This window comes from Salmo salar, chromosome 20 (assembly GCF_965601325.2).
Source record: "Salmo salar chromosome 20, fSalSal1, whole genome shotgun sequence".
Lineage (NCBI taxonomy): Eukaryota > Metazoa > Chordata > Actinopteri > Salmoniformes > Salmonidae > Salmo > Salmo salar.
This window is the reverse complement of record NC_138310.1, coordinates 3,226,367-3,296,954: the sequence shown is the minus strand read 5'-3', so window position 1 is coordinate 3,296,954 and position 70,588 is coordinate 3,226,367. Positions and strand designations below refer to the sequence as shown.

The 70,588-nt window shown below is 42.7% G+C and overlaps 4 protein-coding genes across 7 annotated transcripts in view; 2 read left to right on the top strand and 2 right to left on the bottom strand.

The window, feature by feature from the left end:
- rnft2 (ring finger protein, transmembrane 2) overlaps positions 1-8,477 on the top strand; it is an 8,828-nt gene extending 351 nt beyond the window's left edge. Inside the window, exons 2-10 of one of the 2 annotated variants that reach the window (XM_014159994.3) lie at positions 30-109; positions 313-800; positions 1,117-1,193; positions 1,385-1,485; positions 2,016-2,169; positions 4,324-4,473; positions 7,025-7,090; positions 7,558-7,659; positions 7,902-8,477. In XM_014159994.3, coding sequence (XP_014015469.1) covers positions 63-109; positions 313-800; positions 1,117-1,193; positions 1,385-1,485; positions 2,016-2,169; positions 4,324-4,473; positions 7,025-7,090; positions 7,558-7,659; positions 7,902-8,036 — 1,320 coding nt within the window. In that variant the 5' untranslated portion in view covers positions 30-62 and the 3' untranslated portion in view covers positions 8,037-8,477. Of the gene's footprint in view, positions 110-312; positions 801-1,116; positions 1,194-1,384; positions 1,486-2,015; positions 2,170-4,323; positions 4,474-7,024; positions 7,091-7,557; positions 7,660-7,901 lie in introns of both variants that reach the window. The other variant, XM_045704273.2, reaches the window with a different exon arrangement.
- A 2,690-nt stretch (positions 8,478-11,167) lies between these two features.
- LOC106579814 (uncharacterized) lies at positions 11,168-36,729 on the top strand. Its single transcript, XM_082966145.1, has 9 exons — positions 11,168-13,358; positions 13,468-13,572; positions 13,793-13,957; positions 17,344-17,485; positions 17,775-17,931; positions 18,355-18,597; positions 34,911-35,121; positions 35,425-35,540; positions 35,871-36,729. Exons 5-7 carry the CDS (start codon positions 17,884-17,886, stop codon positions 35,088-35,090), a joined length of 471 nt encoding a protein of 156 aa, XP_082822271.1. The 5' UTR covers positions 11,168-13,358; positions 13,468-13,572; positions 13,793-13,957; positions 17,344-17,485; positions 17,775-17,883; the 3' UTR covers positions 35,091-35,121; positions 35,425-35,540; positions 35,871-36,729.
- A 169-nt stretch (positions 36,730-36,898) lies between these two features.
- Positions 36,899-47,245, bottom strand: tesc (tescalcin). 2 transcript variants are annotated; one of them, XM_014159989.3, is made up of 8 exons: positions 46,996-47,245; positions 44,097-44,166; positions 41,118-41,198; positions 40,442-40,581; positions 39,876-39,937; positions 38,455-38,562; positions 38,191-38,238; positions 36,899-37,788 (listed from the first exon to the last, which is right to left on the bottom strand). In XM_014159989.3, exons 1-8 carry the CDS (start codon positions 47,057-47,059, stop codon positions 37,699-37,701), a joined length of 663 nt encoding a protein of 220 aa, XP_014015464.1. In that variant the 5' UTR covers positions 47,060-47,245; the 3' UTR covers positions 36,899-37,698.
- Positions 47,246-47,588: 343 nt separating this feature from the next.
- On the bottom strand, positions 47,589-60,359 carry fbxo21 (F-box protein 21). Of its 2 annotated transcripts, XM_045704270.2 has the most exons (13): positions 60,100-60,359; positions 57,504-57,639; positions 56,908-57,017; positions 56,466-56,587; positions 55,470-55,616; positions 53,371-53,507; positions 52,643-52,779; positions 52,153-52,332; positions 51,993-52,007; positions 51,765-51,897; positions 50,053-50,243; positions 49,516-49,673; positions 47,589-49,204 (listed from the first exon to the last, which is right to left on the bottom strand). In XM_045704270.2, the coding sequence occupies exons 1-13, from the start codon at positions 60,321-60,323 to the stop codon at positions 48,936-48,938; spliced, it is 1,959 nt and encodes a 652-aa protein (XP_045560226.1). In that variant the 5' UTR covers positions 60,324-60,359; the 3' UTR covers positions 47,589-48,935. The 2 variants fall into 2 exon arrangements, with proteins under 2 accessions (XP_045560226.1, XP_045560227.1); XM_045704271.2 differs by lacking the exon at positions 51,993-52,007.
- Positions 60,360-70,588: the final 10,229 nt, after the last annotated feature.

Sequence of the window (70,588 nt, the reverse complement as noted above, 5' to 3'; positions counted from 1 at the left end):
TCTGTGTGTCTGTCTGCACCCCATCATAGCCCTGGATCACTCGGGGATGAACTGGATGTGCCATGCAGAGAAGACACAGCAGCAACACGGATGGCATGCCCTCTGAAAGGTTTGAGTTCACGTCCTAGGACACAGGCATTTGCAGGTTCATCATCACAACCTGAAATTGTGCACTAAAGAGGATTGAATATATATATTATAACTGGTTAACTTCAGGAGCCAAATCCATTGAAAGGCAATGCAAGAAATAGACAATAGACAACAGTATTTGAACCGTCAAAAGATGCAGTTGATCCTCTCTCTGCTCTCCAGGAGCCGTAGCCAAACCCTTGGATCAGAAAGCAGCCTGGACGAAGGAGGTGTGTTTGACTGCCTGAAACCCGACTCGCCCACCTCCCCCCAGCAGCTCTTCTCTGGCCTGGTTGGGGTCGGGGTTCCCTCGGGATCTGGTGTGCCCTCCGCAAACTTCCAGGCGGCTGGCCTTGTTCTGGGGACTCCTCCAGACGTCTTCATCCAGATGACTGCCTCCTCCAGGGAGGAAGGGGGGCCACACCGCTCTGAGTGTGGGCCCTACCTCCCCCGCCCGCCCCCGCACCATCATCACAACCACCACCACTTTCACCAGCCGCTACAGCACCGTGCATCCGGAGAGAGGCATGGGAACAGGGAGGAGGCCTCGGAGGACCCCTCTACACCGGCTCCGGCCTTGTCGGAGCTGAAGCCTGTAGTCACCTGGCTACAAAGGGGGTTCCCGTTCATCCTGATCCTCCTGGCTAAAGTGTGTTTTCAGCACAAGCTCGGTAAGACTGGTTTTAGATCGCAATAAAAAAAATGACTCTTACACTTGTGTAGTAACACCAATACTACACTGATATACTACACTGAAATAAATACTATACTGATAAATACCTCACTGATATAAATACTACACAGATATACTAGACTGATATAAAGACTACACTAATGACAATGTTTTTATTAGTAGTTGCTTGGTAATTGTATAGTATTGGAGTTGGTCGTTTTGTGGAATAAGTAGAATAAGGAACATTTGGAAACTTTGGACGTGTCAGATACTGTGTGTGACTGACTGGTAACTCTTCTGTTTCTCTCTGGTAGGTATTGCTGTGTGTGTTGGGATGGCCAGCACGTTTGCCTTCGCCAATTCATCGTTCAAGCACCAGGTGTCACTACGGGTAATTTTCACCTTTTGTACATCTTTGATATGAGAGCATAACTCTTATACTTTCTATAAACATTTGAGCTCATTATTTGAGTGTTATCGAGTCTATGTAAATAGCTAGCTCGAGAGAAAGTGAGAGTATGCGTACATTAGTGATTAGTAAAGTATTTGATTATTTACTATTTGTCTGTCTGTGCATATCAGGAGGAGAGGTCTGTGGTTGTAGCTCTCTGGATGATCATGTTCCTATCTGGAAACATAGTGTATCTCTACTACACATTCAGTGCTGAGGAGCTGTACAACAGGTAGGGTAAAATCATGTCTTGTGATTCTTTCTTATGGTATTGCACTGAAAACACTACAATGCACTGAAAACCTTACATTGCACTGAAGACCCAACATTGTCAACCATCCAATATTTAGGCCTAATGGTTTACAGTTGGCTGACATTGACATTTACCTCTTTGATATTCTTTTCTTTCTCATCGATCTGTATACAGTATGACTGTGGTAATTTATTCATTCAGTTTTGTCCTTTTTGTTGTTGTAATATGATTTTCATTATCTTTAGGCATATGTTACCATGTGCCTTCTTGTCCTGTGAGTATTGATTTTCGTTTATCATTTCACCTGTTTTCACATTTTGTTTTGTCCTCAACATTTTTAGTCATGTTGTTCATTTTTGGTACTGTCTTCTGTTGATCCATGAATGTGTCCCTTGTAACCATTAGAGACTAGACCAGACATAAGGTATCACATCCATCCACGATCTAACCTCAACCTGTAAAGTACTGAAGTTTGTCTCATCTCTGCCCCCCCCCCCCCCCCAAATCAGTCTGATGTTTGCAACGCCCAACATAAACAGCTTTGACTTCTTTGATCTAATCTGGGCGGTGGGGATCACCGACTTTGTTCTCAAGTACTTTACTATCGGCCTGAAGTGCTTCATCCTGTTTCTACCCAAAATCCTCCTGGCCTTCAAATCCAGGGTAAGAGCCTGTGTTAGTGTGTTTTTATATTCATAAAAGCTTTTACTGTTTTCCTCAGGGTCACAGCTTGTGTGTGTTTTATATTCATTAAAGTTTCCCTCATGTCCTTGGGGTCACAGTGTGGGAGTGTGTGTATTGATGTCTTATCCACATGACAGTTTTGCTTATAACCTGTGGTCACAGAAAGAGTGTGTGTCTGTGATTGTGTATCTGTATGTGTTCCATCAGTGTGCAGGTTTTGCACCTGGGGCTCACAGTATGTTTTGACCAGTGATTTGTACATACACTAGATTACTGATAGGGGGTGCTGTGTTGAAGCCACCGTGCCTCCATATTGGCATTCCTATACCATTGTAAAAAATATTCTGGAATCTATAGAAATGCATTTATTAATGTCTATTTGTTTTTGCCACATTTATTCTGTTACAGACCCCTTAATGCATACTTTTAAATTACATGTGAGCTAAACATATATTTTTTTAAATATATAAAAGTGTTTGCTTAAACTATATATTTTTGAGATTACTAATGCCACTGGCCCCACTACAACAACAAATATTTAAATACATGTCATTTTGTCCATGAAACATTTAATTGAAATACTGTTGAATTCCATTCATTCCTATGGATGGCTGCTCCTACTGGGGAGTGCCAAAATCACTGACCGGTGGCTTCAAAGCCTCTCAATGGCCAATACATAAAATCAGCAATCCAGGGTTTATATACATCATTGGTTTTGACTCGGCTAATAAACAGGCCAATCAGAGAGTTAGGCTGCTGCCACTGAGCTCATTCATCCTGGGGGACTGCAAGGGTGAGGTCATCACTCCCTGGGGCTGGACCATTACTGTGGTGTGTGTGTGTGTGCTCCCACTACCCCTCACTTTCGGCTGCTGGGGAAGCCCGCGCCACGCAAACACTAAACCGACCGACCGACCAACCCCCACCTCAGCCACCATCCTCTGCCTTCCTGCCCCCCCCCCCCACCCCCTTACAGAAAAAGACAGGCCAGACTCATGTACATTGATTTATTATTTTATTTAGTTTGCTCTACTGTTTCTTCAACATTGCTCCTTGCCTGGCTACATTTTTGGCACTGTCAGTGCACTCCACTCCAGGGAAATGTATTTTCTAGTATCCATGCATCCACCTGAAGCAAGATTTAATGAAAACATGTTTTTAGCAGCTGAGGGGGATAACTCATAACAGTGGCGTACCCTAACTGCTGGTTAGGTTTTGATTGGTAGTCTGAGAGGTCAGCGTCACTAATGAAAAAAAAACAGCAGGAAGTCCCAGAATGCGTTGGAACTGCTGCCGTGGCTCAAAGTTTCTGGCCGGAGTCCAGTTTTTGTTTGACACACATTGTGTGTTTGCGGGGGACAACAATAAGGAAAGATGAATTTCCTGCTTGCAGAGGTCTCCCATCCTCAGTCCCCCCTCGACAGTTTCCAACCCAGAGTGATTAATCTCTGTCAGGTGATATCCACATAACCATTATACATACTGTGATGCCACTGGGAATCCATTTCCTGTTAGTGTTGGCCTTCTGTTTTTGAACCCCCCCCACTCCTCCCACACACACAGCAACAATAGGAACTTTTTATTTTAGAAGAGTACTGTCGCCTTGTCCTCCTGGCTTCCCCTGTGGCATCCATTGGAGAGCGAAGAGGAGTGGCCTCTTAAAGAAAAGATGGCTGCCCCCGTAGGTTGACTTGCCTAGGGCTGAACTGTGTGGGTAGCAGGTGAAGAGAGCCGAGTGGCTGTCAGTTTCTCTTGCAGTGTGTGGAAATTGCCTTTTTCTGCTGTGAAGCTGCAGCCTGCGGAGCCTCGCCGGTGGCCGTGCTTAGGCTGGAACTTGTTGCTTGCAGTGTGCTGCTCATCAACAGATAGGCCTAGAGCTAGCCTTATATGTGCTGTTTTTTGGTCATTTACTTAACTTAAAGAAAAACAGATTCTATATTGAGGGTACATACACTTATCTTTGAAGATTAAAATTAGTTTGAGATGAAACCTCCGTTTTTTTCTGTATTTCTCTTTTTCACACCATCTCAAACCACCCATCAACCACAGACATTGTTCAGATGAAACATAAAACATGTATTACATGCATTTCCAATGTCTTATCAGTGTCCTCCGTGTGTGTGAATGTCGCAGGGTAAGTTCTACCTGGTGATAGAGGAGCTGAGTCAGTTGTTCAGGGCCTTGGTGCCCATCCAGCTGTGGTACAAGTACATCATGGGAGAGGACCCGTCCACCAGCTACTTCCTAGGAGCCATGCTCATTATCAGCTACAGCCTCTGCAAGGTAACGTAGTGCTAATATAACTCACACTCAGCCTCTACGAGGTAACGTAGTGCTAATATAACTCACACTCAGCCTCTGCAAGGTAACGTAGTGCTAATATAACTCACACTCAGCCTCTACGAGGTAACGTAGTGCTAATATAACTCACACTCAGCCTCTGCAAGGTAACGTAGTGCTAATATAACTCACACTCAGCCTCTGCGAGGTAACGTAGCGCTAATATAACTCACATTCAGCCTCTACGAGGTAACGCAGTGCTAATATAACTCACACTCAGCCTCTACGAGGTCACGTAGTGCTAATATAACTCACACAGCCTCTATGAGGTAACGTAGTGCTAATATAACTCACACTCAGCCTCTACGAGGTAACGCAGTGCTAATATAACTCACACTCAGCCTCTACGAGGTAACGTAGTGCTAATATAACTCACACAGCCTCTATGAGGTAACGTAGTGCTAATAAAACTCACACTCAGTCTCTACGATGTAACGTAGTGCTAATAAAACTCACACTTAGCCTGCAAGGTAACGTAGCGCTAATAAAACTCACATTCAGTCTCTGCAAGGTAACGTAGTGCTAATAAAACTCACACTCAGCCTCTGCAAGGTAACGTAGCGCTAATATAACTCACACTCAAACCTCTGCAAGGTAATGTAGCGCTAATATAACTCACACTCACCCTCTACAAGGTAACGTAGTGCTAATATAACTCACACTCAGGCTCTATGAGGTAACATAGTGCTAATAAAACTCACACTCAGCCTCTACGAGGTAACGTAGTGCTAAAAAGAACTCACACTCAGCCTCTGCGAGGTAACGTAGTGCTAATATAACTCACACTCAGCCTCTGCAAGGTAACGTAGTGCTAATATAACTCACACTCAGCCTCTGCAAGGTAACGTTGTGCTAATATAACTCACACTCAGGCTCTGCGAGGTAACGTAGCGCTAATATAACTCACACTCAGCCTCTACGAGGTAACGTAGTGCTAATATAACTTACACTCAGCCTCTACGAGGTAATGTAGTGCTAATATAACTCACACTCATTCTCTACGAGGTCACGTAGTGCTAATATAACTCACACTCAGCCTCTACGAGGTCACGTAGTGCTAATATAACTCACAGGCAGCCTCTACGAGGTAACGTAGTGCTAATATAACTCACACTCAGCCTCTACGAGTTCACGTAGTGCTAATATAACTCACACTCAGCCTCTACGAGGTCACGTAGTGCTAATATAACTCACACTCAGCCTCTACGAGGTCACGTAGTGCTAATATAACTCACACTCAGCCTCTACGAGGTCACGTAGTGTTAATAAAACTCACACTCAGCCTCTACGAGGTCACGTAGTGTTAATGAAACTCACACTCAGCCTCTACGAGGTAACGTAGTGCTAATATAACTCACACTCAGCCTCTACGAGGTAACGTAGTGCATATATAACTCACACTCAGCCTCTACGAGTTCACGTAGTGCTAATATAACTCACACTCAGCCTCTACGAGTTCACGTAGTGCTAATATAACTCACACTCAGCCTCTACGAGGTCACGTAGTGCTAATATAACTCACACTCAGCCTCTACGAGGTCACGTAGTGTTAATAAAACTCACACTCAGCCTCTACGAGGTCACGTAGTGTTAATGAAACTCACACTCAGCCTCTACGAGGTAACGTAGTGCTAATATAACTCACACTCAGCCTCTACGAGGTAACGTAGTGCATATATAACTCACACTCATCCTCTACGAGGTAACGTAGCGCTAATATAACTCACACTCAGCCTCTGCCAGGTAATGTAGTGGTAACATAACTCACACTCAGGCTCTGCGAGGTAACGTAGTGCTAATATAACTCACACTTAGCCTCTACGAGGTAACGTAGTGCTAATATAACTCACACTCAGCCTCTACGAGGTAACGTAGCGCTAATATAACTCACACTCAGCCTCTGCAAGGTAACATAGTGCTAATATAACTTACACTTCTTTATGTGTAGGTGGTAGTAGTTCTATTCAATGTTGTTGGAGTAGCCTGTTCAATGGAGCCATATTCAGTTATATTCAACTCTGTATATTCAATGGAGTTGTTGGTACTGTGATTGCTAAATGTGGGTGGGTGGGGGTAGTGTATGTGCAAGAAATGCATGATAAATAGGCTAAAGCATGAAGACGTCATGGGTGGCTACAGCTTTCAAAGTATTTTGGGTTGAGATTAGACACTGGAGAAATTGAGTCAGAATTGTTCATAGATGAGTGTCCTCAGAAGGTTACAAAATGGGACAGGACACTGCACCTCACTGAGTGGTTAAAGAATAGAACATTACATTCAGTTAAGAATAGAAGAGGAACCAAAAGATATTGACCTAGTAGAGAATTGTGTTAGTTAGAAAGAACGTCATAAATTAGAATTTTGTAATGTTTTCACGATAAAATTCAGTGGTCACCAACCCTGTTCCTGGAAAGCTGGAGGTGCAGGCTTTTGTTCCATCCCTGCACTAATGCACCCGATTCTATAGCCTTAACTGTTTGTGTTTATCTTTCAGTCGTTTGACCTCTGTGGACGAGTATCAGCCATACGCAAGGCCATGGCAATTCTCTGCAGTTCTCAGGTGAGAAATTATTACTTTTTTTAAATACAAGTATCTGGGTCAATTAGCAGCCCACTTCACTATCCTATAGCCATTGAAGTAATATTTCTAGCTAAAGTAGTACACCTTCAACTATCAACTGGTTGTGCCTGATCTTGCTCTCTGATTGAGCTATATTACTACATATACATTATTAGAATGCACAACATATACACTGAGTTGACCCTGTATGGAATGGGAAGGTAAACATTTACATTTAAAAAATATATATTATTTTGTAATTTAGTAGACGCTCTTATCCAGAGCGACGTACAGGAGCAATTAGGGTTAAGTGCCTTGGTCAAAGGGCACATCGACCGATTTTTCACCTATTCGGCTCAGGGATTCGAACCAGCAAACTTTTGGTTACCGGCAGCCTTTTGGTTAACCGCTAGCCTACCTGCCTTTGTCTCTTTGTAACCACGTACTTGCTGCTCTATCACCCACAGAGTTATGGTGTGAGAGCCAGCAGCCAGCAGTGCAGTGAAGCCGGGGACGTGTGTGCTATTTGTCAGGGCGACTTCAGAGACCCCATCGTTCTTCTCTGTCAGGTGAGGGGACATATATGAACCCATGGCCCTGGCTCTAGCTACTATCCTCACTAGTATGTTATTCACTGCTAAGAGTTCTATGTTACATTTGTGTCAGGTTGTCATTTTTTAGCAACAGCTGATTGTGTGATATTGTGGGCAATCTGTGGTGTAGACAGTAAGTAGAGTAGTGTCATGTCATAGGTGATGGAGTGCATGTAACGGTAAATGTAATTTTGTCTGTCTGTCTCTCTCCCCTCTAGCATGTGTTCTGTGAGGAGTGCCTGTGTCTGTGGTTTGACCGTGAGCGAACGTGCCCCCTGTGTCGATCTGCAGTCATAGAGACCCTGCACTGCTGGAAGGACGGCACCACCTCTGCCCACGTCCAGATCTACTAGTGACTGATGGCCAGATGCCCACCAGACACTGGGGGGCACTATGGAGTCCAATTTAGTATGCCATTTATGTATCAAGTCAGTTACTATACCTTCTCTACACCGCTGTCACTATCCCTATCACACTGCTTGTCTAAGTTTGGCTTCAGCCATGTCTTGCAAAGAAATAGAATATTAACTTATCTCAGTGTGACCCAGCACCGTGTGGTATGGGTTAGTATTCTGGCAAAGGGTACCTATAATAGTATCTCAGTACAACAATTGCTTGTTTGCTCATGTATTTAGTTTTATTTAGTTACTTATGCATTTCAGTTGATTTCTAGTGTAGATTCAGCTTATGTTTAATGACATTATTTAAAATACAAAAACTTTATAGAAAAAGTCACAGGTTCTGTTGTCTTTCATTGTGTATCAGACTTTCCAATTAAACCATGACTTATGCAGTATTGTTCAACATTTATTGAATGTTTTATGTTGTCACGATATTACTCATTGCATAATAATGATAGCATTAATGCATTTTTACTTTCAAACTTTTATTATCTAGATTGAGCACAGAATTCACAATGTAATACATATTTAAATAGCATGTAAAGAACACATTCTTTATAAAAGACACAGATTCAGCACTGCAATTGAAAACTACAGTTTTTGTGATATAAAAACAGCTTATGACTTGTAAACATAAATAGCATGCCCTTATATTTGCACATGATTTCTTGCACGGTTTCATTAACATTATCTGCATGAACAAGCTACAAAATGCTGAGCCCCCAAGCCCATTTCAAAAGTTCCAAAAAATGTAACAGTTGATGTATTCCCCTTTCTCTTCAGTCATCAATATTTGATACAGCCCACAGCATTATTCACCTAATAAAAATAAATGACTATAGAAACAAAAAAACGGTAGGAAAAAAATCGTATCAAAATTGATTTTCATTTGTAGTGATGGTAGAGTCCAGTCTTTACATGATCTATAATTATTACAGAAGCTTATCTAACAAGTACAGTGCAATTCTTCCACTGAGCACCATTTCAAGAATGCCCATCACAAGAGACAATGCGCCTAAAAGTAGGCTGCACACGTTCTTAAATGTGTTTTTGCATACCAATAGGATATTTCAGTTAGGTAATTGACATCGTATATAGTGCATCGATAATTCAAGTGTAAATTCATCAACTTATGACAGTCGCGTGGGCAATATAAGTACGTTTTTCCTTTGGTAACCGTCAGGGGAGAATGACATCACCGTTCCTTACTCGGAAGAATCGCCAGACATTGAGAGTGATGATAAAAGTTACGTCAATTCATATCTGAATACAAATGAATTCAAAGCAATGACTCAAATGATCTAATAAATGGGGAAAAAGCGCACTGAGAAATGTATTCACGCAGTACTGTATCTTAGACCCACATGTCCTAAAGTATTATTTGAATTGAAAATGTTACTCAATCGCTGTGACATAATGTTATGTCACCTGAATTCAGAAGCACAACATTTTCCTTAGCCAACATAAAGTACAAAGAATATATGTCCTTTGATTTTGGTCAGATTCCTTATTTTTCAAATCCCTGTCCCCAACAGTCTCGCTGCATGTGTGGCATGTTCATCATGATGACATGTCAGTGTGCACGCTGGACCTCGGCTCTCTGTGGCAGGCTGACTGGCTGGCATCCATTTTCTCAGTGCAAATATTCTGACAGCTTTCTCTCCTCTTCGGGATCATCTAAAGTGGATAAATTAAAAAAAAATGTTAGTGCATAATAAACATTTAGATCATATTTCGATTTTTTTCATAATCTTTGAATAGTCCAACATAGTTTTGCTTATGAATAACTAAATTATAAATACTCAAATTGTAAATAAACTACATCTTACACCAACTATAGTTACATATTTATAACCGCAATTTACCTGCTGAACATAGTTGGGGAAAGTTGACAATCAACCGTCTATACTCGCAACCAAGTTTGTTTGCGTTACTCATATGCTGCGTTCACAACAACTCGAAACTGGGAACTCGGAATTCTCTGACTTCAGACTTCAGTGCGTTCAAAACAACTGGGAACTCGGACAAAAACGAGCTCCAACTGGGAAAAATCATTTTGAACGGTCATTCAACTCGGAAATTCGAACTCGGGCCTCTTTCTAATGCTCCGACTTTCCGACCAGAAGATTACCGACGTCATGATTTGACCTCGTATTCTTCTGAGTTCCCAGTTGTTTTGAACGTGGCAATAGTGATGACGCGTACCTGTGAAGTTTACCTGTTGCTGGTTTTGCATTTGCAGTGTCTTGCACCTACAGGTGTCGCTTTCTGATAAAGAGCATGAGGACGGTGATTTGTATTGCTGTGCATACAAAGCGTTTAAAGTTGACTTTTCTATTAAACTCCAGTTTATCGTAATATCTGTTGTCTCGAGAGCCAACCGTCCAGTTTTTATCCATCTCGTCCCCGATCCTCCGGAGGCGGGAGGCGAGCGACTGGGTCCCGGAGCATGGTGAGGGTCCTTGGGCACAGATAATCGAGTCACCGGGTAGAGGCAGAGGCTGGTCTATCGGGAGCCAGCACATGTTCTCAAAAAAATCTATTTATATTTATTATCTGTCCCTGTCCCCTCCTCTTATCCACTCATCGGTAATATGATCCTCTTTACTGTACGGATCAGATCTGGACTGTGTTGTTGCTCTCTCTCTCTTATATTATTCATGATAAAGAGTCACATGGTGTGAGGGGTTTACATCATATTCTCCCAAAAGAGAGAGGTAATCATTAACTCTTAAAAACCCGTCGTCTCATTTTATCCGCCGAGGCTTTTGTTTGATATAATGGTCAAAGAGAGGTCTAGTTGAATAATCATAGGATTTAAAATAATAAGTATAATACATTTGAGATTACTGTACCTAGAAAGTACACAATCGGGATCATAAACCGTTTTCTTTAATAATTGTGTATTTTCATTTAAACTTTATTCATTGTACGCGTTATTCTTTGTTGAAATTAAAATATGAAACAATCCACTATTACAGACCGATGCGCCCATAATAAACTATGAGGAATTACATTTTGTGGAACTAATCTGATAGCAAAGTCTCTAGTCGGACAGGTTTTGGTACAGGACTTCACTGTTTTTTGTTTTGAGATGGGCTAGCTACAAAAATGTTAACCCTGCCGCTTTGTCTAAAAATAATATAATAAGTATATGGCAGCGTTTACACAGCGTTTGAAGCAAGAACTGACAAACAACATACCCGCACATTGACTCGGTACCGGTACCCCTGTATATAGCCTCGTTATTGTTATTTTATTGTGTTACTTTTTTCCTTACGTTTTTATATTTTTTATATATATATTTTTTTGCAAATATTTTCTTACTTACTTTTAAAAACAGTTCTGCATTCTTGGTTAAGGGCTTGTACAGTCGTGGCCAAAAGTTTTGAGAATGACACAAATATAAATTTTCACAAAGTCTGCTGCCTCAGATTGTATGATGGCAATTTGCATATACTCCAGAATGTTATGAAGAGTGATCAGGATGAATTGCAATTAATTGCAAAGTCCCTCTTTGCCATGCAAATTAACTGAATCCCCCCAAAACATGTTCACTACATTTCAGCCCTGCCACAAAAGGACCAGCTGACATCATGTCAGTGATTCTCTCGTTAACACAGGTGTTAGTGTTGACGAGGACAAGGCTGGAGATCACTCTGTCATGCTGATTGAGTTTGAATAACAGACTGGAAGCTTCAAAAGGAGGGTGGTACTTGGAATCATTGTTCTTCCTCTGTCAACCATGGTTACCTGCAAGGAAACACGTGCCGTCATCATTGCTTTGCACAAAAAGGGCTTCACAGGCAAGGATATTGCTGCCAGTAAGATTGCACCTAAATCAACCATTTATCAGATTATCAAGAACTTCAAGGAGAGCGGTTCAATTGCTGTGAAGAAGGCTTCAGGGCACACAAGAAAGTCCAGCAAGCGCCAGGACCGTCTCCTAAAGTTGATTCAGCTGCGGGATCGGGGCACCACCAGTACAGAGCTTGCTCAGGAATGGCAGCAGGCAGGTGTGAGTGCATCTGCACGCACAGTGAGGCGAAGACTTTTGGAGGATGGCCTGGTGTCAAGAAGGGCAGCAAAGAAGCCACTTCTCTCCAGGAAAAACATCAGGGACAGACTGATATTCTGCAAAAGGTACAGGGATTGGACTGCTGCGGACTGGGGTAAAGTCATTTTCTCTGATGAATACCCTTTCCGATTGTTTGGGGCATCCGGAAAAAAGCTTGTTCGGAGAAGACAAGGTGGGCGCTACCATCAGTCCTGTGTCATGCCAACAGTAAAGCATCCTGAGACCATTCATGTGTGGGGTTGCTTCTCAGCCAAGGGAGTGGGCTCACTCACAATTTTGCCTAAGAACACAGCCATGAATAAAGAATGGTACCAACACATCTTCCGAGAGAATCTTCTCCAAACCATCTATGAACAGTTTGGTGATGAACAATGCCTTTTCCAGCATGATGGAGCACCTTGCCATAAGGCAAAAGTGATAGCTAAGTGGCTCAGAGAACAAAACATTGATATTTTGGGTCCATGGCCAGGAAACTCCCCAGACCTTAATCCCATTGAGAACTTGGACAAACAAAACCTCACAAATTCTGACAAACTCCAAGCATTGATTATGCAAGAATGGGCTGCCATCAGTCAGGATGTGGGCCAGAAGTTAATTGACAGCATGCCAGGGCGGATTGCAGAGGTCTTGGAAAAAGAAGGGTCAGCACTGCAAATATTGACTCTTTGCATCAACTTCATGTACCTGTTAATAAAAGCCTTTGACACTTATGAAATGCTTGTAATTATACTTCAGTATTCCATAGTAACATCTGACAAAAATATCTAAAGACACTGAAGCAGCAAACTTTGTGGGAATTCATATTTGTGTCATTCTCAAAACTTTTGGCCACGACTTGTTGTATTCGGTGCATCTGACAAATACAGTTTGATTTCATATAAACGACGAGCAACCGAACTCCAATGGTGACTCTCTTGGCCAACCAAGTCGGGAGGACTCTAAAAATAAGAATTTTTGTGAAAATGTAGGTGGACCAGAAAGAAGACAGAAGCATGTGTCATCTGTAACTTTACAGCGGAACAGTGAATGAGAAGAGGACCAACCACAAAGTATCGATAGCCGAGGCCTTGCTAGGTGGAAGGACCGGTCCCTTGTTGGAGAGGATTCAAGAGGAGAGGATACGAAGGAAGAGACAATACCACAGTGTGAAAGTTAACAAGGCCAACAAATTGGTGGATTAATTCATTCAAGACCTGGTAAGATGATGTTGAGGATGATCACGACAATCCTACCAGTAGAGGTAGCCTACCTACCACTTCATTAAGTGGAACTCAATTTCATTGCTGATTTACTTATTTTTTGCAGAATGAGATAAATGACATTCCCTTCTTTGACGTCGAGTCGCCCTATGAGTTATCCCTGAATATCTTCCAATATCTCAGACGGACAGAGTTGGGATGATGTGCTCAGGTAAACTAAGATCATGATCAAACCCGTCAGTCATATAACTAGACCTGAACATGACCCCTGTTTTGTGCAACCCTAATGTGACGTAGGCCCTAGTAAGTGATGATGACCACTATCCAACATGTCCCCTTCAATGTCCTCTTCAGGTCAGCAAGATGTGTAGTATAAGTACACCGTTCTACTTTGTTGTACCTAGTGATGACCACTCAATATGCTTCCACAGGTGAGCAAGGCGTGGGCCGTCCTGGCGGAGGACGATGTGCTGTCGTTTAGGATGTGTCTGAAGGATGGTTATCACCACGGTACCGCTGTCTCTGACTCTCCCTGTCGGAAGAACACACTACGAGACTGCAGGAACTCTGACAACACTGTGCTCTCCAGCTGGGAGGTAGGGGACGGCTTGGCTTGATAGGGGTGTGTGTGTGTCTGACTGCTTGGCTGTTTGTGTGGCACTTTAACTCAATGCATTTTTTTAGATAACACTTCATCTGAATTTGCCCTTAAACCTGTGTAACGATACAGTATTAACTTAAACCTGTGTAACGATACAGTATTAACTTAAACATGTGTAACTATACAGTATTAATTGTAGTAATAACATTGTAATTGCATAGGGACGCCGATAAACAACATTTCGACTTGCATGTCTTCCTACTCCTAGAATCGTGTTGGATCAATCAGCTAACTGCAGTATGACCTTTGAGAAGGTGCTGTGTGATGTCAGTTCCTGTGACAGCTATGTTGTTGCCGATGTAAGATATACAGTAATATAACCTGTTTTCAGTGTCAGAAGGGGCAAGCAGCTGTGCTGATCAGCACATTTCCAACCCAATGAAGGGAGATCAATAGACATGGACCTGCTGTTTTGACTCTGTACTAAAAGAGACCACCACATGTCTTTGAACTCCTTTTTTTTCTCCATGTTCTTTTAATTCAACCTGTTGTGAAAACACAATAGACTTCAGCCTCTATGTTATGTCCCTTACAGCTAAGGATGCTACTTAAATTCGACTGGGCCCGGTGTACAGTAGGATGATAGCATGACTTGAGCTGCTGAAATGAGTCTGTTAAATGTTGTATCAGGAGGCTGGGGCCCACAGGGGGTGGTCTGATTAAATTCTCCTCTGGCTGGGTCCCAAAAGGCACTCTATTCCCTACATACAGAGACAGAGGGCTGCCTGCTGTAGCAAATTGTATTCAGCCAGAATATAATTTATTCCCCCTCAGGAGGCTGAGAATATTTGGCATAGGCCCTTGGATCCTAAAAAAGTTTTACAGCTACACCATCGAGAGCATCTTTACTGGCTGCATCACCGCTTGGTATGGTAAATGCACCACCCTTGACCGCAAAGTGCTACAGAGGGTGATGTGGACAGCCTAGCACATCGCTGGGGCCGAGTTCCGAGCCATCCAGGACCTCTATATCAGGCGGTGCCAGAGGAAGGCTCGAAAAAACTATCTGCACTGACTCTATCTACGCACACTCAGTGAACTATATATACACACTATATACACAATCACCCACACACACTACATTGACACTCCCACCCAAAACCCAAACCCACACACAGTCACATACAATACCAGTGAAAAGTTTGGAAACACCTACTCATTCAAGGGTTTTTCTTTATTTGTACTATTTTCTACATTGTAGCATAATAGTGAAGACATCAAAACTGTGAAATAACACATATGGGATCATGTAGTAACCAAAAAGGGTTAAACAAATATATTTTATATTTGAGATTCTTCAAAGTAGCCACCCTTTGCCATGATGACAGCTTTGCATACTCTTGGCATTCTCTCAACCAGCTTCATGAGGTAGTCACCTGGAATGCATTTCAATTAACAATTGCGCCTTGTTAAACATAATTTGCTGCTGCGACTCTGTTCTTTATTTTACTCTTATTATTATCTATCCTGATGCCTTGTCACTTTACCCTGCCTTCATGTACATATCTACCTCAAATACCTTATTATTATCTATCCTGATGCCTTGTCACTTTACCCTGCCTTCATGTACATTTCTACCTCAAATACCTTATTATTATCTGTCCTGATGTCTAGTCACTTTACCCTGTCTTCATGTACATATCTACCTCAAATACCTTATTATTATCTATCCTGATGCCTTGTCACTTTACCCTGTCTTCATGTACATATCTACATCAAATACCTTATTATTATCTATCCTGATGCCTTGTCACTTTACCCTGCCTTCATGTACATATCTACATCAAATACCTTATTATTATCTATCCTGATGCCTTGTCACTTTACCCTGCCTTCATGTACATATCTACCTCAAATACCTTATTATTATCTATCCTGATGCCTAGTCACTTTACCCTGCCTTAATGTACATGTCTACCTCAAATACCTCGTACACATGCACATTGATCTGGTAGTGGTATTCCCTGTATATAGCTTCACATTGATCTGGTACTGGTACTCCCTGTATATAGCTTCACATTGATCTGGTACTGGTACTCCCTGTATATAGCTCCATTCTTCTGTATTTTATTCCTTGTGTTACTATTTTATGATTTAGAAAATCTGCATCTTTGGGAAGGGCTCGTAAGCAAGCATTTCACTGTAAAGTATACACTAGTTGTATTCGGCGTATGTGGACAAATAACATTTGACTTAATTGGATTTGGATCACTGAATATTCTAAGATACTTCGCATCACTATGAGATCCTTGTATAACCAGGGTTGAGTTTTAGTTGACATTTTTCTTTTCGGATGGTTTTTCGAGGCAAGCTGATCAAATATTTCTCTCACTTTCATACAGTATCTTGTAGATGCACTGAGGAAGCAGAACTGCAGGTTGTGCTCTGATCTTGCCTAAAATTGATACATCAAACGTTTCATGGCTTGGAAGAGGGAAAGGCATGAATTTCTCCTGTTGATTCTTGGCGGAAGGACGATGCACTAATTAAGTTGAGTGTTGTTACCTTCCTGACAAACCCTGAGATGTCAGATGGAGTGTTTTAGCCTCCTGTCTGTCTGTCTGTCTGTCTGTCTGTCTGTCTGTCTGTCTGTCTGTCTGTCTGTCTGTCTGTCTGTCTGTCTGTCTGTCTGTCTGTCTGTCTGTCTGTCCCATTTCCTCATGCTGGGAGACCGATGCTCAGTGAAGTGGGTGGTACAGTAGCTAGCTGAAGTGGTTTAAGTGATTGTAGCATGTAAATTGGGGAGTTGGAGCTAGCTATCTTACGATCTTGTTTGTGCCACAGTGTCATTGGTAGCAAACTAGCTGAAAGGGTTTATCTGGCAGCCCTTTGGTGCTACTCTCTGTGGTTATCTCTGTCTGCAGCTCTCTCCAACAGCCCAACCCAGCACCAGTCCTGACCCACATCCAGGTTCCAGCACCGGAGAGGAGCTCTGTCCGTCTGAGGCAGCCCAGGGCAGCTGGTGCTGGGGTGGACCTGGGGTAGCTTGTCTCGTGGCTCTTCTCATGCCAACTGTGAGGAACTCAGCTGCCACCTCACTCTGCATGTCTCCAATTGACTAAGCTGTAAATGGGAAACTTGGGAAGCATTTGGTGTTTCTATGCATGTGCACAGAGAGGACTGTCTAAAGCTAGGATGAGCTAGCTATATCTTCTTAGAGCTACTGTAGGCCATAACTGATACCTGCCTGGTCCTCTTGAGCAGTATACATCACTGCTTCGTAAAAAGTGACTGTTTTAGGCTTCTATTCACTATGTCACAAATCTCTTTTATGTTAATATCATCCCTCGTGTTGAGTAACGTTGTTTTCCGTCCCCACAGGTACACGTCAGGGTATGTGAGACTGTGGGACACCCTCCACTAGGACTCTGCAGCCTCCTTCCTGAGGCCCAGCCCCCTTGACTGCAGACCTCAGCCCCAGACCTCACATCAGTCACGTCTGGTGTGGCTTCCTATGGCCATGGTGAGTGGGGGTCCTCGACTCGCTAGTCAATTTATTGGCTATTCCACTGGCTAGCCTTTTCTGGTAATTGTACAGAAAACGTTTTGCTTTCACAAAACTTGAAAATAACAGTTTCAGGGTGCGATTAGCAAGACACACATTCCACATTAGCAAGCTAGATGGGAAATGGTTCCACGTGACTCGTGCTGCTGCATCTGGTACTCTGGTCTTGGATCTTGGACCTGTTACTCATGCAAGTCCAGGATTAGTTTCAGCCAGAGTTTGTTTGTGTTTCACACATGATTTGCAGCACAGATCAGGGTTCCAGATCCCTGGGAGGGTCCACACTCTGGCTCTGAGCCTGGAGAGGCCCACCTTAGGTACTGCTGCTGGGCTAGACGTCCGGCTGGACCAGCCTGATGACGGGCTATTGGAGGACCCTTTGCCAGGCCACGCTGCCCAAACCTGTGAGTCTCTCTCTCAATTCAATTTCAATTCAAAGGGCTTTATTGGCATGGGAAACATTGTCTCTCTTTCTTTCTCTCTCTCACTCTCTCACTCTTTCTTTCTCTCTCTCGATCTCTCTGTCTCTCTCTTTTTCTCTCTCTGTCTGTCTCTCTCTCTCTCTCTCTCTCAGCTTGATCATTTTAATGAGGATTATGATAGAATCCCATGATGCAATGATAGGGTGTCTACATTGATCCAGTCTGCTGTTGTGATTTCTCATATTTTAATTCCTCTATCTGTCACAGTCAATCCATTGTCAATCCATTGTACCATATTAGTTCATTAGCAGTGCAACTGGACTTTTCATATGTGATGTACTTTACTGTCACATGGAGTGAGAAGTCTAATCAGCAGGCTGAATAAAGTTATAACTTTCCTAACAGAGGCTCTGGTCACAGGAGGAGTCTATGGTCTTAGTGCCAGGGGCTGGGGGGAGAGGAGTAGACAGTGGCCCCCTGGTGGCCCTCTCTGCTGGGGAGACAGTGTACCTGCTGGGCCCTGAGGACCTGGAGCCCCCGGTGCTCCATACCGTCTACGGCCTCCCAATCACCTGTCTGGACGCCTCAGTGACACACACTGCCCTGGGGGTCAAGAGCTGTGGCTGGGACATGAACGATGGAGGCAAGGTAGGTGAATCAACATTGAATTGATTACAGTCTTTTGACAGGGTCGTATTGATTAGGGCATTCATTGAAACATGACAGACAATGAGGGTTTCTAATGAATACAACCCCGGTGTTGTTTTTGATCTACTGTACCTGGTGTTAGGAACAGGATTACATTAAGGTAGGTATGCCAAAGCTAAGCACTAAGCCAATACTGAAGCCCAAACCATTATTTTTCTGCACTAATCTGAGTCTGAGTAGCAAAACACCCATCTGAGTCTGAGTAGCAATACACTAATTTGAGTCTGAGTAGCAATGCACTAATCTGAGTCTGAGTAGCAATACACTAATCTGAGTCTGAGTAGCAATGCACTAATCTGAGTGAGTAGCAATACACTAATCTGAGCGTGAGTCTGAGTAGCAATACACTAATCTGAGTCTGAGTAGCAATACACTAATCTGAGTGAGTAGCAATACACTAATCTGAGTAGGAATACACTAATCTGAGTCTGAGTAGCAAAACACCCATCTGAGTTTGAGTGAGTAGCAATACACTAATCTGAGTCTGAGTAGCAATACACTAATCTGAGTCTGAGTAGCAATACACTAATCTGAGTCTGAGTAGCAAAACACCCATCCAAGTTTGAGTCTGAGTAGCAATGCACTAATCTGAGTCTGAGTAGCAAAACACCCATCCGAGTTTGAGTCTGAGTAGCAATGCACTAATCTGAGTGAGTAGCAAAACACTAATCTGAGTCTGAGTAGCAATACACTAATCTGAGTGAGTAGCAAAACACCCATCCGAGTTTGAGACTGAGTAGCAATGCACTAATCTGAGTCTGAGTAGCAATACACTAATCTGAGTGAGTAGCAAAACACCCATCCGAGTTTGAGTCTGAGTAGCAATGCACTAATCTGAGTCTGAGTAGTAATACACTAATCTGAGTCCGAGAAGCAATGCACTAATCTGGGTCTGTGGCAATACACTAATCTGAGTGAGTAGCAATACACTAATCTGAGCGTGAGTCTGAGTAGCAATACACTAATCTGAGTCTGAGAAGCAATACACTAATCTGAGTCTGTGTAGCAATGCACTAATCTGAGTCTAAGTAGCAAAACACTCATCTGAGTTTGAGTCTGAGTAGCAATACACTAATCTGAATCTGAGTAGCAATGCACTAATCTGAGTCTGAGTAGCAATGCACTAATCTGAGTCTGAGTAGCAATGCACTAATCTGAGTCTGAGTAGCAATGCACTAATCTGAGTCTGAGTAGCAATGCACTAATCTGAGTCTGAGTAGCAATGCACTAATCTGAGTCTGAGTAGCAATACACCCATCTGAGTCTGAGTAGCAATACACTAATCTGAGTCTGAGTACACAAACACACACTAAACATGTTGAGTCTATTTCCCAAAGTATCTGCTATTTGTGTATACTGTATTATTGTGGTGTATCTAAGGGCCCTACTCCTAACTGAAGCTGGTACCTTCATTTAGCCCTCTGCATATTACAGGAGACAGAGTTTATGTGGCTTTTCTTCGAGAAAAAACGCAACAGCAAACGTACAATGCTGTGCACAGAGCCCTCCACACACAGTACTACAATACGTTGAGTTCCCCACAGCTGTGAAGCGAGCTGTAGCCTATTGTGTGTTTGTGTTAATGAGTCTGTTATTAAAGAATATGAAACAATGTTGTGTATGTTATTGTGAATTTTCCAGTACGTATGTGGCAATTATTTATTTCAGAAGGTGTCAGCAAAATCTAGTATTCTGTATGTGCTCAAGGTTATTGGACACCATTAGATATGCACCTGTCGGTTATTCTTGTAATTGTTATGGCCAACTATGGTTACACCTCTTGGGTCTTTTCCAGAACAGGGGTGTCCCTTTCAGAGGAGTTAGCAAGATGACATGTATTGGTTATTCCTGTAGAGTGCCAAGGTCTATTGCTATGGTCCTACATGCATTAAACTATTTCTGTGACTCTACAGGTTCCATGTCCTATTATGAAGGCAATATGATAACGGTGGCTGAATGCCAGAGGTGATGAGCCATTAAGAGGAGTTACTATGAGTATGACGTAAGGAGGACAAATGTATTACACGTGTGTGCCAAGACTGGAAGGAGTTGTATTCATGAACCAGCTCGGCTTTTATTATAAAGTAATAAAAAGTCTATTTGACCTCACAGGCTCCAGTATTTGTGAAATATGATTGACCAAATATTTCCACGACAATGTTTGCAACAGCTTTTTTTGTTGCCTAAAATTAATTTGTAGAATATTATATTCTACAGTGCATTCGGAAAGTATTCAGATCCCTTCACTTTTTCCACATTTTGTTACGTTACAGCCTTATTCTAAAATTGATTCCATAGTTTTTTTCCCCCCTCATCAATCTATACACAATACCCCATAATGACAAAGCAAAAATAGGTTTTTAAAAATGTTTGCTAATTTATAATTTAAAAAAAACGGAAATATCACATTTATATAAGTATTGAGAACCAGAGCGTCACTGCACAGCTATTTTCAGGTCTCTCCAGAGATGTTCATTCAGGTTCAAGTCCGGGCTCAGAGACTTGTCCCGAAGGCACTCCTGCATTGTCTTGGCTGTGTGCTTAGGGTTGTTGTCCTGTAGGAAGGTGAACCTTCGCCCCAGTCTGAGGTCCGGAGTGCTCTGGAGCAGGTTTTTATCAAGGATCTCTCTGTACTTAGCTCAGTTCATCTTTCCGTCGATCCTGACTAGTCTCTGTCCCTGCCTGGTTTCCTCCAGACGTGACGCTTCGCATTCAGTCCAAAGAGTTTAATCTTGGTTTCATCAGACCAGAGAATCTTGTTTCTCATGGTCTGAGAGTCCTTTAGGTGTCTTTTGGCAAACTTCGAGTGGGCTGTTATGTGCCTTTTACTGAGGAGTGACTTCCGTCTGGCCTCTCGACCGTAAAGGCCTGATTGGTGGATTGCTGCAGAGATGGTTGTCCTTCTGGATGGTTCTCCCATCTCCACAGAGGAACTCTGGAGCTCTGTCACAGTGACCATTGGGTTCTTGGTCTCCTCCTGATTTCTCAGTTTGGCGATGATGGTTCCAAACTTCTTCCATTTAAGAATTATGGAGGCCACTGTGTTCTTGGGTACCTTCAAGGCAGCAAACATTTTGCAGTGGACATTTTTTGGTAACCTTCCCCAGATCTGTGCCTTGACACAATACTGTCTCGGAGCTCTACGGACAATTCCTTCGACCCCATGGCTTGGTTTTTGCTCTGACATGCACTGGCAACTTTGGGACCTTATATAGACAGGTGTGTGCCTTTCCAAATCATGTCCAATCAATTGAATTTACCACAGGTGGATTGCAATCAAGTTGTAGAAACATCTCTAGGATGATCAATGGAAACAGGATGCACCTGAGCTCCAATTTGAGGATCTAATTCGGGCTTTAGTTGTAAATCGGTGTCATACATTTCAGTGTATTTCAAGATAAATATTTGCAAGATGTAGTTTTGTGGGAAAAAAACCCTGTTTGAAAAACCCACTTAGTTAAACACCTTAGTCTGTCTCTCTCTAAAAGTTTAATGGTTTGTTAGGCACAGATGCTGGTACTTAAGTAATTAGTCGAGTGACTAGGGACCGGACCTAAATGGAGCCTCTCTCTGTTGGTTAGACATTTCTTTGGCAGAGCTATCCCACTGACATCATTACAATGTTCTCATTCCTGATGATGTTATATTTTAACTAAAGCGCCACAGATTGGGCCTAGGAGAAAGTTTGAGGGATAACTTTGCTGCAGTGCATCCTCTCAAGGTTACAGCTAAAGGATTTTTAAAAATCTTGTAAAATCAAGAGAGATGTCATATACAGTGGCAAGAAAAAGTATGTGAACCCTTTGGAAATACCTGGATTTCTGCACAAATTGGTCCTAAAATGTGATCTGATCTAGGTCACAACAATAGACAAACACAGTCTGCTTAAACTAATAACACACAAACAATTATATGTGTTCATGTCTTTATTGAACACACCTTGTAAACATTCACAGTGCAGGTTGGAAAAAGTATGTGAACCCTTGGATTTAATAACTGGTTGACCCTCCTTTGGCAGCAATAACCTCAACGTTTTCTGTAGTTGTGGATCAGACCTGCACAACGGTCAGGAGGAATTTTGGACCATTCCTCTTTACAAAACTGTTTCAGTTGAGCAATATTCTTGGGATGTCTGGTGTGAACCTCTCTCTTGAGGTCATGCCACAGCATCTCAATTGGGTTGGGCCACTCCAGAAAGGCATATTTTCTTCTGTTGAAGCCATTCTGTTGTTGATTTACTTCTGTGTTTTGGGTTGTTGTCCTGTTGCATCACCCACCTTCTGTTGAGCTTCATTTGGCGGACAGATAGCCTAACATTCTCCTGCAAAATGTCTTGATAAACTTGGGAATTCATTTTTCCGTCGATGATAGCAAGCTGTCCAGGCTCTGAGGCAGCAAAGCATCCCAAAACCATGAAGCTCCCTCCACCATACTTTACAGTTGGGATGTGATTTTGATGTTGGTGTGCTGTGCCTTTTTTCTCCACACAAAGTGTTCTGTGTTCTTTCCAAACAACTCAACTGTAGTTTCATCTGTCCACAGAATGTTATGCCAGTAGCTATGTGGAACATCCAGGTGCACTTTTGCAAACTTCAGACGTGCAGCAATGTTTTTTGTTGGACAGCAATAGCTTCTTCCGTGGTGTCCTCTCATGAACACCATTGTTGTTTAGTGTTTTACGTATCGTAGACTCGTCAACAGAGATGTTAGCATGTTCCAGAGATTTCTTTAAGTCTTTAGCTGACACTCTAGGATTAACACTTGACACTCTTCTTAACCTCATTGAGCATTCTGCGCTGTGCTCTTGCAGTCATCTTTGCAGGACGTCCACTCCTAGGGAGAGTAGCAATAGTGCTGAACTTTCTCCATTTATAGACAATTTGTCTTACCGTGGACTGATGAACATCAAGGCTTTTAGAGATACTTTTGTAACCCTTTCTAGCTTAATGCAAGTCAACAATTCTTCATCTTAGGTCTTCTGTGATCTCTTTTGTTTGAGGCATGGTTCACATCAGGCAATGCTTCTTGTGAATAGCAAACTCAAATTTTGTGAGTGTTTTTTAGAGGGCAAGGCAGCTCTAACCAACATCTCCAATCTCGTCTAAGTGATTGGAGTGCAGGTTAACTGACTCCTGACTCTAATTATCTTTTGGAGAAGTCATTAGCCTTGGGGTTCACATACTTTTTCCAACCTACACTGTGAATGTTTAAATGATGTATTCAATATAGACAAGACAAACACAATAATTTGTGTGTTATTAGTTTAAGCACACTATGTTTATCTATTGTTGTGACTTAGATGAAGATCAGATAAAATTTGATTACCAATTTCTGCAGAAATCCAGGTAATTCCAAAGGGTTCACATACTTTTTCCTGCCACTGTAGCCTACCAGCTCCACAGGTCTTCAATCTGACTAGGCATACATGTTGATGTCTCACATCCTGTCCAAAATACTGCCGCTTAGGCCTCCTTTTTCCAAATGAATTATTCTAAGACAACACTACTGATTGGATAATATTTGATATGCTAGTGATCGTGAATTAAATCGAGCATTGAGTTTTCGTTTGTTTCATCTCTCCACTATAGGCCTAGCTAGCTCATCTTCTCTAAATTATGCCAATTCATGATTAGCACGTTTTCGCTTCACTAATTAATCTGAAGAATTACAGCTTTTAATCAGCTTTAACAAGTCTATCGGTTTCATAGTGTTTCTGACAGCATGTTCCTTCTGCGAAGTGGGAAATAAGAATTGCCAACAGACTCTGAGGCAGAATGTGTTATGTGTTATTTCATGAGAAGACATATGCCTAATTAAAAACTGTGAAAAGAATGGAGGTGGCATCCAGACGTTTTCTCTTCACACCGAGGAGTTGAGTCATCACTAGGACTTGTTGCTTTTCCAGCTACATGTTTTAGAGGTATTATGACATGAATGGTCTTTGTAATGATCCTGTCTGTCTGTCTGTCTGTCTGTCTGTCTGTCTGTCTGTCTGTCTGTCTGTCTGTCTGTCTGTCTGTCTGTCTGTCTGTCTGTCGATGTATGTATGTATGTATGTATGTATGTATGTATGTATGTATGTATCTGTGTCTGTCTGTATGTATGTATGTATCTTTGTCTGTCTGTGTCTGTCTGTCTGTCTGTTGTGCTCATGTGTACGGTATGTTGCTAAGTGTCTACATGTCTCATGTATTTGTCTGTCTTATTCATGTCTTTGTCTATTGGCCTGTCTGTCTGGTGTCTGTGCAAGTCAGCCAGAGTCAGCAAAACAGTCAGTCTCCCTCTCCTCTGGACCTGCACCCTCCTTCCCTTCCCCAGCCCAATTCCTCCCTTCCCTCTCTCCCCTCCCCAGCCAGTGGACTTGGGGGTCTAGACATCTGCTCAGTGCTCCTGTTACCCTGTTACCTTGTTACTCTGTACGCTGTTACCCTGTACCCTGTCCCTACCCGCCGCCCCCATAGGTTACACACAACACATCCATGACATAGATTTGTTCAATGAAAAGTGTGGCGTGTTCCATTAGGATCCTTTCATCGTTTAGGATCAGTGGTCTTGATTAACTTCTGACAGTTGCTTTGAATGTGTGTCTTCAAACTCTGTGAGCTTGATATACTGTATTCATGCCAATGTTTGTTCACATTGGATCTATAAGTTAGTTCTACTTGTTTTTAAATGCATTAACCTACCTGACATCTGAAAGTCAAGTGTAAAAACAATGCAACATGAACTCAACTGACTGCATAATTTAACAATCATTTAGGGACATTCGTCCTCATTTACTTAACAAAGGAACTCGTGAAGGGAGCGATTTAGGACAAATTATAGATTTATCATTTTATTTTTGTTTAAACTATCCCTCCAGGAATCCAGCAGCCACATTAACACGATGACTCTGCTGTAGCCAAAGCCATGAGGCCTTTTATCAAAGCATGCTGAGGTGCTCCCTAAACGGTTTCCATATTAATGTCAAACTGTGTCTATACTCCCTTTCGCTGACAGCTCCTCCACATAATAGCTGGTTTGGGCTGCTTTTTAATCAAATCCCCTCCCCCAAAACTGAGATGATTCATCGAAAAAAAGACAAGCAGACAGCCCCCTCTCATCCACGCCTGTCTCCTTCTCTCTCATTTCCCCTCTCCGTCTCCTTCCTCTCCTCTCTCCTTCCCTCTCCTCTCTCCTCCCCTCTCCTCTCCCCCCACCTCTCCTTCCTCTCATCCCCCCTCTGCTTTCTCTCTCCCTCCCTCTCCTCTCCTTCTCTCTCATCTCTCCTCTCTTTCCATCTCTCCCTCTCCCCTCTCCTTCCCTCTCCTCTCTTCTTCCCTCTCCTCTCTCCTTCCCTCTCATCTCCCCTCTCCTCTCCCCCACCTCTCCTTCCTCTCATCCCCCTCTGCTCTCTCTCTCCCTCCCTCTCCCCTCCTTCCCTCTTCCTTCCCTCTCTCCCCTCCTTCTATCTTCCTTCCCTCTCCTTCCCTTTCCCCTCCTTCTCGCTCTCCCCCCCTCTCCCCTCTCCTTCCCTCTCTCCTCTCATTCCCTCTCCCCTCTCCTTCCCTCTTGCCTCTCCTTCCCTCCTCCTTTCCTCTTCTTCCTCCTCTCCTCTCCTTCCCTCTCCCCTCTTCCCTCTCCCTCCTTCCCTTTCCTCTCATTCCCTCTCCCCTCTATTCTCCTTCCCCCTCTCCTCTCCTTTCCTCCTAGGCCCCTTCCCGAATCCCATCAAGCTCTCATTTCAAAGGCGTGTGTGTGTGTGTGTGTGTGTGTGTGTGTGTGTGTGTGTGTGTGTGTGTGTGTGTGTGTGTGTGTGTGTGTGTGTGTGTGTGTGTGTGTGTGTGTGTGTGTGTGTGTGTGTGTGTGTGTGTGTGTGTCCTGTATGTGTGTGTGTGTCCTGTGTGTGTGTGTGTCCTGTGTGTGATTTTGGCTTGCTCCGCTTGGGGCTAGCTCACATTAAGGCTGCCTGGCCCAAATAGGAGACACAAAACAATTGGCATCTTCTCAAGCCTTACATCATGCTGCTTGCTCCCTCTCCTCTCCTCTCTCTCTCTCTCTCTCTCTCTCTCTCTCTCTCTCTCCTACACACTGTCTCTCTCTTCTCTTCCCCCTCTTCTCTTTTCTCTCATCCTTTGTTTAATGTCTTTATCTATCATTCCCCATTCTGTCTGAAGGTTGGCTAGTTTGTTTAGTGTTGTTTTGAAAAGAGAACCGCTCCAGCCACTAATTGACCAATTATAACACAGCCAGATTACATCATTTAAATAACATTTTAAAAGGCTTTTGTTATGGAGCTGGAGGGAACACGATTAATCATTCTCTTTGAATTAATATTGATATGCTTGTGGGTCAATGTCCTTCCTATCATATTCAAACCTTTTTGTTATTTAAGCTTTACAATACTGTATTCATAGCTCTTTTTGCCAAGAAAATGTAGTGTTTATAATTACTGACAACCATTTTATTTCATTTAGATTCTGTTAATGCCCCTTCATGTCAGTTACAAAGCATGGTCTGCTGCCTGCTTGTTAACAGCACAGAGATTAATTCCTGTGTAAAAGCGTAGGCAATGGAAAGTGTTGTAATGAGTCTCGGAGCTCAGACAGACAGAGACGGTGTGTGTGAGACTAGAAAGTTGTGAGGATCAACGTCTGTCTTCACTGCTTCATGTCTCGTGCTGCTGCTAGATGTAGAGGACGTTTTACACACTGCTCAATCTGCTCAAATCCAGGTGTTATCTAACTCATGCTGTTGTGGCTGTAGCAACAGTATCCATCGCCAAATAACTCTGTTTCTGTGTGTTACCTCTGTTTATATTCAGGTGCGGAATCATTTTTAGTAGCCAGTGAAGGAGTCTAACTCTCTGTGTAGTATTTTGTACAGATCCAGATATACAGTCTATAGACAGGCCAGTCTGAGGTGTCTCTGGGAAACTCAGCAGGAGACGTATCCTGTGTCAACCTAAGAGACAGCCCCCCCTCACCTGATGGTGTGTGGAAACAAAGACAGGAGGTATGGGACCCAATGTGTCATTACACCTGCTGAGTGTACACACACACACACACACACACACACACACACACACACTGGCACATTATTTTGCCTGTCAGATTTTAGCACCACAGTAGTACCAGATTAGATCCAGTGGCTCCCTTGGGTACACCTACTGGGCTCTAGTCAGAAACAAACCTGTTTATCACAACACAATATTCCTCAACACACAATCACAACTGATTAGGAACATTGGAATGTGGAGATACAAACAGCATACTTGCAGGAGGGAGGATTTTGTGTTTGGAAAAAGAAAAAGCAATTTTCTTCGCACCGTGACTGGGTTGCCGAGAGAGAGATATGTAGGAAATCAACTAAATGTATTGAAAGTAGTCTACAAAGTAGTCTATGCATACCTGGCAGAATGATATCATGATTATTTGCATCAATCCAGTGGGTAGTTGTTTTGCAAACTATACCATCACACATGCTACAAAACACAGCTAAACAACAGCCTCTTGTTGGAATTAAAGGATAACTACAACCAAAAATCCCAGACCACAAAAGTGCTCTCCTGGTGTGTTTTAAGCATTGCTGTGGACTTACAACCAATTTAGTTGTTTTTCTATAATAAAAAAAATCTGATTTTGAGAGTGAATACCTGAAAAAACAGGAGAAAACGGAAACCTGGAAAAACTAAACGGAGAAAACCTAAATGAAATCAGGCAAAAACGAAGAGAGATTTTCTAAGAGGGAGCTACGTGGATCATCAGAGTGTTATAGCCTGGGGGTATTTGTGAGGGAGGCAACGGGAGGCAGATACTGGCAGCCTTCACACTGCTGTGCTGTGGCCTCGCCATTCAGCCGCTAAAACACACACACACACACACACACACGCACTGCATCTGCAACCTGGCTCTCAGAATGGGGGAAAGAAAGACAGAAAAAGAGCCATTTTCATCTGCACTTGTCCCTGACAGCGGTGCAGGAGTTGGCAGGTAAAATAAAGAAAACATTTTGGGCAGAATCCTTACCAATCAAACTCCTGCCATGACTTTCCTACCAAATTCATCAGGCAATAAGTAGAAAGACTAAAGCAGACAAATCCCAGGCAACTCTATGTCTCGTTGTGCATAGCCAGTCTTTTAAAGGTGGGACCCCCAGCTCACCTGCAACAACAGCCAAAGCAGAAGACTTAGCTTTGTCCCTCTGCCTTATGTAGTCTTGTATGTAGTCAGTCTCTGATGTAGTAGTCTTGTATGTAGTTAGTCTCTGATGTAGTAGTGTTGTATGTAGTCAGTCTCTCTGATGTAGTAGTCTTGTATGTAGTCAGTCTATGATGTAGTAGTCTTGTATGTAGTCAGTCTCTCTGATGTAGTAGTCTTGTATGTAGTCAGTCTCTGATGTAGTAGTCTTGTATGTAGTTAGTCTCTGATGTAGTAGTGTTGTATGTAGTCAGTCTCTCTAATGTAGTAGTCTTGTATGTAGTCAGTCTCTCTGATATAGTAGTCTTGTATGTAGTCAGTCTCTCTGATATAGTAGTCTTGTATGTAGTCAGTCTCTCTGATATAGTAGTCTTGTATGTAGTCAGTCTCTCTGATGTAGTAGCGTTGTATGTAGTCAGTCTCTCTGATGTAGTAGTCTTGTATGTAGTCAGTCTCTTATGTAGTAGTCTTGAATGTAGTCAGTCTCTCTGATATAGTAGTCTTGTATGTAGTCAGTCTCTCTGATATAGTAGTCTTGTATGTAGTCAGTTTCTCTGATGTAGTAGCGTTGTATGTAGTAAGTTTCTCTGATGTAGTAGTCTTGTATGTAGTTAGTCTCTGATGTAGTAGTGTTGTATGTAGTCAGTCTCTCTAATGTAGTAGTCTTGTATGTAGTCAGTCTCTCTGATATAGTAGTCTTGTATGTAGTCAGTCTCTGATGTAGTAGTGTTGTATGTAGTCAGTTTCTCTGATGTAGTAGTCTTGTATGTAGTCAGTTTCTCTGATGTAGTAGTCTTGTATGTAGTCAGTCTCTCTGATGTAGTAGTCTTGTATGTAGTCAGTCTCTAATGTAGTAGTCTTGTATGTAGTCAGTCTCTCTAATGTAGTAGTCTTGTATGTAGTCAGTTTCTCTGATGTAGTAGTCTTGTATGTAGTCAGTCTCTCTGATATAGTAGTCTTGTATGTAGTCAGTCTCTAATGTAGTAGTCTTGTATGTAGTCAGTCTCTCTAATGTAGTAGTCTTGTATGTAGTCAGTTTCTCTGATGTAGTAGTCTTGTATGTAGTCAGTTTCTCTGATGTAGTAGTGTTGTATGTAGTCAGTCTCTGATGTAGTAGTCTTGTATGTAGTCAGTCTCTCTAATGTAGTAGTCTTGTATGTAGTCAGTTTCTCTGATATAGTAGTCTTGTATGTAGTCAGTCTCTGATGTAGTAGTCTTGTATGTAGTCAGTCTCTCTAATGTAGTAGTCTTGTATGTAGTCAGTTTCTCTGATATAGTAGTCTTGTATGTAGTCAGTCTCTCTGATGTAGTAGTCTTGTATGTAGTCAGTCTCTCTATAGTAGTGTTGTATGTAGTCAGTCTCTCTGATATAGTAGTCTTGTATGTAGTCAGTTTCTCTGATGTAGTAGCGTTGTATGTAATCAGTTTCTCTGATGTAGTAGTCTTGTATGTAGTCAGTCTCTCTATAGTAGTGTTGTATGTAGTCAGTCTCTCTGATATAGTAGTCTTGTATGTAGTCAGTTTCTCTGATGTAGTAGCGTTGTATGTAGTCAGTTTCTCTGATGTAGTAGTCTTGTATGTAGTTAGTCTCTGATGTAGTAGTGTTGTATGTAGTCAGTCTCTCTAATGTAGTAGTCTTGTATGTAGTCAGTCTCTCTGATGTAGTAGTCTTGTATGTAGTCAGTCTCTTATGTAGTAGTCTTGTATGTAGTCAGTCTCTCTGATATAGTAGTCTTGTATGTAGTCAGTCTCTCTGATGTAGTAGCGTTGTATGTAGTCAGTCTCTCTGATGTAGTAGTCTTGTATGTAGTCAGTCTCTTATGTAGTAGTCTTGTATGTAGTCAGTCTCTCTGATATAGTAGTCTTGTATGTAGTCAGTCTCTCTGATATAGTAGTCTTGTATGTAGTCAGTTTCTCTGATGTAGTAGCGTTGTATGTAGTCAGTTTCTCTGATGTAGTAGTCTTGTATGTAGTCAGTCTCTCTGATGTAGTAGTCTTGTATGTAGTCAGTCTCTCTAATGTAGTAGCGTTGTATGTAGTCAGTCTCTCTGATGTAGTAGCGTTGTATGTAGTCAGTCTGATGTCTGTTCTGTCTGTGTGGGGGGCTGGAGTCTGTTCTGTCTGTGGGGGGCTGGAGTCTGTTCTGTCTGTGGGGGGCTGGAGTCTGTTCTGGCTGTGGGGGGCTGGAGTCTGTTCTAGCTGTGGGGGGCTGGAGTCTGTTCTAGCTGTGGGGGGCTGGAGTCTGTTCTAGCTGTGGGGGGCTGGAGTCTGTTCTAGCTGTGGGGGGCTGGAGTCTGTTCTAGCTGTGGGGGGCTGGAGTCTGTTCTAGCTGTGGGGGGCTGGAGTCTGTTCTAGCTGTGGGGGGCTGGAGTCTGTTCTGGCTGTGGGGGGCTGGAGTCTGTTCTGGCTGTGTGGGGGGCTGGAGTCTGTTCTGGCTGTGGGGGGCTGGAGTCTGTTCTAGCTGTGGGGGGCTGGAGTCTGTTCTAGCTGTGGGGGGCTGGAGTCTGTTCTAGCTGTGGGGGGCTGGGGGCTGGAGTCTGTTCTGGCTGTGGGGGGCTGGAGTCTGTTCTGGCTGTGGGGGGCTGGAGTCTGTTCTGGCTGTGGGGGGCTGGAGTCTGTTCTGGCTGTGGGGGGCTGGAGTCTGTTCTAGCTGTGGGGGGCTGGAGTCTGTTCTGGCTGTGGGGGGCTGGGGTCTGTTCTGGCTGTGGGGGGCTGGAGTCTGTTCTGGCTGTGGGGGGCTGGAGTCTGTTCTGGCTGTGGGGGGCTGGAGTCTGTTCTGGCTGTGGGGGGCTGGGGGCTGGAGTCTGTTCTGGCTGTGGGGGGCTGGAGTCTGTTCTGGCTGTGGGGGGCTGGGGGCTGGAGTCTGTTCTGGCTGTGTGGGGACTGGAGTCTGTTCTAGCTGTGGGGGGCTGGAGTCTGTTCTGGCTGTGGGGGGCTGGAGTCTGTTCTAGCTGTGGGGGGCTGGAGTCTGTTCTGGCTGTGGGGGGGTGGAGTCTGTTCTGGCTGTGGGGGGCTGGAGTCTGTTCTGGCTGTGGGGGGCTGGAGTCTGTTCTGGCTGTGGGGGGCTGGAGTCTGTTCTGGCTGTGGGGGGGTGGAGTCTGTTCTAGCTGTGGGGGGCTGGGGGCTGGAGTCTGTTCTGGCTGTGGGGGGCTGGAGTCTGTTCTGGCTGTGGGGGGCTGGAGTCTGTTCTGGCTGTGGGGGGCTGGAGTCTGTTCTGGCTGTGGGGGGGTGGAGTCTGTTCTAGCTGTGGGGGGCTGGAGTCTGTTCTAGCTGTGGGGGGCTGGAGTCTGTTCTAGCTGTGGGGGGTGGAGTCTGTTCTAGCTGTGGGGGGCTAGAGTCTGTTCTAGCTGTGGGGGGCTGGAGTCTGTTCTAGCTGTGGGAGGCTGGAGTCTGTTCTAGCTGTGGGGGGCTGGAGTCTGTTCTAGCTGTGGGGGGCTGGAGTCTGTTCTAGCTGTGGGGGGCTGGAGTCTTCTAGCTGTGGGGGGCTGGAGTCTGTTCTAGCTGTGGGGGGCTGGAGTCTGTTCTAGCTGTGGGAGGCTGGAGTCTGTTCTAGCTGTGGGAGGCTGGAGTCTGTTCTAGCTGTGGGAGGCTAGGGGCTGGAGTCTGTTCTAGCTGTGGGGGGCTGGAGTCTTCTAGCTGTGGGGGGCTGGAGTCTGTTCTAGCTGTGGGGGGCTGGAGTCTGTTCTAGCTGTGGGGGGCTGGAGTCTGTTCTAGCTGTGGGGGGCTGGAGTCTGTTCTAGCTGTGGGGGGCTGGAGTCTGTTCTAGCTGTGGGAGGCTAGGGGCTGGAGTCTGTTCTAGCTGTGGGGGGCTGGAGTCTGTTCTGGCTGTGGGGGGCTGGAGTCTGTTCTGGCTGTGGGGGGCTGGAGTCTGTTCTAGCTGTGGGGGGCTGGAGTCTGTTCTGGCTGTGGGGGGCTGGAGTCTGTTCTAGCTGTGGGGGGCTGGAGTCTGTTCTAGCTGTGGGGGGCTGGGGTCTGTTCTAGCTGTGGGAGGCTGGAGTCTGTTCTAGCTGTGGGAGGCTGGAGTCTGTTCTAGCTGTGGGAGGCTGGAGTCTGTTCTAGCTGTGGGAGGCTGGAGTCTGTTCTAGCTGTGGGAGGCTGGAGTCTGTTCTAGCTGTGGGAGGCTGGAGTCTGTTCTAGCTGTGGGAGGCTGGAGTCTGTTCTAGCTGTGGGAGGCTGGAGTCTGTTCTAGCTGTGGGGGGCTGGAGTCTGTTCTAGCTGTGGGAGGCTAGGGGCTGGAGTCTGTTCTGGCTGTCCATCAGGGTGGCCAAAGGCCAGGGCCTAATGCACGTCTTCCTCCTCTCCAAATTGGTTGCTCTCTCACTCTTTTTCTGGAGTTTCCAGGGAGCAAATGAGGGTCCTGATTAGACTGGGGCTGTCTGGAATACTGCCTGATCATAACTGCCCAGGCCACAGATGGGGAGAGGGAGAGAGAGCCAAGGTCGTGCCCAGTGGTCCTGTGCCAGTAGAAAAATAGCCTGTCTACAATGTCTCCTCTAGTAGGCTTTCTGTTTCATGGCAGTCTGACTCTGCACTATGTGTTAAAACATCAAATAGTTAGTCTAGTTTTCAACATACCTTTATTGACCTCAACTGTTAAGATAACATGGTACAGTATTTGAGTGTCCACGTTACGATGATGTAATCCCAATCTGGTTTGTGCAGGCCCACTCTCACATTGCTGTGTTTTCTAGTAGAAACAAGGATCGGGATGATTAATGTGGAGTAGCGTGTTGACTGGCAGCTTAGGGAAGACAGGGGCACAGTTCAAACAGACTGCCAGACAGTAACTTTTAATCCCCTGAAACAACACCACTCAGCAGCCACGACCATGGATGCATCTTAAATTGCACCCTATTCCCTATATAGTGCACTACTTTTGACCAAGGCCCATAGGGCTCTGGACAAAAGTAGTGTACTAGGTAGAGAATAGGGTGCCTGTTGGGACACAGACCATGTCTCGCCATACGTCTTAGTTACAATACTAATGCCCATTTAGCTATGCAACCCTGATTCGTTTAATTTCTTGAAGCGGAAATTTAGTCTGTTCACCCCCAAATAAATTAGATTTGGTGTATGAACTTTTGGAAAGCTTTTAGAATGCACTCATCCTCTGGCTGCTGCTGGGGACCCAATAAACTAAAGCGGTGATGAACAGATGGAGCTGAGGTCCATGGGGCATGTGTGGCTCTTCAAACCAGACCCAAGAATCTTCCTCTTAGTTTCATTAATGCTACAGCACTGCCATAACGTGGCCCAAAATGGCACCCTATTCCCTATATAGTTTTCACGTCCTGACCATATACTTAGGTCTTTTTGTATTATATTTGGTCAGGGCGTGGCAGAGTTATGTTTGGTTATGGTATAGTGGGGTTGTGAGTGTTGGTTTAGGTTCTTGGTTAGGTTTTCTATGTGTAGGTTGAGTGCTGGACTCTCAATTGAAGGCAGGTGTGTTGAGTTGCCTTTGATTGGGAGTCCTATATTAGTAGGGTGTGTTTGTCTGTGTGTTTGTGGGTAATTGTATTTTGCACTGTGTTTCGTTTCACCTGTGAAACTGTCACCTTTCTCCTTTGCGTGTTTATTTTGTTTTGTCGTTTCCATCTATAATAAATATGATGTGGAACAGTCAACCCGCTGCTTATTGGTCATCGAGTGATTTCGACATATCTTCCGATGAGGGAGAATACGAGGAACGTGACAATAGTGCACTACTTTTGACCAGAGCCCCATATGGCTCTGGTCAAAAGAAGTGCACTATATAGGGTGGGATTTGGGACAGAGATCATGTTTAATCAGTTCAGAACACCTCAAATATTTGTAGCTTTGAGTGAATTAGTGTTATTGGCGGCTATAGTAATGACATGTTGGTTTATATGAGGGCAGAAGCAGATGAAAACCTCTCAATGCCACCTGCTCTTGCTGTTTCTACCTGTCTTTGTTGGTGTGTATCTTCTCTGATCACCTCTCACTGCTTCTCTGTTAGTTCCCTCTGTAATGAATTGTTCTGAGACACCACAATTGCTCTGGTCACCTAGTAAAGATGAAATTACAACTTCCTCTCTGTGTGTTCCGTTTCAGCGTGAGGGTGTTTTACCTGCGCACCGGCTCCTCTGTGACATCACTGTACGCCCACCACATGGGCGTGACCTCCGTGCAGGCAGACTATTGGAAGATTGTGAGCGGAGGAGGCGAGGGATTGGTCTGCGTCTGGGAGACGAGGATGGGAGCCAACCTGGTTGTTTAGTGTGCATCTGTTGATACATCCATTTGTTTGTGCCACTAAAGGCAGGTAGAGTACTGACATGCTGTTCTGCTCTTATTCATATCCTCATTTATGTGTCTTGCGGTTCCTGTCACTTGTATGCATTTTATAAATATTCAGCAATATGCAACATTGACCTATCAGGCTGACATTGGCAGCAAACCAACAGGTGCATCAGTATTGATTGATCAATTCTCAGTTCCTTAGTGAATGTGTTTAGGTTTGTGTGTGTTTGGGTTTGTGTGTGTTTGGGTTTGTGTGAAAAATATATAAAAAACATTTAATTGTAAAAAATTGTGTTTGTTGTTTCTCCTTCCTGTCTATTTTCAGTCACCCAGTCAGACACGTCTGGTTCAACACCAGCTCCCTGGTGACAACCAACATCCCAGACAAAAGTCTCCACGAGGGGTCTGCATCACAGACGACGACCTCACAGCCTACTGCAGGTGACTGATAACGCACAGACCCTCCCTCACCCCTCTAACACTGACTCCCGCTAACACTCTAAACCCTGAAGGCTGTTTGATGCTAATGCTATTCATAAACATGGCATACCCCGGTTCTAAGTACTTCCTCAGGCTGTCCTATCCCAATACAGATCCTTGCACAAGAAACTACTTCTCATACTTATAAGCTTTGGGCTTAGCGCTCCTCTACTTTATTCTACAGAGAACATTATGCAGAGAGCATTGGCTCATTCTCTCTGTCCACACGACACAGGGGACAGAGAGTAGTGTCTGCTGTTTAACTCACCTCATTCTCTCTGTCCACATTAGACACAAGGGAGTGATCTGCCACTAGGACTTCTCTGAAGACTCTTCCTCCGAAGACCATGTTCTGCCCATCTGCAGGTCTCACTACGTAGAGTCATCTGGTTACAACATCAGCCTGTACGTTCCCTATGACATCCTGTCTTGCGCTCACCCTTCCTACTGACCCACGTACCCAATCTACAACCAGGACTTTTATACACTGGTTGTGGGCCTCTGGACACTATATACTGTATGTGATGTGTGACTGCATTGTTCTGATATCCTGGTTAAATCAAAAATCGAATCAAAATCAAATAAAATGTTCTTTGTCACATGCGCCGAATACAACAGGTGTAGACCTTACGGTGGAATGCTTACTTACAAGCCCTTAACCAACAATGCTTTAAGAAGTTTTAAGAGAAATAAGTCTTAAGTAAAAAATTTAAAGTAAAAAATTGAAAGTAAAAAATGAAAATGACAAATAATTAAACAGCAGTAGTAAAATAACAACAGCGAGGTATAGAGTCAATGTGCGGGGGAACCGGTTAGTTGAGGTATTTGAGGTAATATGTACATGTAGGTAGAGTTAAGTGACTATGCGTAGATAAGAAGACTGAATGCTGTGCTCACGGTTGTTTCATCAGTGTTCAGTCTGGTTTAACCAGAATATGGGGTCTGCACAAATCAAACCAGCTTTTATAAATCTGAATTTAATTTTGAATTTTGTTTGTGACGGTAGTGGTCCGTATTTTTTTTTAAAGAGCTTCATGTTTCCTCATAAAGGTGTAAATGTACATACAAAGCATTGGTCTTGCTATCCACATTTTGTACAGTGAGTTGTTTAATTGAACTTCTGATGTAAAATAAATGAATTCAGAATAAATGCATTGTCATGATGGGATTATATTTTGTTAAAGAGATATTGAACTTCACACTGATACAGTATGTTCCATAAATTGAACAACAATCAACTAATCTTTCTGCTTAATTTACTTCAGTGGAACTGCGTAAAGTGCTTCTGTATTCACAAGAAGATGCACGCAAAACACAAATAATGTTGCCATTTTTCATCACAATTTTATTATTTTGAATTAAGAGAAAATGTATATAAATTACTGTCAAGGCTATTACAACTTCTTTGGGCATAAGGCACAATATCCATTTAATGTATTAGAAATTGAATTTAAACAAAGTAGTACATTTAAGTGGTTATTCTTTGGTTTTAGAGGGTAGGAAGGTGAATCTTACAATTTACAGAGAGTGCTGTAAGTCTCCCTACCAAGGCCATAGCAGAGGACAGTGTCCAGTGTTTCAATTGGAAATGTACAGACATAATAAAGCTCGGTGAAGTAGATAAATGAGTCCCAAGTGTATTCTCTAGCCCTGTTGGAATGCACTGTGCCCCGTGTCTCAGGCTCTGAATGTGAGCCAGAATAAAAGTGACCCTGGATGCCATTGCCAACTCTGATCCTCAGAAGTGATCCACATAACAGGTCATGTGAACATCTAGGCACTCAAAATGTCAGTACTGTAAACATAACATTGACATGAGGGGGGCGGTATGAAGGGAGGAGGGGGGTATGAAGGCTGAGGGGGGTATATGTAGGCAATATTGTGCATTTACATGTCATGTATCACAATGTATTATTCTGATAATAATTTCCCATGAATAATTAAAAGTATGAAAACAGTGCATATTAATAGTATTTAAATATTAGTGCATATGAAAGGTATTTAATTACACTTTAGTGCGTATGAAAAGTATTTGGCTTCATTACAGAGGAAGACGGGAGAGATTAATTCTACAAAAAACAGCCGTACCATAATGATGTCTCTTAAAGGAGACCGAGGCTCATTTCGATTTTCCACATCGCAAGTTTGCAGTGTCCATGTTTAAGAAGCGAACATGCATCCTCGTCTCAATATCTAAGGTGTTTAGAATCTGAGGGAAGAAAAGGTAGTGGAATATAAGCCTGATATGGCAGTATACAATATACAGTATGTAAAGTATACAGTACAGTATATAAATAAACAGTATATAAAGTAAAGAGTATAAAGTATACAGTATATCAAGAAAACAGTATAAAGTATATAAAGTATACAGTATATAAAGTAAACAGTATAACGTATATAAAGTAAACAGTATATAAAATAAACAGCATAAAGTATATCAAGTATACAGTATTTAAAGTATACTGTATATAAAGTATACCAAAATTTAAAGACACCAAATGTCACTGTTTTAATAGCTTGTGTTTTGCATAACTCATAGTGAAATGGCATTTCCTTTTTTTTATGTAACAGCCAATTTGAATATCTTGTGCAATACACAGTAACACCATACCTGTAGAAAATTTTCAAAAGTGATTCCTTCATAGAATTCATCAGGTTCCTGAAAAACAAAGTACCCAATTCAAGCAATAAGGCATGATGACCTGTTCTTACGCACGACACAAAACAGTACACAGTAGAGCAGTACTTTGCACTTCAAAATAAGGTGTGGTTCACTGTAATGAATCGTGCTATCGGCATATCTTACTCATATACCTACTTCATAAACTATTTGATCAGTAGTACAATAAAGCAGTGTTAGTGATAACCTCGTTACCATTTTGCCCCTTGTAGTGCTTGCCACTTCCAGCATGGCAGCGTCTGCGATGGCCTTGGCGGTCTCCTGCCCGATAGTGCCAGCCTTAGATAGGAGCTCCTCCACCACCTACATAGAAAACAGCACAACGGTCCATAAAACATTTATTCATTTATTGTGTTATCTTGAATTTCTGATGTACACGCAATTCAGCTTTAAAGCTGCCATGTATATTGGAATAAACTCAATTTATACTAAAATGGTCAATGATAAACCGTCCATCATAAAAGTGTCACAGGGATAGTGCTGACAGGATCAGAATTGCATTTTAGATCCTAATGTAAAAGATTACTATGTGGACAGGGGGACCTGATGCTACATCAGCACTACTTCTCTGAGACACTTTGGGGGGAATTCCGACCCAAGATAAACACACCCGTAAATGGAAAGTCCCTTTTATGCACTTTTCTCTCTATGAGTATACTGACCTTGAACTTAAGCATGAGAATAGCATGCTATTCACCCTGCTGTTTGTTTGAGGTGGAGATCAAAGAAATGAAGGTTTGGCTGTGGTGTCTACAGATACACCGTATTCTGACCTTGACTTAATTCCCACCTTAACATGTGATGAAACTGTGAATAAGGTCGAGCAACCTGTCGGTTCCAAGTGGAACAACATTAACTTTATTTTTTCTGATAGAAATAACACCATTCTCCATGCACTGTAATTTACAGATTGATAAGCACTATTGATAAGAGCTAGGTAAATGAGAAAGCCGTAACGACAGGACCATTGTCATCACAGTTCCATGATTATTAGGGTAGATTTATAGGACTACTGTTCAACCCCTATTGTACACTGTTCTCACCTTCCAATATGTAATGGATTGAACAATTGAATATGGTAACTTTCAGGATGAATCAAACAACTGTATTTTTTTATTTTATTCATAAATACTTTCCTAACCCTAAATAATATACAAGATCAGAGTATTTTTAAATCTACCAATTGGTTCTGAAACAGCGATGAATATGCATATATTTAGATGGCTTTCATTAATTGATCCCTAATATTCTGAACCCTTCTCTCCATAAATTCTAATGAGTCTGTCAAGAAAATTCAAATTATAGATAGGCCTACAATAAATTCAAAGGGATGGCTTCAGATACATTTACTGAAAAACATATTGAATGAAAACTCTACGAGAAAATCTGTTGGCCAGCAAGTGGGAGGGTTTTCAGAGGTTGAATGAAATTAATTCAGTGCGCCAAGGGAACCATGCCTGCAAAGCCTGTTACGCACCTGCACAAGGTGAATACCAACTACTGAGAAGTGTGTAGGAAAGGCGTACATTTCCCAAGTCTGAATCGGGCCCTTTGTGAATACAGGCCCTGGGCCTGGAGGACTATGGTGAGGAGAGAGAAGTAAAGGGAGGTGTTACCCGTCTGTACTCCTCCAGGTTGATGGTGCCGTCGCTGTCTGTGTCATGCATGTTGAATAGAACTGAAGAGACAAAAAAGAGGAACAAGCTAAACAGTATGTTTTTTACAGAATATTTTCTCCCCAAAGATAGTGTAACTTAAGGGTCTCTTACTATTATTGTTCAGGGGAAGGATATGACTCTAATGGCCTATTCCACATGTAGGAGGAAGTAATGAATGATTCAAAAAAAATGTGTCTCTCTGAGATTCAGCCATGAGTATGAGGATCAAGACAGACTGGCTGGTCCACTTTAGGCCCTATTTAGATTCTAGACAAGAGTATGATTACTGAACTGAAACTTTGTTAGAATTCTATATATGCTTGAAGAATAGCCCTTAGAATAGCAACTCAGAATAAGTTGTTTTTCTTCTATTATAAATCTGGGTGTTGACTTAGTATCAAACCCATGTTGCCTGCATGACTCAAGACCACATTAGCTCACTGAGTTAAAGCCTAGGCATTAGCCCAGGGTACTAACACAAGTCTTAGACAATCTTACTTTACTCATCACCAAACCAAACTCACATCGTAGTTTCTCCCTCCTCAGGTTCTCCCTCTCCTCCTCTGTTAGGCCCATGGCTGCTGGGCGGAAGTGAGTCATCACCATAAGGAACTCCTCAAAGCCAATCTCCTGGACTGTACCCGTCTCATTCTGATGGAGGTTTCTGTATCAGGTATATAGAGGAGGCATTTAGCTGGTTAAACCAGGCTCACCAGTGAGGGCAGGGTTCAGTTTGGTTCAACCAAACAAATAGAGAGGCATAGAGTTACAGTTACATGGCAATTCACTGACTGCCATGTGCTGAACATGCTTCACGACTAAAGCCTTTACAGCATCACTGATTACTTCATGAACAAAACTGTTGTCTATGTGTAATAACTTGGTTATAACAGTCAATGGCAGTAAATATGTATAGCATGAGTGATTTCAATATTTTCAAATATTTATTTAATTTCATATATGTTTTACCCCTTTTTCTCCCCAATTTCGTGGTATCCAATTGGTAGTTACAGTCTTGTCTCATCACTGCAACTCCCGTACGGACTCGGGAGAGGCGAAGGTCGAGAGCCGTGCGTCCTCCGAAACACAACCCTACCAAGCCGCACTGTTTCTTGACACAATGCCCACTTAACCTGGAAGCCAGCCACCACCAATGTGTCGGAGGATATTTTCAATATTACACTTTGGCTATATACTCACCTTTTATCAAAGAATGCATTAATAATTTGAGCCCGGATTGGATTGTTATCTAGAGCAGGGATGCTGGCCAAATCCTCTCGACTGCAGAAGAAACATGATATGACAATACATTAGTAACAAGTCAACAACAAAACAGAAAACATGATATGACAATACGTTAGTAACAAGTCAACAACACAACAGAAAACATGATATGACAATATGCTCGTAACAAGTCAACAACACAACAGAAAACATGATATAATAGTTATTTACCTCTATTAATCAAAGTTAAAGGGCGTCTTTTTTCTAAAGGTCAAGGTTATTGTTCTATCAATACATATTATTTAAATTCAGTACAGTATAGAATATCAAAATAAATACTTGTACACTCCCTCTTTCTTTTTAAAGGGAAGGCATGTGCAATCTATCACTATGTCACTATGCAAGGCAACCTGCCAATGATGAGTGATTGTGTGTGTGTGTGTACCTATGTCTGTGTGTGGCCATAACTTAAATACCCACAATGCAACACATTCAAAAGGACTTAGCAGGCACTATTTTGGGCCTAGATTCAATCAGATCGTGTGTTAACCGGCGATAGCCGACACCCACATAGCTGATGTTTTGGAGGTGTCGGAAGTGGGACTGCTGAGCAGCTGCTCTTGTTCATTGTCACGAAACCACACTCATCCCACTAATATTAGTTCAGAAGGAGGAAGTGTGGGCGATATAGAAATAATGACACTCACATTTCAAATAATGAAACAAAATGATGAGGATTTCTATCGGCCTAATCGAGGTGTAGATTACATCTCACATTCAAGTGTTGAAACTTGTAAACAAGGCTGCATGAAATTTCTCATAATGCGACTCCGTGCAGGCAGGTGAATATTTATAAAGGTGGGAGCACATGCATTGTCAAGGTCTCCATTCTTACTGTTCAACTTAAGTTTACCACTTATCAAATAGAAGTTTCTTTTGCATCTCATGTTCGCTTTAGGTATAATGCCAGGAGCTGCTTGTGGATTTGACAGCTCTAACACAGTTTCACCTCCGACACTGCCAAAACAACCGCCATGTGGATGTCGGCTAAAGCGGACCTGATTGAATAGTACCCTTAGTTTAGGTAAATAATACTCAACGTGTTTCAATGAAGAGGGGTGTGTTATGAATACATGGATATGGGTAACAGACAATGATGGACTGACTATATGTTGGTGTTGGTGGACTGTATGAGGGCGTTGGTGGATTGAATGAGGGCGTTGGTGGACTGTATTAGGGCGTTGGTGGACTGTATTAGGGCGTTGGTGGATTGAATGAGGGCGTTGGTGGACTGAATGAGGGCGTTGGTGGACTGTATGAGGGCGTTGGTGGACTGTATGAGGGCGTTGGTGGACTGAATGAGGGCGTTGGTGGACTGTATGAGGGCGTTGGTGGACTGTATGAGGGCGTTGGTGGACTGAATGAGGGCGTTGGTGGACTGTATGAGGGCGTTGGTGGATTGAATGAGGGCGTTGGTGGACTGTATTAGGGCGTTGGTGGACTGTATGAGGGCGTTGGTGGATTGAATGAGGGCGTTGGTGGACTGTATGAGGCCGTTGGTGGACTGTATGAGGGCGTTGGTAGATTGTATGAGGGCGTTGGTGGACTGTATGAGGGCGTTGGTGGACTGTATGAGGGCGTTGGTGGACTGTATGAGGGCGTTGGTAGATTGTATGAGGGCGTTGGTGGACTGAATGAGGGCATTGGTGGACTGAATGAGGGCGTTGGTGGACTGTATGAGGGCGTTGGTAGATTGTATGAGGGCGTTGGTGGACTGAATGAGGGCGTTGGTGGACTGTATGAGGGCGTTGGTAGATTGTATGAGGGCGTTGGTGGACTGAATGAGGGCGTTGGTAGACTGTATGAGGGCGTTGGTGGACTGTATGAGGGCGTTGGTGGACTGTATGAGGGCGTTGGTAGACTGTATTAGGGCGTTGGTGGATTGTATGAGGGCGTTGGTGGACTGTATGAGGGCGTTGGTGGACTGTATGAGGGCGTTGGTGGACTGTATTAGGGTGTTGGTAGATTGTATGAAGGCGTTGGTGGATTGTATGAGGGCGTTGGTGGACTGTATTAGGGCGTTGGTGGACTGTATTAGGGTGTTGGTAGATTGTATGAAGGCGTTGGTGGATTGTATGAGGGTGTTGGTGGACTGTATTAGGGCGTTGGTGGATTGTATGAGGGCGTTGGTGGACTGTATGAGGGCGTTGGTGGACTGTATGAGGGCGTTGGTGGACTGTATGAGGGCGTTGGTGGACTGAATGAGGGCGTTGGTGGACTGTATGAGGGCGTTGGTGGACTGTATGAGGGCGTTGGTGGACTGAATGAGGGCGTTGGTGGACTGTATGAGGGCGTTGGTGGATTGTATGAAGGCGTTGGTGGACTGTATTAGGGCGTTGGTGGACTGTATGAGGGGGTTGGTGGATTGTATGAAGGCGTTGGTGGACTGTATGAGGGCGTTGGTGGATTGTATGAGGGCGTTGGTGGACTGTATGAGGGCGTTGGTAGACTGTATGAGGGCGTTGGTAGACTGTATGAGGGCGTTGGTGGACTGTATGAGGGCGTTGGTAGACTGTATGAGGGCGTTGGTAGACTGTATGAAGGCGTTGGTGGATTGTATGAAGGCGTTGGTGGACTGTATTAGGGCGTTGGTGGACTGTATGAGGGCGTTGGTAGACTGTATGAGGGCGTTGGTAGACTGTATGAGGGCGTTGGTAGACTGTATGAGGGCGTTGGTAGACTGTATGAGGGCGTTGGTAGACTGTATGAAGGCGTTGGTAGACTGTATGAAGGCGTTGGTGGATTGTATGAAGGCGTTGGTGGATTGTATGAAGGCGTTGGTGGATTGTATGAAGGCGTTGGTGGATTGTATGAAGGCGTTGGTGGATTGTATGAAGGCGTTGGTGGATTGTATGAAGGCGTTGGTGGACTGTATGAAGGCGTTGGTGACAATACCTTAGTGTCTCCTGATTGTTACTCAGCTGTCTGAATCTCTTGTTGATGTTGCCAATCTGCTCCAGGGAAACTGAAAGAAACCAATCGCAGTAGTTCAGAGCAGATTAGCATGAGAAATGTATCAGTAGTGAGCCACTTGAGACTTTTAAAGTACTAATAACTTGAGAGTATTCTATTTCCAGATCCACCACCCTCTTTACAATGCTTTTCATTTTCATTCAAGCTTTCCTTCTGGATTCTATCTGTTGTGAAATGCATGTAAATGAACTGTAGCAAAAAATAAGGTGCAAACAGGTACAGAACGAACTGTGACAACAATGGGCCTACGCCACAATCAGCCTGATGATAAAAACACAATCAGCCTGATGGAAAAACAAACACACTGGTGTGATTATATTTGCATTCAAAGGGAACGTTGAATTATTGACTTATGTGTGGGCTAATGTCTTCACATGAGCATTTGAATGTTATGGTTGCTAGATACAGTTATAGAACCACAGTTTGTGATATTTGGAAGAGGTATTTAGCCGACAATAGTGTTTATTTTAAAGGAGGAACTTGCTTCTCCTCTCAGTGCCTGTTAAGAGCACATACTCAAATGGATATTTACAGGAGCAACAACTACTGTAGGTGAATATGCTTCAGTAACAACAGAACAACAGGCTACACAAACTAGACTTGCACAGGCAGGTGTACAGATTAATCTAGGTGGCGGTGCATTCATTGTGAAGATCTCCATTCTCACTTTACACACATGGTAATACATTTAAGTTGGAATTTTATTAGAAACGGTCCATGATCAATCAGAGTAATATTATCAGTCTTTATTGAACTCTCTCACCGCTCTCTTCTGAAAATCAGTCATCCCGTTTATGAAAGCAGCCAGCTGATAAGATTAACAGATCAATGTTCCAAACACCTAGCTACTGCTTCAAACCTGTACTTCATCCACGTGTTATACACTGAGGGGAAGCAAACCTGTACTTCATCCACGTGTTATACACTGAGGGGAAGCAAACCTGCACTTCATCCACGTGTTATACACTGAGGGGAAGCAAACCTGTACTTCATCCACGTGTTATACACTGAGGGGAAGCAAACCTGTACTTCATCCACGTGTTATACACTGAGGGGAAGCAAACCAGCACTTCATCCACGTGTTATACACTGAGGGGAAGCAAACCTGTACTTCATCCACGTGTTATACACTGAGGGGAAGCAAACCTGCACTTCATCCACGTGTTATACACTGAGGGGAAGCAAACCTGCACTTCATCCACGTGTTATACACTGAGGGGAAGCAAACCTGTACTTCATCCACGTGTTATACACTGAGGGGAAGCAAACCTGCACTTCATCCACGTGTTATACACTGAGGGGAAGCAACACTTTTCACTTCCAAAAATACTGTGATATTTGTTTGACTGTCAATTCATTTTTAGATATATAATTGACAGTGTAATACTGAAATTACAAATGATAATTTTCTTCTTTTCACTATAAAGTAAAAAATCTGACTATAGAGTAAGCTGTAGACTCAACATATTAATCTTGCATGGAACCATATTGGCAAGTTGCATGACATTCTATACATCTGGTTTAATAAACAGTGGTCCCTCTGTCCTTACCTACCACCCTCTAATCAGATTTTCAATGGAATGACAGAAGGACAATCCAACTATTGTCTATTCATGTGAAAACAGCTGGAATACAGCATCTTATTCTGTGCTTTTCAGAAGACTGACCACAAAGTAATGTCTAGTTTGAAATATGAAATGATGAGGCACTTCTAGATTTGCTACACTGCCCCGGTCAACTGTAAGTGCTGTTATTGTGAAGTGGATACATCTAGGAACAACAACGGCTCAGCCGCGAAGTTGTAGGCCACACAAGCTCACAGAACGGGATCGCCAGGTGCTGAAGCGCATAGCACGTACAAATCGTCTGTCCTAGGTTGCAACACTCACTACTGGGATCCAAACTGCCTCTGGAAGCAACTTCAGCACAATAACTGTTTGTCGGGAGCTTCATGCAATGATTTTACTTTTGCCTAGCAGCCTAAGATCACCATGCCCAAAGCCAAGCATCGGCTGGAGTGGTGTAAAGCTCACCGCCATTGGACTCTGGAGCAGTGGAAACGTGTTCCCTGGAGTGATGAATCACGCTTCACCATCTGGCAATCCAATAGACTAATCTAGGTTTTGCACATGCCAGGAAAACGCTACCTGCACCAATGCATAGTGCCAACTGTAAAGTTTGGTGGAGGAGAAATAATGATCTTGGGCTGTTTTTCATGGTTCGGGCCAGGTCAATTAGTTCCAGTGAAAGGGAATCTTAACGCTACAGCATACAAAGACATTCTAGACAATCATGTGGTTTCAACTTTGCGGCAACAGTTTGGGGAAAACTTTCCTGTTTCTGCATGACAATGCCTCCATGCACAATGCGAGGTCCACACAGAAATAGTTTTTCGAGATCGGTGAGGAAGAACTTTACTGGCCTGCACAGAGCCCTGACCTCAACCCCATCGAACACCTTTGGGATGAATTGGAACGCCAACTGCGAGCCAGACTTAATGACCCAACATCAGTCCCGACCTCACTAATGCTCTTGTGGCTAAATGGAAGCAAGTCCCTGCAGCAATGTTCCAACATCTAGTGGAAAGCCTTCCCAGAAGAGTGGAGGCTGTTATAGCAGTAAAGGGGTTACCAATTCCAAATTAATGCCCATGATTTTGGAATATGTTCAGTGAGCAGGTGTCCACATACTTTTGGTCATGTAGAGTATTTTTCCCTTCATCGAAGTTTAGGCTATTTATTGATAAATAATGAGTTACTTTGTATATGATTATAATCAAATAGAACGTGAAATATAACTGTTGTTTGAGTAGGCTACTTACATCCAGTTCGATCAGCCAGGTCTTGGAACTCATGTTCAGTGCCCGCAGATTGTGAGGCTCCCATTGCGATTATTCTCAAAAGAGCGTCAATTGCGCATTGAAGTTCTTTCAGGAGCGCACTATGATCTTAACCGCAGGTAAAACTACTTGAGTTGTACTGTCCTCACTAGTACCAAGAAGCTCTTCCCTCTGCTTTCATAAGGAAGTTAGTAACATACACTCTTTATTATGGTCCATTGGGAGAGACGCTGTGCTGACTTCCCCAAGGTCCTAAAACAGTGTACCATTGTGGAGGATTTAAAAATTTTTTTTTTTTACATTAGTCAATTCAGAATGAATCGACTGTGTCCTTGAATTAATTACTGGTAAATGTGATGGATGAACAATCAGTCATTAATAGCAGAATGAGACTTTCATTTCAAATGTAATCTTTGCATGTAGTGAAAAGGCATTGTCATTGAGTATAACGTTACAGACCCTTATCTTTAAAAAACATATACCTACTATAATTTCAAGTCGGAGTACATTCTAGAAGAAACAACAGAAAAAAAACTGCAGTAGGCTTATGTAATAACACAGTCAAGACCAAAAGAAACATTGAAACTTTTTATTAAGTCTCACAACCCATTCCTGTTTCAAGTCATTGAAGTCCTGCATTGTTTTACTTGTAAATATACAGAATTGTTTAATAACACGTTCTAGAAATGTGAAAGTTATCCTTTCTTAAGTGCATGAATCATTATTATAATGTAATGTGACAGAAGAAGAGAGACCTTGTCAGTTGTACAACTGAATGTATTCCAACTCAAAATGTGTGAGATACTGTAATGCTCATTTTCATATCTTTTCATACTGTAACACTCATTTTCATACTGTAACACTCATTTTCATATTGTTTAATACTGTAACACTCATTTTCATATTGTTTAATACTGTAAGTTCATTTTCATACTGTTTCAGACTGCAAGGTTCATTTCCATATTGTTTCATACGGCAAGGTTCATTTCCATATTGTTTCATACTGCAAGTCTCATTTTCATATTGTTTCATACTGCAAGTCTCATTTTCATACTGCAAGGTTCATTTTCATATTGTTTCATACTGTAAAGTTAATTTTTATATTAATTGAAGTGGAAGTGGAGGGGTAGAGGGACTATGGAGTCAAGTCTGGGAAGACCTCTTCTTGACAGATGTTGGAGAAAGTATATTGAGGTGGAGAGAGATAGTAAGTGTTTCAATCTCAGTAAGTCTTCATGAAGTTAGAGAGAGAAAAGGGGCTTTGGCTTTGACTGGTGTTGGTTGGCAGGCGGTGGTACAGCACATGATCCAGGTACTGTATTCAAAATAAGCTTCTCAGAGTAAGAGCGCTGATCTAGGACCAGTTTTGCCCTTATGATCATAGTGAATAAGATAATATGGACAGGGGGAGGACCTGATCGTAGATCAGCACTTCCTACTCAGACTCTGTGAATACCGACGGCCCTGATGGTTTTGGGGACAGGATGTCGTGTCAAGTAATGGAAGTGGATGGGGAACAGAGGAGGGCCCTGTCCAGAAACAACCCCTAGACCCTAGTAGTAGCTCCACCCTGCCCTAGTAGTAATGCCTCCCGGTCCAATGAAAGGCTAGTCGTAGCGCCAACCTTCCACCCAATAGGCTAGTAGCACCCTTAGCGGCATTGGCTGAAAGCGGATGTCTGGTTTTCAGGGATACAGTATTTTCAACCTAACTTCCATTTCCCCTGAAAAACGGAAGTGAGGACTCCGCTCAGGCATCTTTCCACGTTAGGTTAGGCTAGTAGTAGCTACAATCTGCCCTATGACAGGCTAGTTGTAATTCTGCCATATTGTTTATACACATCCAATTCTTTCAGATGTACCTGTGCCTAGGTGGTAGGAACTAGGGGTTGTTTTGAATGGGGCCGAGTAGTGAAGGCTTAGCTATGTGGGCATGGTGTCCTGGTTCTCCTGGCTGTCCTGGTTCTCCTGGGAAGGTCCCTCTGGGCCGTTGGGGCTCTCCTGTTGCACTGAGCTGGGCATCAGTCTGTGGTAGAGGTCCTGTACGGTGCCCAGAGTCTCTGCCATGTCCTCTGGGTAGCGTGTCTGCAGCTCCTCGTTGGCAACATAGTGGCTGTCATGGAACTCTGAGAAGTAGCGTCCCACCTCCGGGTGAGCGATCTCCAGAGGGGCGGAATGGGGCTCCAGATTTTCTAGGAGACGAGAGAAAAAGAGGCATAAAGATACTAAGTATAGTATCATGTAACAGGAAATCTCAAACTGAGCCGAAGCAAGTTACTGTACAAGATAGCTGCATATTCTGTGTACATTTGAAAGTATATAGGCCTACATCTTAGCAGCACCTTACTCATCCAGCATGTATAACTCTTCAATAAGCATTTCAAGTATTACATTTGTCATGTTTCTTCTCAGAATGCCTCCTTAACGAACTACCACTGCCCTGACATTGAGAATTACATACTGTACATGTCACTGAAAGATAATGTCTCTGGTATAGATGTACCCTGGGCAGCGTATCGGCAGGTGCCATCCTGCACTAAGACGTTGTAGAAGGGCTGGTTGGCCCCGCTGGACAGCTGGTGGACCCTCATGGTGGTAATCCACTCCTGGCTCATGGTGCACTTGGGGTCCCAGCCATAGATTGCACAGTTATAGCCAGACCTGGAGAGAATGGGGACCGTCACACAGTGTCAGATATAGAGATGAGGTACAGTGTCACATGGGGAAAGGGCACACTACAGGTTTATAAATCACAGTGATTATAATAAAAAGTAATCCATAAATACCTATTCTGCCATTCAACAGATTACAGTAGTTTTACATTGACAGTGTTAATCAACAGCAGAGGATGGCAGCTTTACCCAGATAGAGGGTGGTGGAGGACAAACAGCTGATTCAGGGATGGATGGAAGGAAGGACAAACAGATGGAAAGATTAGACGGAATGGATAAACAGACAGACATGCAGACAGCCCGTTTGCTCGGACAGGGAAGCAGGCAGGCAGACAGACTGCTCGGACAGACTGACTGCTCAGACCCACCTCTTGTGTTTCATGATGAGGCCTACACTGTACTGCAGCTCTAAGTGTTCGGGGGCACTGCGTCTCTTCACCTCTGGCTCTACAGGGTGTTTCTTGTGCTGGATGTGTTCCAGGGTGTGTTGTACCAGATAACCCACTGCCCCGTGTTGGGACGGGTCCAACGCCTGGATGTGCTGCAGGATGTCGAGGACCTGGAAGAGGCAGGAGAGGGGTCAGACACCAGTCATTATCAGTTGGGGAAAGCTTGTCCTCTGCTCTGGACTGTAGTAAGCAGGTAGAGGCAGGTAAATGGTTAGAGCATTGGGCCAGTAACTAAAAGGTCGCTGGTTCGAAAATCTGAGCAGATGAGGTGAAAGAATATAATCTGCCGATGTGCCCTTGAGCAAGGCACGTAACCCTTATTTGCTCCAGCGGCACCATGTAAAACAACACATTTCACTGGACCTATCTGGTGTATGTGACAATACAACTTTTTTTTTTTTTTAACAACAAATCTGCAGTATCAAAGCCATTGGTAAAGCCATTTGGTCCAATTACATGTACACTACATGGGCAAAAGTATGTGGACACCTGCTCGTCAAACATCTCACTCCAAAATCATGGTCATTAATACAGAGTTGGTCCTCCTTTGCTACTATAACAGCCTCCACTCTTCTGGGAAGGCTTTCCACTAGATGTTGGAACACGGTGTTCGATGGGGTTGAGCCAAGTTCTCCCACACTGAACATTTCCGTATGGACCTCGCTTTGTGCACGGGGCATTATCATGCTGAAACAGGAAAGGGCTTTTCCCAAACTGCTGCCACAAAGTTGGAAACACAGAATCGTCTACAATGTCATTGTATGCTGTAGCGTTAAGATTTCTCTTCACTGGAATTAAGGGTCCCGAACCATGAAAACAGCCCCAGACCATTATTCCTTCTCCAACAAACTTTATAGTTGGCATTATGCATTTGGGCAGGTAGCGTTTTCTTGGCATCCGCCAATCCCAGATTCCTCTGTCGGACTGCCAGATGGTGAAGCGTGATTCATCACTCCAGAGAACACGTTTCCACTTCTGCAGAGTCCAATGGTGTTGAGCTTTACACCACTCAAGCCGACGCTTGGCATTGTGATCTTAGGCTGCTCGGCCATGGAAACCCATTTCATAAAGCTTCCGACGAGCAGTTGCAACTGACAACAGACGACTTTTACACCATACGCGCTTCAGCACTCGGCGGTCCAGCTCTATGAGCTTGTGTGGCCTAAAACTTTGCGGCTTAGCCGTTGTTGCTCCTAGACGTTTCCACTTCACAATAACAGAACTTACAGTTGACCAGGGCAGCTCTAGCAGGGCAGAAATTTAACGAACTGACTTGTTGGAAAGGTGGCATCCGATGACGGTGCCACGTTGAAAGTCACCGAGCTCTTCAGTAAGGCCATTCTACTGCCAATGTTTGTCGATGGAGATTGCATGGCTGCGTGCTCGATTCTATACACCGGTCAGCAACGGGTGTGGCTCAAATAGCCAAATCCACTAATATGAAGGGGTGTCCACCTACTTTTTGGCCATGTAGTGTATTTGGGTTTCGTGGGGCTCAGTTGGTAGAGCATGGCACTTGCAACGCCAGGGTTGTGGGTTCGATTCCCACGGGGGAGTCACTCTGGATAAGAGCGTCTGCTAAATGACTAAGATGTAAATGTAGATATGCCATGTTGAAATATCATGCTAACCTTCTCAGGCCAGATGCCCAGGTGGAAGTAGAGTCTGGCCTGTAGTAGAAGGTATTGGACGTTGTCTGGGTTGATGGTGAGGTAGAGATCCAGAGAGTCTCTCAGCAGCTGGTAGGATTTTTCATTGCCCTCCCTGCATGACATAGCACAGTGATACACAGTGTTGTTTCATACCACAACAGCGACAGCTGAGTGTAGGAATTTATTTTTGACCAACTCTAACATTACCTCAAGGATGAGATCCTGAGGACAACATAGAAAATCAGGAAAAAAGAAACATTTGGATTGATTCAATTCCATGATGTACGGTTGGAGATTTTCTGATGTCAGAAAAGCATAAATTATATATTAGTCAGAAAAAAAACATCCCTATGTTTGTAAATCTTACCCTCGTTTGCCAATGTTCAGCAGATTTCCCACCATCCTTAACAGCACTTCTGTTGTACTGATGGCATTGTAGTAGTCTGCAGTCACCTGATGACCAATGAGGTACTCGCACTCCTTAGCCGTCAGCTGCTTGCCTTTACCGAAGGCGTCAATGTACACAAAATCATAGATGTCCCCACTCCTGAAATGAGATATGAGGTTTTATCAATACAAGTACAAACATGTTACTTTGATGTGATTTCTGGCATGCAATACAGACAATGCTACATCGGGTATATTGAAAACCAGCATTTTTGGGAGCGCAATACTGAATTTCACCCAATCATGAACTAGTTCAAAACTAAACGTTAAACTATCCCTTCAAGATCAATTAATTTTATGATTGTCTCTATGCACTACAACTATACCAGTGGATGGAAAAACGTATAGTCTTTGATCACTAAAGAAGCCTTTGCCTTCCATTCACTTCCTCTCACACTTTGGCCCCTTACCCTCTTTGTTGCTGGCACCAGCGAAGCAGGAAGTGATTGGGGAAGTTGACAGGCTCCAGTTGAACCCCCAGTTTCCTGGCCAGCGTCATGTAAAGGACAGAGAGGCTGATGGGAATGCCTGTCCGGCGAAGCAGCACCTACGGAGGGAGGAGACATGGGAGTATGAGAGCCACAATGTCTGTCATGTTTCTTAGTTGATTGATATAGCATTATCAAGGTCCTCTATAGGCTTTCACTTCATTTTAATAATAAAGTCCAGGGCCCATATTCACAAAGTCTCAGAGTAAGAGTGCTGATCTAGGATCAGGTCCCCCTGTCTATTCATCATGACTGAAAAGACACACTGATCCTAGATCAGAACTAAAACTCTGACACGCTTTGTGAATACTGGCCAAGGAAAACATCATCCATGTCCTCTATAACCTCTCTGAGCTACTGTACGTGGTGTATGTAGGAGTTGAGCGGGTTGTAGTAGCTCATACCTGGTGTATGTAGGAGTTGAGCGGGTTGTAGTAGCTCATACCTGGTGTATGTAGGAGTTGAGCGGGTTGTAGTAGCTCATACCTGGTGTATGTAGGAGTTGAGCGGGTTGTAGTAGCTCATACCTGGTGTATGTAGGAATTGAGTGGGTTGTAGTAGCTCATACCTGGTGTATGTAGGAGTTGAGCGGGTTGTAGTAGCTCATACCTGGTGTATGTAGGAGTTGAGCGGGTTGTAGTAGCTCATACCTGGTGTATGTAGGAGTTGAGAGGGTTGTAGTAGTCACACTCGTTGCCCTTGTACTGAAGCTGCTCGTATAAAACAGCATTGAGGGTAACGACCACCTGTCTCTGGAGATCAAAGTCGTCTACAGCAAAACAATCGCCTAGAACCAGACACAATCAGAAAACAGGATCACATTGTAAAGTACATCAGTGAAGAATAGGGCTGAGAATTAAACAAAATTATATTTACACTCAAGACCTACAGTTGAAGTCGGAAGTTTACATACACTTAGGTTGTAGTCATTAAAACTAGTTTTCAACCACTCCACAAATGTCTTGTTTACAAACTATAGTTTTGGCAAGTCGGCAAATGACACAAGTAATTTTTTCAACAAATGTTTAGACAGATTATTTCACTGTATCACAATTCCAGTGAGTCAGAAGTTTACATACACTAAGTTGACTGTGCCTTTAAACAGCTTAGAAAATTCAAGAAAATTATGTCATGGCTTTAGAAGCTTCTGGTAGGCTAATTGACATCATTTGAGTCAATTGGAGGTGTACCTGTGGATGTATTTCAAGGCCTACCTTCAAACTCAGTGCTTCTTTGCTTGACATCATATTAAAATCAAAAGAAATTAGCCAATACCTCAGAAGAAAAATGGTAGACCTCCACAAGTCTAGTTCATCCTTGGGAGCAATTTCCAAACGCCTGAAGGTACCATGTTCATCTGTACAAACAATAGTGTGCAAGTATAAACACCATGGAACCACGCAGCCATCATACCGCTCAGGAAAGAGACGCGTTCTGTCTCCTAGAGATTAACGTACTTTGGTGCGAAAAGTGCAAATCAATCCCAGAACAACAGCAAAGGACCTTGTGAAGATGCTGGAGGAAACGGGTACAGAAGTATCTATATCCACAGTAAAACGAGTCCTATATCGACATAATCTGAAAGGACGCTAGCAAGGAAGAAGCCACTGCTCCAAAACCGCCATAAAAAAGCCAGACTATGGTTTGCAACTGCACATGGGGACAAAGATTGTACTTTTTGGAGAAATGTCCTCTGGTCTGCTGAAACAAAAATTGAACTGTTTGGCCATAATGACCATCGTTATGTTTGGAGGAAAAAAGGGGGAGGCTTGCAAGCCGAAGAACATCATCCCAACCGTGAAGCACGGGGGTGGTAGCATCATGTTGTGGGGATGCATTGTTGCAAGAGGGACTTGTGCACTTCACAAAATAGATGGCATCATGAGGACAGAAAATGATGTGGATATATTGAAGCAACATCTCAAGACATCAGTCAGGAAGTTAAAGCTTGGTCGCAAATGGGTCTTCCAAATGGACAATGACCCCAAACATACTTCCAAAGTTGTGGAAAAATGGCTTAAGGACAACAAAGTCAAGGTATTGGAGTGGCCATCCCAAAGCCCTGACCTCAATCCTATAGAAAATCTGTGGGCAGAACGGAAAAAACATGTGCGAGCAAGGAGGCATACAAACCTGACTCATTTACACCAGTTCTGTCAGGAGGAATGGGCCAAAATTCATCCAATTTATCGTGGGAAGCTTGTGGAAGGCTACCCGAAACGTTTGACCCAAGTTAAACAATTTAAAGGCAATGCTACCAAATACTAATTGAGTGTATGTAAACTTCTGACCCACTGGGAATGTGATGAAAGAAATAAAAGCTGAAATAAATAATTCTCTACTATTATTCTGACATTTCACATTCTTAAAATAAAGTAGTGATCCTAACTGACCTAAAACGGGGAATTTTTTACCTGGATTAAATGTCAGGAATTGTGAAAAACTGAGTTTAAATGTATTTGGCTAAGGTGTGGGTAAACATCTGACTTCAACTGTACCTGGTTAGATATTTCAAAGGGCGAGTTAACTCTAAAATCAAGTTTGGCATTCTCAGAACAAAAAAGGATCGTATGTCAATATGAATGTGCATGGACTCAAAATGACCGACTAATTATTCTGCTTTAAATCCACATGAAGACTAATTTTCCACATGAAGACTACTTTGTTTTGCCTTGGTATCAGCTCTTTGTATTCATTTCTAAGAGACACTGAGAGAACATGTGTTTCAAACTCCTCAGTCCAGACCAACCTTGTGTGACCCTCAGGCTTGGATGAGAGGGGTTCTTTATCCGCAGCATCTTGTTGATCTTGTCAGTGATCTCCTCCAGCTGGGAGGATATACCGTCATATGACACATCTGCTAGGGGGTTACAATACTGGTCTACCAGCACAGCTCCTACAACAGGAGAGGAGACAATAGGAGACTGTAAAAGTACATGGTTAAAAGCTGGTTATACACCACATTTTTTTCTTATGACTATAACACTTTCACTCTATTTATGTTATTTTCAAAAACCACAATGCAGAGGGAAACACAGACATTGTTTTTTCCCTAAACACCTCATTATTTCCAACATTATGCCCAAGATTCCCAACATTATTCACAAGAAGACAATGCTTACCAAGCTGTTTCTCTGAGTTTGTTACCACTAGTCATTAGGATAAGAGTGTATTGTGCAGTGCATGGCTAAACCCACTCCACATGTATGTTATTATGCCCATATTATTCAGCATTACTTTGTTTGATTGGTGTAAAGTACTTAAGTAAAAATACTTTCAAGTATTTCTTTATTTTGGTATCTGTACTTCACTATTTTTTTTTATTTTTGGACGACTTTTACTTCTCTACAATAGAAAATAATGCACTTTTTACTCCATACATTTTCCCTGACACCCAAAAGCAGGCCGTGAATAAAAAATATGTATAAAAAAATGGTGCAATGTGGATTACTTAATATAAGGAATTTGAAATGATTTATACTTTTACTTTTGATACTTAAGTACATTTTATCAATTACATTTACTTTTGATAGTGAAGTATATTTATAACCAAATACTTTTAGACTTTTACTCAAGTAGTTTTACTGGGCAACTTTCACTTGAGTCATTTTCTATTAACGTAGCTTTACTTTTACTCAAGTATGACAATTGGATACTTCTTCCACCACTGCAAGTCATGAAAGTGTATTATCAACCTAAGTGCAGTGTAGCGTATGGCTAGGCCCACTCCACATCCATGACTCACCCTCTAGGGCTGACTGCTGCTCTGCAGGCTGCTCCAGGAACATCTTTAAACTCCTCAGGATGTTCTTCTGGCGCAGGAAATAAAGGATTTTCTTTGCATAGTACTTCAGTGTCAGGCTTTTCCTATGGGAGGCAGAGAGATTGTGAAGAGAGATAGGAGAAAGAGTGAGCGAGGGACAGAGAGAAGGCACAAGAAAGCGAGAGCGAAAGAGGGAGAGAGAGCGAAAGAGGCAGAGAGAGCGAAAGAGGGAGGGAGCAAGGGAGGTGAAAATGAGAGAGAAAGATAGATTGGGGAGAGAGTGATGAGAAAGAAGGCAAGAGAGAAGGGAGAAAAACAGAGATTTTCATTGTCCATTGTTACAACGCTCCAGGGAGGTTTAACACAGAACTAATGGCCAAAGATAGTTGTTGGTGATGGACTGGAGTGTGGACATGGTTCTTACCTCCTGTCTGAGTTGAGTATAGAGAGCAGCTCGTCTTCACAGAAGTGCTCTGGGGCGCCGAGGGACTCGATCTCAGCAAAGCTGTCCCCCAGCACCTGGCCAACGCACGGCTGCGTTACAGATCTCTGGGTTAGTGCTAAAGAGGCCAGCCAAGCTCACACACACTCAAATACGGACACCACTACACGCACGTGCACGCAGCGCACGTAACACACGCTTGCATGCACTCAACACACACACACACACGATGCACATATACACCATCAGGCCAGCCCAGTCACATTGAGCATGATGTGGTGGGGTTAGGATTGCCAATAAATACAGTATCTTTCATGCTAAGTTTTTACAATGTTAGTAACACCTCTTTCCATCTCCACGAAGTACACTGAACAAAAATATAAAATGCAATTCTAGGACTGCCCAGTCATGTGAAATCCATAGATTAGGGCCTAATGAATATTTCAAATGTACCGATTTCCTTATATGAACTGTAAATAAGTAAAACATTTGAAATTGTTGCATTTATATTTTTGTTCAGTATAGCTAAATCAGAATGACAATAGCCATGGCAGCTTACTACTAAAGAAATCACTTACAACTTCCGTGAAGAATCTCTGGGAGATGGATACAACTGTTCGTCGTATTTGTACACCAACAGTGTGCCGCGTTCTGTATTCTTTCAGCCAATCACAACACTCGTTCTGGCGGTAATGCTTCTGCAATCTTGGCCATCTGGGGAGTGTAGGAAAAGGGACTGCAGTCAGAACGTTAAGGCAGAGTGCTGAACGATTTTAGTTATTAAACAACTAAATTGACCAACGTCAGTTCAATTACTTGAATTCCGTTTTTTGGAGGCTAATGCGCCATTTCTCTAGAGAGAAATCAAATCATTCACAAAATAAATCAAATTAAGAACCATGTGGGATGCAGGGATTAAGGGAGTTGTAGTTTTCATTAAGCAAATATTCAACCTAGTTCAGCTCAGAAACGTAGTAATTAACAACAATGATCATAATCCCTTGCAGCAGTTTTTTTTGCGGTTCAGACAGATCAGAGAGGAAGAGGTGAAGCGAAAGGTTTTACTCTAGCCAAAATCTGTCCAAAACAAGCCCAATGCGTTTCTATGGGCTTATTTTGGACCTAAGTTTGTCACCTGCCTTCCCACCTTTGGGACAACAACTCCCATTGTTAGGGTGGAGACATGAGCATCTCGTTATTAGATACAGATCTCTGGACGAATACACCTTTACATCTGCTACGTTAGATACACACAGACCACCTGAGAGAGGAACGTACACAACAACGACAAGAGGGCCAGAGAAAATATGAAAGTATGCCTTATCTACTTTGAAGAACTAGTAAAATGATTGTCAGACAGCTCTGCAGCACACTTTGGCAGCCTAGCTATACTGAACAAAAATATAAAAAGGCAACATGTAAAGTGTTGGGCCCATGTTTCATGAGCTGAAAGAAAAGATCCCAGAAATTTTCCATACACAAAAAAGCTTATTTCTCTCACATTTTGTGCACAAATTTGTTTACATCCCCGTTAGTGAGCATTTTTCCTTTGCCAAGATAATCCATCCACCTGACAGGTGTTGCATGTCGAGTAGCTGATTAAACAGCATGATCATTACACAGGTCCACCTTGTGCTGGGGACAATAAACAGCCAATCTAAAATGTGCAGTTGTGTCACACAACACAACGCCAAAGATGACTCAAGTTGAGGGAGCGTGCAATTGGCATGCCGACTGCAAGAATGTCCACCAGAGCTGTTGCCAGAGAATTGAATATTAATTTATCATAAGCCCCTACCAACATCATTTTAGAGAAGTTGGCTATAAGTCCAACTGACTTCACGTGTAACCACGCCAGCCCAGGACCTCCACATCCGGCTTCTTCACCTGCGGGATCATCTGAGACCAGCCACCTGGACAGCTGATGAAACTAAGGAGTATTGTCTGTAATAAAGCCCTTTTGTGGGGAAAAACTCATTCTGATTGGCTGGGCCTGGCTCACAAGTGGGTGGGCCTATGCCCTCCCAGGCCCACCCATGGCTGCACCCCTGCCCAGTAATGTAAAATTCATAGATTAGGGTCTAATTTATTTATTTAAATTGAGTGATTTCCTTACATTAACTGTAACTCAGTAAAATCTTTGAAATTGTTGTGTTTACATTTTTGTTCAGCATAGCTAGGCTAAGTCAGAATGACAACCATGGTAGCTTACTACTAAAGACATCACTTACAACTTCCTTGCATGTTGCATTTATATTTTTGTTCAGTATAAATAGGATGACTAAAGACAGTACAGTATGGGGATGACAATGTTAGATGGCCTGGCTGACTGCTACTTCCTGAGCAGAGATGAGACGTTGACTTTTAAGGAATGAAAAATAAGTAATCAAATAAAAATAAGTAATCAAATAAAAAGTAAGTAATACAGACATCTGAAATATTGTATTATTTCATAGTAATTTCCTATGTTTCTATTGATGTCTACCCAATGTGGAACTGATCAGAGACGATGGGATATTTTCTGTTTAGGATGTGGAATTTCCATGAAAAAGCTCGAAAAACATTGTAAAGTCATTGCTTCATAATGCATTTCATGTTTAAAAATAATAAGAATCGAAAGTGACCTCAAAAGTCACTACCTAAATTGCAAATGATCAGTAGCTTGCTGATCGTTTGTGGCCTTCAAAGAACACCAATAGATTCTGAACCACTACGTTACTGCATGGGGCTCAGAGAAAAACAATCAGCCAAGTGCCATGTCAAGCCAACTGATTTTTGCAACAACTAACGTTACACAAGACCTGCAGTCCAATCACTGTATTTCCCACCATTCAAGGTCACACAATTTCAATATCTGTCCTCAGCGGCACGATACGGTGCAAGACAATAATTGTGAAATTGTTAATTTTGACTGAGACATTTTAGTAGTACAGCTGCTTAGCTAAACTGGCTATAGTACCTACTGCTTTGTGTGATGTCAAATTTGGTGCATCAGCAGAAAGTCAACGGCCGTTAGACAGCTCCCTTGCTTGCTCGCTATAACGGATCTGTCATGACTGTACTGAAATAGATCTAATATTTTAGAGAGGCAACTGCGATTTAGATGCCAATTAGCGTTAGATAGTCAAATCTCTAGCTAGCAAGATAGCTAACAAGATAATAATGTCAGTTCACCTGAGTTTGTACTGGTGTCCCCAGACCTTCCCCCTGCCGTGGCAAACATCGTGTAGCCGCTTGCAGCTGCAGGAAACATTGCAAATGTCGACATGTTTGAGGACAGGAAAGCATAAGATGTACTCAAGTAATTCGGCTGGTAGGTCTGTAAATTGTTTCTGTTCTATCTCGGAAACGATCCCGTTCAGGCTGGAGCACCCCTCTCCTGCTCCAGACATCGCCATCTTTACTGTTTACTCCGATTACCTCAATCCACAAACCCGCCCCTTTCTGGCGCAGGGGCCGAACTTCGACATCACCCAAAACTGTCAATCGTCTCAAATCAATTCACTGTTGTTAGTGACAACAAGACAAGTGTATGCTGCATACAGTAGTGATATATCAACATGCCATGGTTTATATGTTAGGAAGTCAACAAATGGAATTTCGGTTGTACACACACGAAGTATATCTGACCAAATTATGAAAGACAAGCATTGTCAATTTGAATTCCGTAAAGTAAGTGCGGAAGAGGTGCAAAAACAAGCCACCGGGGTCTGACAACTTGGATGGAAAATTAGAGGTTTATAGCGGACAATATTGGCACTCCTATTTGCCATATCTTAAATATAAGCCTACTAGAAAGTGTGCGCACTCATACCTGAAGGGAAGAAAGAGTCATTCCGCTACTTAAGAATAGTAAAGCCCCCTTTACTTGCTCAAATAGCCGACCAATCAGCCTTTTACCAACCCTTAGTAAACATTTGGAAAAAATGGTGTTTGACCAGATACAATGCTTTTTTTACAATAAACAAATTGACAACAGACTTTCAGCACGCTTATAGAGAAGGACATTCAGCAAGCACCGCACTTATGACTGATTGGCTGAGAGAAATTGATCATAGTCTGCTGCTGGAAAAACGTATGTGTTATGGCTTTACACCCCCTGCTATATCGTGGATAAAGAGTTACAGCGGCGATTTTAGCATGCACATCTTGGTAGGGCAAAAAAAGAGAAAGTAGGATGCATGCCAGCAAAGCCACTACACAATACAACACATCAACCACTATAACCGTGACAAACGGAGCCCACAAACGGCCAACATAAAGCTGTCCCAACAGCAGTCCAAACACCTTACCACTGCTACACCTGGCTATCAGCAGAGCCTTGTCTGGCAGCGAAATTGTTCATTCAGCCTCATTTACTGCCTTTAAAAAATATATAGCTGATATGGCTGACTTGCTTAAACAAATGTGGTTTCTAATGACAATTGAGATGTACAAACTATGGCATAAGGGGACGACAAGAGGATAAGAGGCAATTTCGATTAAGACATTAATGAGCGAGCTAGGAGGCCATAGTCTATATAACTATTTGTTTAGCACTTTTGAAATGTACAGTGACAGTATTCAGAACATGGGACGTTCTTACAGTGTTCTCCATGTACACCAAGTCAGAACCGTAGGATAAATAAAGAGGCCATATAAGCAGACAACGAAAACTCTTACAATATTCAATTATTACATTTCTCTAGAACAGGTTATAGGCTACATGTGCACCATCAAGTCAGAACAGTAGGTGGAATTGACAGGGGTAAATAGACCAAATTATTAGGGTGAGGCACATGGACTACTAACAGCTTACTACACAACATACACTTAGTATTACTTTCTTAGCTACAGTATACATATCTCCCTGGCATATTACATAATTTATGCAGCAGCATACAATACATTTTTGGACTCACCTTGTCATGCTGTGCTCACTTGAACAGGAAGGCGGCATGGTGGACCTTCATGGGCAAATTTTGTCATCAAAGTCTGGCATTCTCTGGATTTATGGTGCTTTCAAAATAACTGGGAACTCAGAAAAAAACAAGATCGAATCATGATGATGTCATTGATCTTCACATCGTAGCTCTAGAAAGAGGCCGGATTTACAATTCAGAGTTGGATGACCATTCAAATCATATTTTTCCAATCAAAGCTCGTTTATTCCTGACTTCCCAGTTGTCTTGAACTCACTGAAGTCAAGTTAACAGTTGTTTTGAGCACGGCACAAATCATGCTTCATTGACAGCATGGCCAATGTTGGATGTTTATCATTTTAATCTTGGAAAAGAGCCCCTTAATCCCAGATTTGGGACCACACAGCCACTCCACTGAATAGCAGGCTAGTGATTGCTTTGCAATGCTTGCAGTTAGCCACTGTCACTGATTCCTTCCAAACCACTCACTGTTGAATTTGCGATTTCCAACTTGTTATGTAATGTTCATGTGCAATATCCAATGAGCACCGATACGCTTTATCTATAATTTCTCTTCATTATTTTTCTTCATATTACAAGGATTAAAAAGGATTTACCTGTAGATTGTCGACTTGATTCATGATGATGACTGCTAGCTAAGATTTTGAAAGTATGATGTTGACATGATCAGTCCAAAGCTACTGTACATGTAATGTGATTTAACGTAATTTTATCTGTGGCCAATGACCTCAATCAGTCCAAAGCTACTGTACTTGTAATGTGATTTAACGTAATTCTATCTGTGGCCAATGACCTTTTTTGTCTAGGACCATAGTTAATGCATTTGCTATGCTGTATGTACATCTTAATTTCATGTGTTGATCAACAGGTGTTGATGCTGGTCCTCATAGGGGGGCTGTACTTTGGATGGGCACTTCCATAGGAGGGCTGTACTTTTGGATGGGCACTTCCAATGTAACTCTATGGCAGCACCCAAGGGGCTAGAATTTTCTAGCTCTACCCTTAGACAAGGCGGTGGCGTAGTGTCCCCAAGAGTGACATTACACTGAGCCAATCACAGCACAACGCTCCGTATTTTCTGCTGGCTTGCCCCACCACCACAGAAAGCACTGAACTAGGCTGAAATACCTGCATTCTGGAGCTGCCTTACTCAAGAAAGCAAAAAAGAGACCATGTTTGTATGCGGCTTTATTAACTCAATGATATATGTGGCCTGCTGGAGGTCATTTTGCAGGTCTCTGGCAGTGCTCCTGCTGCTCCTCCTTAAAAAAAGGCGGAGGTAGCGGTCCTGCTGCTGGGTTGTTGCCCTCCTACGGCCTCCTCCACGTCTCCTGATGTACTGGCCTGTCTCCTGGTAGCGCCTCCATGCTCTGGACACTACGCTGACAGACACAGCAAACCTTCCTGCCACAGCTCGCATTGATGTGCCATCCTGGATGAGCTGCACTACCTGAGCCACTTGTGTGGGTTGTAGACTCCGTCTCATGCTACCACTAGAGTCAAAGCACTGCCAGCATTCAAAAGTGACCAAAACATCAGCCAGGAAGCATAGGAACTGAGAAGTGGTCTGTGGTCACCACTGCAGAACCACTCCTTTATTGGGGGTGTCTTACTAATTGCCTATAATTTCCACCTGTTGTCTATTCCATTTGCACAACAGCATGTGAAATTTATTGTCAATCAGTGTTGCTTACTAAGTGGACAGTTTTATTTCACAGAAGTGTGATTGACTTGGAGTTACATTGTGTTGTTTAAGTGTTCCCTTTATTTTTTGGAGCAGTGTATTATGCCAAAATAACATTCAAAACAGGCAAGCCCCCTCAAAAACAATAATATTTTATTTATTTTGCTAAAAATGTGGGTCAGAGCCCCACCTGCCCTGAATGACGGGTTGCCACTGCCTGTCTAACAGAACACAGAGGGTGTTCTTTAATGGAAGCCTCTTCAACATTATCCATGTAGAATCAGGAATTCCCCAGAGTAGCTGTCTAGGCCCCTTACTTTTTTCAATCTTTACTAACGACATGCCACTGGCTTTGAGTAAAGCCAGAGTGTCTATGGATGCGGAGGACTCAGCACTTTACATCTCAGCTTCTACAGCGACTGAAATGACTGCAAAACTTAACAAAGAGCTGCAGTTAGTTTCAAAATGGGTGGCAAGGAATAAGTTAGTCCTAAATATTAAAAAAACTAAAAGCATTGTATTTGGGACAAATCATTCACTAAACCCTAAACCAACTCAATTTTGCAATAAATAATGTGGAAATTGAGCAAATTGAAGTGACTAAACTGCTTTGAGTAACCCTGGATTGTAAACTGTCATGGTCAAAACATATTGATACAACAGTAGCTAAGCTATGGAGAAGCTTGTCCATAATAAAGCGCTGCTCTGCATTCTTAAAAGCCCTATCAACAAGGCAGGTCCTACAGGCCCTAGTTTTGTCACACATGGACTACTGTTCAGTCATGTGGTCAGGTGCCACAAAGAGGGACTTAGGAAAATTGCAATTGGCTCAGAACAGGGCAGCACGGCTGGCCCTTGGATGTACACAGAGACCTAACATTAATAATATGCATGTCAATCTCTCCTGGCTCAAAGTGGAGGAGAGATTGACTTCTTCACTACTTGTATTTGTGAGAGGTATTGACATGCTGAATGCACCGAGCTCTCTGTTTGAACTACTGACACACAGCTTGGACACCCATGCATACCCCACGAGACATGCCACCAGAGGTCTCTTCACAGTCCCCAAGTCCAGAACAGACTATAGGAGGTGCACAGTACTACATATAACCATGATTACATGGAACTCTATTCCACATCAAGTAACTGATGCAAGCAGTCGATTCAGATAAAAAACGGATAAAAATACAGGCACAGACACATGCATACACACCCACGATAGATATGTGGTAGTAGAGTAGTGGCCTGAGGGCATATACTTAATGTGTTTGCTTAATGTGCTTAATGTGTTGTGAAATCTGTTGTGAATGTATTGTAATGTTTTTAAAATTGTATAAACTGCTTTAATTTTGCTGGACCCCAGGAAGAGTAGCTTCTGCCTTGGCAAGAACTAATGGGGATTCATAATAAATACAAATACACACAACTGTCAATTTGCTGGCCGACACCTTTTTTTGTCTGTGCAGTATACTGTACGTATTCACAGTATTTCACAGTGGTCTTCTTCCATTTTGTTCTTTCTATTTTAGAGTCAACTAAACATCCAGCAGATTGTCAGTTAAATAAATCAGCTTCTTTAGGGGAAACTGTTGCTTTGATGGGCAATGTATCAGGATGAATGTTGATCCTGTTACACCTAGAGTTGAGGATCTCTGATGTAGAGCTGACTGACACATGGCGCTACAGTTGTGCAGTAACAGGTGTATGAGGTGTAAGGACAATGAAGTTGAATTTGATCATCACAGGTAGCCCTATTCTCTGATCATCCTTATCCATTCCTGGCTGAATACTTATCCTCTGACCAGCCTTATCCATTCCTGGCTGAATACTTATCCTCTGATCATCCTTATCCATTCCTGGCTGAGTACTTATCCTCTGATCAATCCTTATCCATTCCTAGCTGAATACTGAATACTTATCCTCTGATCAATCCTTGTCCATTCCTTATCCATTCCTGGCTGAATACTTATCCTCCATTCCTGGCCGAATATTTATCCTCTGATCAATCCTTATCCATTCATGGCTGAATACTTATCCTCTGATCAATCCTTGTCCATTCCTTATCCATTCCTGGCTGAATACTTATCCTCCATTCCTGGCTGAATACTTATCCTCTGATCAACCCTTATACATTCATGGCTGAATACTTATCCTCTGATCAACCTTATCCATTCCTCGCTGAATACTTATTGCCCAATACTGCAGCATTATGTTCAATCATGTTCTCTTATTTTACCAGATAAATCACATTAGAAATAAACAAATTATAGAATATACTGGTGGTAACAATTTTTGTCTAGGACCATAGTTAATGCGTATGCTATACTGTATGTACATCTTCATTTCATGTGTTGACCAACAGGTGTTGATGCTGGTCCTCATAGGAGGGCTGTACTTTACTGGGCTTCTCATCACTTGCCACAGTTCCCGAGTAGCGCAGCGGTCTAAGGCACTGCATCTCAGTGATAGAGATGTCACTACAGACCTTGGTTAGATCCCGAGCTGTATCACAACCGGACGTGATCGGGAGTCCCATAGGGCGGGGCACAATTGGCCCAGCATCGTCCGGGTTAGGCCGGGGTAGGCCGTCCTTTTAAAATAATAATTTGTTCTTAACGGACTTACCTAGTTAAATAAAGTTAAAATAAAAATAAATAAATCACCAGGTGTATATGTCAGGTAACATAGCTCTCTCCTCTTCCGATACCTCAACAATAACATGTCACACGACAGATATACCACACCTTAAATTCTCTACACATTTGTGATCATCACTTATATCTACACTTCACCATTCAATCCCTCAAACTAGTATAACAGTGATGATTGTCTCTTTCTGATTGAATGGGACTAATAATGACAGATTGGGTGATGGTGGGTTGTTACTATTAGTATACTGTGAATGTTGTATGTTCTGCTGCACTTGTATTCATTCAGGGATATTTATGTCTCTCTGTTTTTTCAGAGACAAGCATCGGTGGCCCAGGAGTCTGCAACTCAAAGGAGAGACAGGAAGAGGAAGTCAGCTCAGAGAAAGTTCTTCATTCACGAGAGAGCAGGACAGGATTAATGCATGATGGGAGAAACAGTGTCATGTACCCACAGCTTGCTTTTGCTTCTAATAAATAATTTATTCAGCATAATCAATGGCTTAACATACAGTATTGGCAGATATAAATAAAATGTAGATTGATGTGAATGTAAATGTCAGGTTGATCTTTACTGCTTGTGATATAGATAAGGGCCCACTGTGTACTGAACAATAAACTTTGTGCTATTGTCAATAACTTTGCTTACACTTAACGTACTAACAATACAAACATTTTCCTTAGCTACTGACCGAACCTATGACTCTCTCGTTTTGTCAATATCACTTAGGCTACTGTAGGCTAGTCAAAATACCAGTATAAACATCACACAAGCCAGGTCGCAGTTGTAAATGAGAACTTGTTCTCAACTTGCCTACCTGGTTAAATAAAGGTGAAATAAAAATAAATACAAAAAATAGTTCAAAATCACATCACCTCCTTTAAAAAAGGCAAAGTGGTAGTGACATGAGTAGACAGCAACGACAGTCCTATGTACAGACCACTGTATAAGATAAAGCTTCTTCAAGCAGTATCTCATAGCTCACAATAGCCTTACATGTACTGCCGCAGTCATCAACCACCACAAGGAGTGATAACCAGTGGTTATGTAAAGGGTAGTCTTGGACATGAAGACATGTATGCTACAGCTTCCTCAGCTGTACGGAACATTTAAATGTCAGAGGGAGGTGTGTGGTGGGGTATAAAGTATAAAATGACCTGATGGACCTCACTCTTATCTGCTCTGATCATGAAGAGTCTGACGCGCTGAACATCTGGACACACACACACACACACTGTATCGATCCGATAGTGAGAGGATGACAGTGGGGAAAGATAGAGGCTGTGTCAAAGGCGGTCTGACAGGGGCATATTTGGCAACGATCGTTTGATTGTATGTTCTGCTGTGCTTTTAGTCATTGGTAGATTATGTCTGTGTCTTTAGAGACCAGCGGCAGGTCAGGAGTCTGCAACCAGATAGGATTCAGACTTAGAGGAATAAATCATCATGTCTTTGCTGCAACTCAAAGGAGAGACAGGAAGAGGAAGGTCAGAGAGGCCTTCATTCCCTGAGAGTAGACAGGCTTGACGAATGATTGGGAGAAACATTTCATGTTTTGAATACAAATTTATTCAGTATATTGAATAGCATAACGTTGCAGATAGAAAAGCCTTTTTTAAAACCAGATTAATCTCCACTTCATGTAAATTTGGGTCCTCTGTTTAGGTTTACAATCAACAATTACCAGTAAGTGCGATTGCCTTTACCATTGTGCTTATGTAAAGGACTCCACACTGCTTGCTTAGCGAGTACTACTTTCTCCCAATTCAGCCCATACCTGGTGCGAACTTGGGACCACTGTGGGGATACTTCAGGCTGAGGAGTAAGTTTTACACATCCTGATGTGCTATATTTACACTTAACTTACTAGCAATAAAAATGTTTTGCAAACTGACTGAAGAGAACTGATGACTATATCATTACCAATATAGGGTCTACTGTTGGCTACTAAAGAGACCAGTATGATCAATGTCATTCCCATCTGTTATATCACCAGAAGATGTCACTGTATGCTAAGGTTACAACCAAAGAAGAATAATGCCACTTCTAATCACCTCTACATGAGTAAAATTACATTTAAACTTACTTTACTGGTTTTCTGTGCAGTTTGTTCTTCAGCAGCTTGAGACAAAATATCCACAGGAAACTACTGTTTACCCAACCTTTTAGAAAGCCGGTAGTTATATCATTCGGTTTGGCACATAGGTAAAGTTTTTATATTGGATATTTGGTACTCTCTCGTCAATAGCTTTTGAACCAATTCAAATAAATAAAAGAAAAAAGACAAAAAGTGTGGATTGTTCCCCAATCCTCCCCTGATTCAGAATATACAATTTTCATGGCATGCTTGGTTCAGTAGCTATTGGCAAAAGAAAACCAAATATCCAGTGTAAAACTAATTTGACCTCGGTGTCAAACTGAACCATACAGTATATCTACCTGCTCTCTAAAAAGTTGGGTAAACAGCTTGAGCAGCTGAAGGACAAACCCCACAAACAGACATGGAGTTCAATGCCCCTTCTTATGTTGAGCTCTCATCAGGATCCCCATCTCTCCCTCCCTCTCCTTGAGCAAAGCACGTATCCCTAATTGCTTCTGCTCTGAATAAGAGCGTCTGCTAAATAACAAAAATATAAAATGTACCACAAGATGGCAGTGAGTATCTATGAGTGTCCTTCTGGAGAAGTGTGACTCAAACTACAGGAATCGCTCACAGTGTAGCCAAAATCAGCAAGGTCTTCCTTTCTTATGTATCAGCTCAGATGCATGGGAACCAAAGGCTTGCAGATAGATGTCCCACCTCTACGTTGTTCTTCCAGGTCACTTACAGTACAGCTGACAGACCCAGCAAAAGGGGGTAATGAAAACATTTATCCTATCATACAATATAAATCAAAGTGGAAATGATAGGCTTTAGGCTAATACCTGTGCCGATGTATAGTATTGAATAGGCCTTATATTACTTTTAGTCCTCTATGCCTTTCAGGCCCTGTAGTGCAATTGACTCCCATAGAAGCCAGCTTAATGAACATTGCCTAGAGCCCTTGGCTATGCAAAGAATGCATCATAATAATAACTTGGAAAGGACATCAGTACAGGGGAAGCAGCCTGGACCAAGGTTGGAATGGAAATTAGTAATAACACAGATCTGCAGAATGCGAATTGCAGGTTTGGGCTGATTGCTGTCTGTACCGGGATGATAATTGTATCAATTATATGCTTGGTAAACAGTAATTATTGAGCGTTTGGCCATTTGAGGTGCAGAGTCTTAGAAGTGCCTTACTTTTCAATATTTCCTTGTGCATCGAGTTGTATGGTTTGTTTAACTTTGCAAACATTGGTTTTTGAGGAAAGAGGACATCATTTCATGGAGTCTGTGAAGGCAGAAACCACATGGAAAAGTGGTAAGGTCTAAAAAACAGATTTTCACCAAGTCAAATTAATTGAATGTGTCAAAAGAGGTTTCATGACGCTTGTATCTAACCAAATTAGATTGTTTTATACATCAGTTGGGGTCTCTATAAGCTTCAATATGAAGTCCTAAACTTACCATGAAAGTTTATCCTTGTATCTGTGTGGGCTAACATAATCAAAATGGTTGCCTTTTGGTAAGTTGAGCCAATGGTTGAGCCAATGGCATGTGGAGCACATTGAAGTGTTTTCTTCCCAGGCATAAGGCAAGGCATTATTGCTGGGATATGAGGTAACAACAGGGCCTTGTCTATGTTAAAAAAGTACAAAGTGTTTGTTAGGTGATTTAAGTCTGTTTTAAAAGATGCTTAAAATTATTAAAAGACAAAAAGCTATTGTGATTGTGTTGATTTGTGTTTGGGAAATAAATATAGACATGGGTTTATATCATATTTAATTCAGTATAGAAATTTGTAGGCAGTTTAACTTAGGCTACCCTGTCCCACGGCTCAACTTACCCCATACCAGGGGTAAATTATGCTAAAAGACCACTTTTTTTCAGACAAACTATGTTTTAAAGCTGTAATGTTTACATGAAGTTTGATTATTTCCAGGGATACAAAACATCCTGTTAAAAAGAATACTATATTTCCCTGGACGGAGTAAAAAAAATATATATTTACCCATGTCACATCTTGACCATAGTAAGAGGTTATTTTCTTTGGTAGAGTAGGTCAGGGCGTGACAGGGGGTGTTTTGTGTTTTTCTATGTTTTGTATTTCTATGTTTAAGTTCTAGTTTTTCTATTTCTATGTTGTTGTTTTTTGGGTTGATCTTCAATTGGAGGCAGCTGGTCCTCGTTGTCTCTAATTGGAGATCATATTTAAGTAGGGGTTTTTGTTCCTGGGTTTTGTGGGTTATTATATTTTGAGTAGTGTTTGTTTCTCTCTGCGGCACGGTTTGTTTTGGCAATTCAGTTATTTATGTATTGCAAAGT

Excerpts from the sequence above, each read along its gene's own strand:
- tesc (XM_014159989.3), bottom strand. The coding sequence starts at position 47,059 with ATGGGAGCCTCACAATCTGCGGGCACTGAACATGAGTTCCAAGACCTG. Across the intron at positions 44,167-46,995 it reads CCTGGCTGATCGAACTGGAT|TTTCCCTGGAGCAGATTGGC; the intron begins GTAAGTAGCCTA and ends GGTTTCTTTCAG. Across the intron at positions 39,938-40,441 it reads GAGGAGGGAGAAACTACGAT|TTCTATTCAACATGCATGAC; the intron begins GTGAGTTTGGTT and ends TTGTCTCTTCAG.
- LOC106579814 (XM_082966145.1), top strand. The coding sequence starts at position 17,884 with ATGACGGGCTATTGGAGGACCCTTTGCCAGGCCACGCTGCCCAAACCT. Across the intron at positions 17,932-18,354 it reads AGGCCACGCTGCCCAAACCT|AGGCTCTGGTCACAGGAGGA; the intron begins GTGAGTCTCTCT and ends CTTTCCTAACAG. Across the intron at positions 18,598-34,910 it reads ACATGAACGATGGAGGCAAG|CGTGAGGGTGTTTTACCTGC; the intron begins GTAGGTGAATCA and ends GTTCCGTTTCAG.
- fbxo21 (XM_045704270.2), bottom strand. The coding sequence starts at position 60,323 with ATGGCGATGTCTGGAGCAGGAGAGGGGTGCTCCAGCCTGAACGGGATC. Across the intron at positions 53,508-55,469 it reads AAGCCTGAGGGTCACACAAG|GCGATTGTTTTGCTGTAGAC; the intron begins GTTGGTCTGGAC and ends GTCTGGTTCTAG. Across the intron at positions 52,780-53,370 it reads TCAACTCCTACATACACCAG|GTGCTGCTTCGCCGGACAGG; the intron begins GTATGAGCTACT and ends CTCCCTCCGTAG.